Consider the following 62,349-nt stretch of genomic DNA (forward strand, 5'->3'; position numbering starts at 1 on the left):
CTCTATGAAGGATCAGATGCATTGGTAGGTTCTTGGATGGATGGTTTGGTCCTCAAATCTATACTCTATGAAGGATCAGGTGCATTGGTATGTTCTTGGACGGATGGTTTGGTCCTCAAATCTTTACTCTATGGAGGATCAGGTGCATTGGTATGTTCTTGGACAGATGGTTTAGTACTCAAATCAATATTCTATAAAATGTTACTTTATTTTCTTTATACTGTTAGGTCATTGCCTGTGTAGGACAGCAGAACGTTGAGGGTAAGCGTATTCCATTTGGTTTCCGTTACCGCACCCTGCCTCATTTCATTAAGGATGACTACGGTCCTGAGAGCAAAGGCTTCGTAGAGAATTCCTACCTTGCTGGCCTTACTCCATCAGAAATGTACTTTCACGCTATGGGAGGTCGAGAGGGACTTATTGATACTGCTGTAAAGACTGCAGAAACTGGTGGGTATTGTCATTAATATCTATATATTAACAGGATAACTGCCATGCAGGACATTGCTATTAACCAAGTCATTGTACCAAGTCAAACCATAGCATATGTGTAAATGGTTTATTTGGACTAAGCTGCATTTGTGTGGCTCACATTTAAACCATATATTGGTGTTTTGTGTTGCAAAAAGTGATGGAAGTGTTCCTTTCAATATTTTGATGATCAATTAAAATGAGCTAATGATAACTTTTAGACCGGAAGAAAGGATAAATCGAAGTTTGACTACATTTTCTACCTCAGGTTATATTCAGCGTCGGTTGATTAAAGCTATGGAGAGTATCCAGGTTATGTACGATGGAACGATTCGTAATAGCAACGACCATCTGGTACAGCTCAGATACGGAGAGGATGGACTGGACGGCGCAAATGTGGAGTTTCAAAATATCAGCACCATTAAGCCATCAAACATAGCATTTGAGAAGAAGTTTAAATTTGACTACACCAATGAAAGGTATGATACACTGTAAATGCACCATCACACACAGGTTGTGGAAGTATGTTTATTGAGAAAGATTGAATATGTTGAAATGATATCTGGCACACCATCAAATAAAGGAAAATGCAGCCACAATTGGCTATAGTTAAATTTCATGATTTCTAGTGGTATTAAATGCTATGGTTAGCATTCAGACCATAAAAATGAAAACAAAAGACCATTAATTCTGCCCCTTCAGAGACAAAAAAGAAATCAGTTCAACAAACAACTTTATACTTTATGTAATACTTCATAACTATTCCAGCACAAGTTTTGCTCAAGATAATCCTTTGGTGTGCCTAGTTCTTATACATAACTAAGTTAAACAAACATGTTTACATATTCCACTAACTAGTGGATTTGAGTTTAATCCTTTGATATCCTGTTCAAAGGAGATGCTTTGCTCGGGTATCTAGAATTTATTACAGCAACAGCATTTGACATTTAAAGCTATTGCTGCACAGAGTAGCTGACATCTTGGTTTACTTTGTATCAAAGGAGAATTCCAAATAAATACCTTGAAACAAATAGAAACCGTGCTGAAAAGACCCAACTTACTTCTACATAGTGTTCAACCGATTATGCATAACAGAAAATACCGATTACCGATTATTTTTTCCATAATCGTACCGATTCCGATTCCGATTCCGATTATTTGAAATTGCGAAAATATCCCGTATATACGAATTCGGCAATAAAGTTTGACAGAAACAATAATTGTTGTGATTTCCCCCTGTTTCCTTTTGCTTCGTTGTTATACAAGGCTCTAAGGTATCATTTTGTATGTACCAAATTTCCTCTGGAGTTTCTCGGAAAGAAAAAAAAAGTGTTTTTTTTTTTTAAATTTCCAAAATACGGAAATATGACATCCTACCTAGTCAGTACTGTGCTAAGCGAATGGCCTAACCACCTCGACGTGAATGTCACCTGTTAATGGCTTAAAATGGGCTAAGAATAGTTACTCAAAATATCCATCTCAAAAAGTATCTCAGACAAACCATCCATCTTCAATCTTTACCAAAGTGTAAATTTTAATGACATGTTGCCTTCATTCCGACATTATTTTCTACTTATTTTCAGTATTATACTGTTTATGAACAAATAGAAATGTTACGAACTTCAAGTTAAACATACCTACTTCAAGTTAAACATACCTATTCGTTACCTATTTAACTCTATTCAGGTTCAATTAGAAAATGTAAGCTTAGGCCAATCAAACTGAAAAGCAAATTGTATCATCGTAACTTGTTTAAAATTACTCTAAAATGTAATACCAGATTGATGTAAAGAAATAATAACAACTAGAAACTACTCCAATATAAAATATAACATTCCCTCTATAAGACATATCACTTACAGTACCTTCCAAACAAATGCCGATTTCCAGCAACTTGAAAGTTTGCTACGCATTTTTTTTTTTTTTTGGTTAGGCTACATTTTTCATTGACTTAGTGTGGTTGTTAGGCTAACATGTGGTCGAAGATTGCAGTTTCCGTGGATATTTTTATTTTGTATTTGCGACACAACTAGAGCGAATAAACAGATGGCAAGGTTAGATTTCCATGCAGTTGACTTAGTGTGAAGTAAGGCTACCATGTGGTCGGAGATTTGTGAGGATTTTAGGTTATTTTCGCTGGTACTGAAGTTGCTTCGTGCACGCCGTAATTTTCCACGGTAACTTCCCGGGGATTGTGCGCGACCCTACCGCACTGCTTCAAACTTGATGCGAGATGTGAAAACTGTTTGCGCGAATTCGCGCTGCAACTGCAATTCCTAGCTAAAGCAAACGCATGTCACAATTAATTTTACACAGACACCTGATATAACGAGGGCAATTTTCTTATATTTCTTTTTCACACTCGTAATTGTGCTTTAGGAGGGCTTTTTAGCACATCGCTCCCGCTTATTTTCGACCCTGTCAAGCACATTCGTTAATTCGCGAAATTGGTATTGCTGCTATGCCTACTGTGCCAAGAAATTTGAAGTCACTAACCACGAGGGAAGCAAAATCGGCAACCCTGGCAGCGTAAATTGATGAAAGTATACACTGTGAAAAACGTATATAGAGGGTGTCTTATTTTAATATTTCGTAGTAAAAGAACAAACCTAATACATCAGTTGATATTTTCAACTTCCATATGTTTTTGAATAATGATATTTTCACCTTCCATATGTTTTTGAATAATGATATTTTCACCTTCCATATGTTTTTGAATAATCGGTATGAAATAACTGGTATTCCACGTAATTTTTACCGATTCCGATTATGTTCCGATTATGCAATATTCGTACCGATTCCGATTAGGTTAATCGGTTGAACACTACTTCTACATTAAGTTGTTCCTACCAGTAAAAAACCTATCAGAACCAATAAAAACTGTCATCTTTGCACAGCTTTGTGATTTAGCAAAGAAGATTAGGAACACTCCAATATACTTTAAAATAGAAAATTCAGAAGACACCTTATCAAAATGTTTTTTGCATATGTGACATATTTTCTTCTTCCCAACAGAGCTCTGAGGCGTCTGTATACAGAAGAAGTAGTGAAAGACGTTTTGTCAAATGCCAATGCTCACTTGCAGTTGGATAAAGAGTATGAACTGCTGCTGAAGGACAGAGAAACTTTGAGAAATGTATTCCCTCGTGGTGACAGCAAAGTAGCCCTACCTTGTAACTTGGAACGTATGATTTGGAACGCTAAGAAAATTTTCCAGATCAATGAACGAGCCCCTACAGATCTCCATCCAATCAGAGTTGTGGAAGGTACATATTAAAAAACAGTTTTCTATACTTTGTATCTAGTGATTTGGTTGGTAGTTGCCAGGTGTTTTCACCGTTCTATTATGTCTTGTCTTTGCACTTTTTTATATCTTTTCTTACTCACTGACATTCTTGACTTATTCATATCCAATTTAAATGTTAACTCTCCTTCTCCTCTCCTCACCAAATTCATATCCCTGTTAGAGCATACTTTGTTCAACGGTTCTATTGTAAATTTTGATCTCTTAAGGTGTACAAGAGCTTAGCCACAAGCTTGTTATTGTAAAGGGAGAGGACTCCATCAGCAAACAGGCCCAGAAAAATGCCACCTTCCTCTTTAATGCCCTGCTGAGGTCCACTCTCTGCACGCGGTTTATGAGTCAACAACATCACATGACCATTGAGTCCTTCGAGTGGCTACTTGGTGAAATTGAGACCAGATTCAACCAAGCTATGGTAAGCAATTTTTAAAGAGATGAATTTTTCAGAAACAAAATTGTTCATGAACTGGATTGCTGCCATCATTAGCTTTAATGATAAATATAACTATCTAATGGAGTGAACTATGTCTGTCGAAGACACTGATGCCAATGAGAAAGGAACAGAGGGTTGTGACCTTTGTAGACTGCTGAAATGAGGCGGAGCAAAGCTTTCATAAAGTTAGACAAATATAATTGAGAATCAAAATATTGTCAAATTTGAAAACTCAAGATAAAGTCTTAATCTAGAAGGAACTATTTTCACCATCAATTCTATATTGACAAGTCTTGGGTGACCGAAATGCACAGCAGATTAACTCAAGTGCTGGGATATTTACATTTTGCCCGGCTTTCTGTTGAGTTTGTCAGTCATCATATATGTATTCTTTCTAACTCTCACGTCAGGTCAATCCAGGTGAGATGGTCGGTGCTCTTGCTGCCCAATCTCTCGGAGAACCTGCTACTCAGATGACGTTGAACACTTTCCATTTTGCTGGGGTGTCTGCTAAAAATGTCACTCTTGGTGTGCCACGTCTGAAGGAGATCATCAACGTCTCAAAGAATCCAAAGACTCCATCTTTGACCGTCTTTCTCAGAGGACAGGCAGCCAGGGATGCAGAGAGGTGCAAGGTATGTCTGATCATAAAAATGAGTTATCTCTCAATGTTTGCTTTGCCATTTGGCTGGTTGGTTTAGTGCTGTGATATATCACTTTTTCGATTTGTCTGCTATGTCTGTTGTATTCCATTCAGCTGTTAAGAGAACATGAACCAGGTATTATCTACTGCAGATTTCATTTTCAAACATCTACATTTACTCTGGCTTTGATTATCATAAGTATTCACTCTGGTATACAGTGTCCTGACATTGAGGTAATGTTGTAAACTTCTAGTTGTCAGAGGTATGTGTAGCCATGTGTATACCTCCAGCTGTGTTAAATTCATCCTTACATTGTCTTTCATTCATTCAAGAATGTTGAAAATAATTTCAATTCATAATGAGCAACTTTTCAAAACTTAAGAAGTTAAAATTTTGTTCAATTTAGTAGACCATTAATGGTGTACTGTAATTTATCCCTGTCTTTTTGTGTTGTTTCATTGTAGCAGGTACTGAATTGTTGTGCCTTGACATTTTAGTTTACCATTTAAATTCAGAGAATCGATAGGTCTAAAGGGAACTGCATAAAACTACAAGGTAACTTTTCTGTGTTATCTCCATTTTATTGCAGGATATCTTGTGTCGTCTGGAACATACCACTTTAAGAAAGGTAACAGCAAACACAGCCATCTACTATGATCCAGAACCACAGAATACTGTCATCTCTGAAGATCAGGACTGGGTCAACCTTTACTATGAAATGCCAGATTTTGACCCAACACGTATCTCACCGTGGTTGTTGCGAATTGAGCTGGATAGAAAGAGGATGACAGATCACAAACTTACCATGGAGCAGATTGCAGAGAAGATAAATGCAGGTTTCGGCGATGATCTCAACTGCATCTTCAATGATGACAATGCAGAAAAACTGGTTCTCAGAATCAGAATTATGAACAGTGATGACAGCAAGTTCCAAGATGTGAGTATATTTAGGATCCATCTTGTCTAATTACATTGAACATTTAAAATGTGTGTCAAGGTCCATAACAGGAAAGAAGTGGGATGGAATTGTTCCTATGGTAATCTAACTTGGGAGAGCATATGACAGGAACTGATAATGAGCATTAGAAATGTTTTGAGCTAATAGTAGTTTACTTTGTACACATTCAGTTATTAGTCCAAAGTTATAAGGACCCTACAAAACATCAGGAGGACATTTTCAGGTATGTGGGGACATTTTCAGTTATGTGGTGTTAATTTCAGGTATGTGGGGTGTGATGGGTTTCAGGTATGTGGGGTGGGGGGGGGTTTCAGGTATGTGGGGTAACCTAGAGTAGAGACAGTGACTGTTATGATGTTGTCTATGTTTATGGATTTATTGGTTGGTTTGTTTCATTCCATTCAGGAAGAGGAACAGGTAGATAAGATGGAAGATGATGTTTTTCTTCGCTGCATCGAAACCAACATGCTGACGGACATGACCCTACAGGGCATCGAACAGATCAGTAAGGTGTACATGCACTTGCCACAGATTGATAACAAGAAGAGGATCATCATCACCTCGGAGGGAGAGTTCAAAGCCATGCAGGAGTGGATCCTGGAAACTGATGGCACCAGTATGATGAAGGTCATCAGTGACCCAGAGGTTGATCCAGTCCGTACATTCTCCAACGACATCTGCGAGATCTTCCAGGTAAGCTGGTCTCCATAAGGCTGTGTTTAGACACTATCCTGTGGATCTAGTCTATTGAGTATAGGAATCCTATGGCATCTGTGAATGCTGATGGTCAACAGAGGTCCAAGTCTCTGAAAAGGTTTTAATACAACTCATAGAGTAAAGCTTGAATGAACTGCATACTTAGCATGTAAATCATCTTAAAGAGTAGGAAAACCCTATTGCTTTATGCTTATGTCAGAGGTTAATGGAGGTAAAAGTTTGGTATTGGGTTCCACCTTAATGAGTTAAAGCAATGTTGTTTTTGTGAGGTCATAGGTCAACCGAGGTCCAAATCTGTAAATGTAAATGCAAACATGGAAAGGGAAGGCTTGGATGAATTCTATCCTAAGATACACTTTGAAGAATAGAAGAATCCTTTTGTTATATGTGGAGCTCAGAGGTCAATAGAGGTAAAAGTCAGAAAAGTTTGTTAATATGATAACTTTACAAGTGAAGCTTAGAAGAAATTTGTACTTTCTATGTGGGTCCACTCAAGACCCTAACCCTATTGATTAACATTGGAGGTCAAGGGTCAATAGAGTTCTAATACTATTAACATTGTAAGCACTATCACTGCTGAAGTAAAGCCTGAATTATATTGAAACTTGATTGTAGTTTCACATTGGTGCAAGAACCTTGTTGTCAACAATGGTCAAAACTTGAAAATCTTGTTTACGGTGGTATATTATTTAATACTCTGATATAATATTTAGGTAGATATAACACTTATTGATGTCTTTGTGGTTATTTTTATGAGCTTGTGATGCACATGCCAATGTGACAATAAATGTCGCACAGAATATGAAATTCTACAAGATCTTTGTATTATGTTACTCCATAAGCTACGAGAATTATTTCATGGTTTGTTTGGCGCTATATAAAAATTATCTGACTAATGAATATTCAATTATGAATGGGTAAATGGAAGACTAAATTAAAAATGCTTTAATCCTATATTTGTGTTTTAAGTGACTGGTAAATGATTGACTTTGTGTTATCTTCAGGTCCTTGGAATTGAGGCTGTGAGAAAGTCAGTGGAGACAGAGATGAACCACGTCATTTCCTTTGATGGTTCGTACGTGAACTACCGTCACTTGGCCTTGCTCTGTGACATCATGACCGCCAAGGGTCATCTAATGGCTATCACCCGTCACGGTATTAACAGACAAGATGTCGGCTGCCTCATGAGATGTTCCTTTGAAGAAACGGTGAGAAAGATCTATTATATCATTTCAGTTTCTTAGGGCTGAGGTAAAGATATTTGTTCTATATTTAATTAACCTTATTATATGACTGTATTATTCAGGGAGGGGCAGTGTAATGGGGAGGTAGATAGAAGGGCAAAGTATTTGATCCATGCAGGAACAAGTTAAACTACTTGTAACACCACAGAGGTGAGAAACTGCAAAGTGATTGAAAATTATGCCTTCAGTCTATTGCTGCGGAATAGATTAGAATATATATGACTTTAAGACTAGCAAAATACCTTTTGGTTTTGTAAATGTTGGAATATCAGTTCATATTTGCTTGTGTAGTTTATATAAACATGACAATTATAGAGGTGAAAAAGCCAAAATGTTGAGAGTTTTCTATTGTGATTGATTATTATTTCAGGTGGACATTCTGATGGAGGCTGCAGCTCACTCTGAAGTAGATCATGTGAAGGGTGTTAGTGAGAACATCATGCTGGGTAAACTGGCCTCCTTGGGAACTGGTGTGTTTGACCTTCTCCTGGACGCAGAGAAATGCAAACATGCTATCGAGATTCCAATGGGAATGGGTGGATTTGGTGAGTCCAGGGAATTATTTATGTTTCCATACCAGGTAATGGTGTTCACCCTTCAAGTTTGCTGTTGTACCACTTGGAAATTTGACCTACTCAGTGCATGGTCAAAATAAACAGGGAACCAATGTCTTTTAATGTTTGCTTTACCATGCCCTATTGAGGTTTAGACCTGTTACTACCACATGTAGTAGCAGTTGATTTGAGTACATATATAGTATGTTAAACTTGATTAATTATTCATTCCTTTACCAGGTATGCCTGGTATGTTCTTTGGTGGTGGAGCTACTCCCCTGGCTGGTAGTATGTCCCCTGCCATGACTCCCTGGAACACCGGAGCAACACCTAACTATGGAGCACAATGGTCCCCAATGGGTAAGTCTGTCATTGATATACACTCATTTATTACATGTCAGTAAACAAATGAGCTCTGAGCTCTGGTCCTGGTTAATAAATTGTGAAGTATTTTGATAGAATGTTTGAGCTACTGTCCTTTTCCCATCAGTAGTAATTAATTTGTTTTATCGTTAGTGTAGTCATTGAAATCATTAATTATCTGTGGTCTTACATGCCAGATTAATGTATCAAGCTTCAAAGAGCATTTGGTACAAAAAGTGCAAAACTTCTCAAAAATAATGATGGGCTTATATTTCAGCTTTGACATGCTTGCAATATGTCTAGTTTTATGTTTGTCAGTTTCTAAACTTTTTTTCCATAATGCAAAGGTCTGTGCATATGACCCCTTATTTCTCTCTGCCATTGAAAGGGAGAGAATCATTGTTTGAATGAGACAGACAGGTAAACAGACAAACACACACACACACACACATAACTTTCCGTTTAGGCTATTAATGGTCATCATAGTTTAGTTAAAGAATTGCTGACAAGTGTTCCATTTTTGTGTAGTTATTAGGATTTGTTGTTACATTAGCAACATAGAATATTTGTTTTTTTAGGTGGTCCATTTGGACAATTAGTGACACATGAAGGTGGGTTGGGTGAAGGGAGTGGGTCAGCCACCTCAGGTTTTGAACAATGCAAGATAGTTGCTTTGTGCTCTTATAGATAGGTTAACATTTAAGCTTTGTGTGTTTCTTCATTGTTATCACTTTATTTGTTTATCAATCAAATTACTGCACAGGCAACTCTCAAGGTGGAACTTTAGTCATGTAGCCAACTTTGTTGATATATTTTCAAGCCATTCTTAATTTGCAATATTTGATATTCTAACAGGAAGTGGAATGACACCGGGAGCTGCTGGATTCAGTCCTGCTGGCCAATCAGATGCTAGTGGTTTTAGTCCTGGATTCAGTCCAGCTTGGTCACCACAGCCTGCCTCACCAGGCTCACCAGCAAGTAGCCCATACATTCCATCACCTGGACCCATGTCACCCAGCTATTCCCCTGCATCGCCTTACATGTCAGCTTCACCTTTGGGAGGACAGAGTCCTGGTTACTCACCATCCAGTCCGTCCTACTCTCCGTCTAGTCCAGGATATTCCCCAGCAAGTCCGAGCTATTCACCAACATCACCAAGTTACTCTCCCACATCTCCCAGCTACTCACCAACAAGTCCAAGTTACAGTCCAACTAGTCCAAGCTACTCACCGACATCGCCAAGCTACTCGCCTACATCGCCAAGCTACTCACCAACCAGTCCTAGCTACAGTCCGACATCACCAAGTTACAGCCCTACCAGCCCGTCATACAGTCCCACATCTCCAAGTTACTCTCCAACCTCTCCCAGCTATTCTCCAACCTCTCCAAGCTATTCTCCAACATCACCCAAGTACTCCCCGACATCTCCAAGCTATTCTCCAACCTCTCCAAGCTACTCTCCCACTTCACCCAGCTACTCGCCGACAAGTCCAAGTTACAGCCCAACATCTCCAAGCTACAGCCCATCTTCTCCGAGTTACAGTCCAACATCACCAAGTTATTCCCCAACATCACCTAGTTACAGTCCTACTTCTCCAAGTTATTCACCCCAGTCACCAAGTTATAGTCCAACATCACCAAGTTATTCTCCATCTAGTCCAAGCTACTCCCCTACCAGCCCCTCTTATAGCCCAACCTCTCCAAGCTACAGTCCTTCATCACCAAAGTACAGCCCATCTACCAGCTATTCCCCCACCAGCCCCAAGTATTCCCCAACAAGTCCCAAGTACTCCCCTACCAGTCCCTCATATTCTCCCTCCAGTCCCAACTACAGCCCCTCCTCTCCCACTTACTCCCCAGCCAGTCCCAGTTACAGTCCAAGTTCCCCTACCTACTCTCCCACTAGTCCAAAGGATTCTACTTATTCACCCACCTCCCCAAGTTACTCACCCACTTCACCTTCCTATAGTCCCACCAGTCCAAACATGGATGATGATGAAGACAGTGATTGAAGAGGTTGAGGGATTGATGAGGAATTTCTACATAGTGGTTAAAGTGAGTCTGTTATCTGCACAGTGACACTGTCAGGAAATAAGTGTTAAAGTCCTTTGCATATAGAGACCAAGTGAGGCATCCAGTTGATGTCTTTGAGTTAATGTATGAAGCAACTAGAAGTTCAATGCTTAGTATATGCCCAGTATATGTTCAAAGAGAGGAAAGTACATGTGTTTAAAAAGTGAATTGCTGAACTCATGTGCATGGGTTAAGTGCCCAGTGTACATTACATAATGAGTAAAGTGCATATAAGATAAAGTGGTGACTACATATTTATATCCAATGAAGTGAACAATCCATGTACATACATAATGAGTGCTGAGCAGAGTCAGTGTAGTCTCATCCTAATTTACATTTCAGCTAGATGAATGATGAAATTAATACTTTGCCTCAGTGGCCTGTATATTGATTGCTGTTTGATAACTATCAGATCCAGGGGACTTAATTGATCCATTTTGATAAGTTTTGATAAGTTTTCAGTTTTTCATCTTATCTGTATAGTTTTGTTCCACGAAAGCATTTTTAAGGTCTTTGGTGAGACTTGGTGACAAGTCATAAACAGGTTGATATTATGAGATGTTATTCAATGCCCATAAGTATTGGAAAACTGTCTTTTGTTGTAAATTATATCATGATACGTTCAAAAAATGTTATATGTTGCGTAATATATCATGATAGGTACAAAAAATATTATGAGATATGTTGCATAACCAATGAGGGATGAAGTTTTGAACATTATTCGAAGAATGGAATCGTCTCTAGTCTAGTGTATGATGTTTATGGCAGTACTTAGGCTTTTTGAATACTATGTAGCCTTTAAAGTAATAGCTGATACACAGGTAATCACCTTCTTTTCCATAATCTCTTATTTTGGATGTTTTGTTCCACAAGTTGGGGGATCATTTTAAGATCAGTTCCTCTCAGCATGTGATAAATATTGTAAAATGGTACCTGGAGAGGTAGAATTTAGTCTATCCATTGTAAAGTACGAATCTATTGTACTGTAAGATGATTTGCCTTTCCTTGTCAAGCACAGAGACATTATTCATTCAGAAAATGATAAAAAAGAAGAAAAAAAAGTAACTAAAAAATATAGTGTGGTTACATTGTTGTCAGGTACCACACGTTCTGAGTTTGTAGTTTTTTTCTCCTTTCAGATGTTAAATTTCTCATCTTAAAGTTTGTGTGTTTCTTAGTTGATTATTCTTTTGTTGTTTCAGTCTTAAATGGAGGTCTTGTTCTTTTCTAAGTGTCCAGTTTTCAGAGCACTCGCCTTTGTATGTTTGTTTCTACCGTTTTGTTGTTCATAAAATATGAGTTTAACATCACATGAAACACATACTTATATATTAAGATTACAAGAGGAAAAAAAAAAAAAACAGAAAAAGGCATTTATGTTAAATGAAGCTTTTTGGGATAGGTGGGAAAATGGACATGTGTATATTGGTGGTGGGGGTGGGGGAGGGGATGAGTCGGGTGCATCAAAATGCTTCTATTTTATTATGAAATGTGTCACTTGTAATATTAACACGTTTATACAATAACTTAAAAGTTCTATAAACCAATGTTTCGTTGATTAACTGTTTTGTAATAACTTTGAAACTCACAATTTTCACACACATTGTAAATATGTTTCTCCCTTGGGGAGTTATGAAAAGGACAAAAACATATTAAAGTGTAAATATTATGAACATATGGCGTTTGTATCATGATTTTGCTTGTGAAAATAAATTACAGTAAAATGTTATTAATAATTGTTAGATTCCTATCCGATCAACTGAAGGAATTCTTATGGTAATAACAGCAATCCACAGTACTCCTGTTTCATGTAGGTTTCTAATACTTGTTTAAAAGTTGAAATACTAGGTCAGAGCAACTTCCATGATAATAACAAGGGGGGGGGGGGGGAGGTTAGAGGAAGGGCTATTAACAAAGCTGAAAAGAGAAAAGGAAAGCAGGATCCAAATCACCGATCATTACATAACTGTTTGAAAAAAATCAGTAAAGCAGTCACTCACAAAGACCACGTGGATTTGTGATAACATGATATGGGACTGCCTGCCTGCCGAATGGTCGTTTAACATAAGGGTGGGGGGGGGGGGTCGGGGAGGAAAGTTAGAGGACGGGCATTCTACACTACTTTCAGACCTCAGTGGTTTACCCTTTAATCATAAAATGCTGTTGCAAAGGCTACTGTACCTACTAGGAAGTAAACAATGTAATCGAGCAGCGTAGGGGAAGTACATCACGAACACTATATCGCAAGACACTTGCAAATGGGAAGCTGGGTAGTGCTGCGACCACTATTGCACATGCTCTATAGCAGGGGCGTCAATCATGGGGTGGGGACAGGGGTACCAGTCCCCCACTTTCTGAAGGGTGTGGGACAATATTATATCCCCCCCCCCCCCAGTTTAGTGACTGACTCGTATAGACGCTAGGCATATCAGCTTCTTAATGACTCGTGTATCTCATAAAAGGAGCTCAAACATTGTGCTATGAGATTTGGCTTCCTGTACAAGTGCAAATAAATACCGTTAATGCCACCAGATATCTTACCAAACAATTGACGGAGTATTTCTCAAACGTTGGTTTACAACATTTACCCAATCAAGTTAGTCATCTTTCTCCAACAAGTGTAAACCCAACTGCGTTGATATTGCTTTCTTTCTGGCTACTGGTATGCCCTATACCTTTTCCGTGAGGTTGATGACCAACACGTACTGGGCATACTACTTATTTTGATTCAGCGTACTATTCCTATTTTAGCTATATTTCACCTTAGTCGGTATACCCTCCTGATAATTAACCATGAAAGTGACTAGATTTGATTGTAGAATTAATAAAATATACGAAATGAAATTAAACAACAAACTTGGCGTTATTTCTATATTTATGATTGTCATTGCGCTATCATGACAAAGTAAAAAAAAAAAAAAATATCACGAATCTATCACATTATATTGCTCCAAACAAGATTGCAGTTGATTTAATTATACACGATACCCTGATGTTTACACTCACCAGTGTTAATGCTAATTTTACATTGAAATACTTTTCAAAACTGATCGACACGTTTACTCTATACTGGCTGGTATAAGACTGTAATGTGGAATGATATGGAATCAACTGAGAAAGGCTATTTTAAGATAGATGTCGAAGTTGTAGACAGCCTCAAACATGCATATTGAAAGCAACGAAGTAACATTGATATATTTCGTTAGAACCATTAGTTTCCGGTATTAAATAAAATAAAAATATACAATGTGCCTGAGTTCTTGTTATCCTAATGTTACGGCTCATTTTCTACAATTTAAAAAAAAAATAGTATCGATCGCCATCTTAGATATACGGCAAAGCTGATTCACGAAAACAAATAGCCAAGTCAAACGAACAGCCGCGCATATACGCGCAAGTTGGCTTCAACATTTAAGTATATACGAACGCTCTACAATAAATCGCATTGTCAAAAACTTACATGCAGACGCGCGCGTGTACTGACTTCATGTTTTGTGTGTAAGAAGTAATGGAGTCATCAACCAAGCGTTTTCGGTGCTATACTTTATCACTGGACTAGATTTGATCATGCGTGTGGTTGTTCATTTAGCGTGTTCGACGCCGAACAATATTTTTGACAACAAGTCACTGTTATTCGTCTTAGAGTTATGCCGTTTGACTCCCACGCGTTACCATGCACAAATAGTCAATTACAGTATAGGTCTATATCCTTTTTACGCGCAAAGTATGCGCGCCGTTTAGTTTGTCGATGATTGTTTCGTAACACAAGGACTACGTATAGTGGTAATGTTTCTAACAAGGCCTTACTGTTGTTTCTTTACATTGTATATATCTATACAGAAGGCGAACGAGTAACACGTATTCCTTTACATTCTCATCTATACTGCGGACATCTCTTCTGTTCACGGATAAAAATTGGTGACTATACGTTTTAACTTACATTATACATGCCTAGAGCCTACGCTATTACTTTACCTAATATATTTAAGTACATAAGTAGCACTTATTTCTAGTGACAGTGAAGGTTTACAGTGTACATGTGAGGTTGACTATAAGGGAGGAGGGGGGGGGGGATTTACATCCCGGCCCCAGATTTTCTCATCTATCTTTCAATAATAACTGATGCCCATTCCTGGTCTAAAATATATTGTAGTATTCTGCCAGCTTGTGAGATAGGCCTATCCTTTATTCTTTTATTTCAGTTCTTTATGGGAATAAAATTGTTTAGACCAAGACAGGTGAAGAATCGAGGAAGGTAAACATTTATTAACTCTGCTTAAACTATTTTTCTTCAATTAATATGTTTTCAATAAAACTGATTTGCAGCATATTTGTAACACCCATTAGGCCTTCATTTCATTTGTGTTTATATTTTTCCACGTTGCAAAGTTTTAAACGTTTAGTTCATTGTACAGACGTTCCACATGGACAGGGCGGCCTGGGTCTTAAAACCGACCCGGGCATTTTCCACCTAGACCGGCCCATTTTTCATTGATATGCTACTTACATAGTGATCGCCGTCCTGGGGGAGGGGTCTAAGGGGGAGGGAAAATAAAAACGTAAACTAAAATAGACAAAAATATATGTTTTAGACTGGATTTTATTGAGGTTTTCAAGCATTTTGTGACAACACGGACGGGTTGCTAATAGCACGTTCATTTGTTACGAACTAACAGACTAACTAACATGGTGATTTCATGAGCTGATTCCCACAGTTAAAAATATATTTCTACACAGCCCGTCTGGTTTCTATTAACTACTGTGAAAATGGGCTGTAATTTTACCAGGCTCCCCAGCCCACCGGCCCACCGGGCAGTCCAAATGCCCGTGTGGCCAGTCCGCCTCTGCCAGTAAGTAATGTTCGACCCCATGTGTAAACCATGCTGAAATTTACTCCGCAATTCCATAGTATATTTCTATCGTATGGAAATATGATGCGCGGGAGTTATCTACTATATATAAAATACCAAACACCCACACCATTTGCTTTTTACTGCCTACGCTTTCGTCAGTTGTGTATTAACACGAGGTTATGATACGTCCTCAGTGGCGTAGGAAGGTACTTTTGAGTGGGGGGCTGAAGACTGATGGCCGGCCTGGGGGAGGGGTCTAAGGGGAGGGGGTGTCCCCCTCCCCTTTGGAATCTTTTTGCATTTCCAGGTGGCCTCAGATGCAATTTGGTGCAATATAGCACACTTCAACACCCACTCCATTTTGTAAAGAATTTTGCATTTTCACCTGGCCTTAGATGCAATTTGGTGCTTCAAATGAGATTTTTTTCTCATTTGGAAATGAAAAAGGGGTTTTCTGACTTGCGGAGCGGGGGGGGGGGGCGGAACGATACTTCCGCCCCCCCCCATATTTTTCACTGGGGGGCTGGCGCCCCCAGCCCCCCGGTTCCTACGCCCTTGTACGTCCTATATATTAACATGTTGACATAAGTACGTAGGGACTGAGTATATCAGCTGCTGATATACAATTTGCTGTTTTTTTATCAACTCTGCGAAAGTATTGAAGCCATGACCAGGGTGGTACTAAGTACCTGTATCCATGTCTGATATCGGAAACGAGCAATGTTCTGAGCAGAAGAAGGGGCCAGAAAGATACAAGCTGTCATTATATCTCAGAGAAAGCAACAAACCAACAACAACCATATTTCCGTTAGTTCACATTTAAGACATACTTTTTGCCTACTGTTACGTTGGAATGCGAGAGGTCTCGATAATTAATTTTAACGAGACACAAGCCTGGGTTCGTTTCCGTAAGGAACACAGACAAATTGACGAGTCTAGAGATTTTAAATGAAACGTAAACTATATTGAACAATGGATTTCGAACCAACAACAACAAGTGGTAATTACAAATATATAGAAAATTACTCACAAACTTAACAAGATAGGATACACTTTAAAACACGCTGGTCTCTTCCAACGGCGATATCCCTCAGCGGCCACGACCTCGATGACGACGATTCTCGGTCCGTTGTACCGCGAAATTCACTGGTCCTCGACGAAGTTTCTCGCGATCCCAGAAACAGCAGTCACCTTCTTTCCGGCGATGCTCCAAAATAGAAGACGGACTTCCAGCCACAATAGAGTGAAGCACAAGTCGAACTTCTCGCCGACTAAATATTACCAGAGTCAGTCCAAAATCAGCTTTATAGCCACTAACTCCTGGCGTAACGAACTTCCTCACCGGAGACAGAAATTCTTCACCTTCTCCGAAATAAAGACTGAAAAACTGTAGTTTCACAGCAAAGTCCTCTTCAAACTTCTGAGTGGAAGTGTAAAATCAATCTTAGTATCGATATCTCAATCCCTCAGAAACTACTGGTAGTTGAGCACTGACGATATTTAGTAAAATGGTATAATAAGTGTCGTCGCTTGTATTCGTTCAGAAACTGAGAAACTCTCCGATCTGGGCGGGTTTTTATACGATTCGCCATGTCAAGAATCCTCCAGATCTTTCTCGATACACCTGACCCAGTTTCTCTATTCTTGGAAGTCCTTTGCATCGCTCGCAAACATTCCAGAAAATCCACGAAGATGTGTACAGCTTACACGCGATCTCACGTAAACCGACGTCAACCCGAGACCAGCGCGTCATCATAAGGAATATACCAGAACAATCGAGTATTATAACATTGTGACACGGTAATCCGACCTAATTTCTCAAATACTGATTTATCACGTAGGCAATTTTAAATACTTTCCACATTATAACATTAGGTTTCTCACTGGCAGTGACTAGCGTTAGGCTACAATGGGCCCTCGTAACACTACTGACATGAATAGTTGTACAGAGAGAGAGATAGATAGAGAAGACGGGGAGGGGGGGGGGGTGTATGGGGGAGGGGGCGATGGGGAAGATATTAGAGAACGTCTGCCAACCACACCTCTCCCAACGTTTGGTATGTTATTGAGATGTTTTTAGCAAGTTGGAGACGACTCGACCTCCTTTATAGATGATCTATCTATAACCGCTTCAGAATGTACAGCCAGGTTAGTTACGTAACGAAATTATGTCAAATTAAGCCCAGATATTTAAACTGAATTTCTGAATAAAAGTTTGTTCATCTACAATTCTGGTAAAAATTTTAACAGATTGTCTTAATCACACGTGGTAATGTGAAAACTGCATTTTTTTGCGTTGAATTCTAAACATCCTGACAGAAACACATTGAAAGGTTACTCAAACAAATAAGGTATCTGATAACAATTTAATGCGTGACGTCACTCAGTGAAACGTCGGGCAGATTGAAACGAGACGGTAATATTAACAAAGATTTACCCATTCAAACAGTAAACAAAATCATTAAATTCGTTATACACAAATAATTTGTGTGCGTGTGCTGTCTGAGTGTGTGTCGGTGTGTTAGGATAAATATTTCGGTGATTTGAATTCTTTCTGGCGGGATCATGTCTTACATATACAAAGTATACTACTATCTGTTAAATTTCAATTGTAATCTTAGCTACAAGAATTCTCTATTTCTTTGTCAACTAATTTGGAACAATAGTACGATTCAAGTTGATAACAAGCCAATAATTGCTTATCATGCATTGGAGTGAGCGTGACACATTTGCTTATTTGGTAATACCAGTTCCTAATACCATGGTTACGTACATTACTTTACCCCTCACTCATTCGCACAATGGGAGAATCCCTGCTAGGGAGAATCCCCTACTAGTGAGCCTCTGCCAATTGTATAGTTAATGCGATTGAAAGATTGAAAAGAGGTGGGCCACGGTTGTATTATTCACTTTCTTTCGATTTAATTTCGTTAATTTTAATCCATAACAAGAATCAAGCAGCATGTAAAGCTGTTTTATGATTGCATAGAGTGTTTATTTTCAGTTGGAATTTCTTACAAGAATGATTTCCCTGTAAGCATTCCTCCCATTTCAAAGAGAATAATTCTTTGATCAACGTAATCTCTAATCCTCTAATGACTTGAAAGGAAATGCAAAGAAGGTTTCTATAGTTCACATGTTTTCATTGGTTTATTCCTTCCTTTTGATTCAGACTTACAACAGCTCAAAGAATACTTTGTAACATGATGTTTTTTCACGATTCAATAAGTTGCATGAATAAATTTGGTCAGGTGATGAAGTGAAGGTAAAGCAGAGTTCTGGATGCGTTTTGGATTAATTTTCAAACCCATATACTCTATATGAGAGGCGATTCAAATACCTCTTTTCAAATCAGCAGAAGAAGGAGGAAACTTTATCTTTATTCTGTTCATCGGAAACTTATGCAATTGAATATTTCATTGTCATAGAGATCTAACATACAATGTTCATGTTTCAGTAACGTACCGGCAAATGGTATGGGAAGGAGGGGCGGCGGTGAAGGGAGGGTAGCTATGACCATGAAAGGGATGCTATTGCCTCCTATAACTTATGTTTTATATGAGTGATTATAGCTGTTGATGTAGTCGACCATGTCAGAGTGTTGACAAAGTGTATTGCACATATAAAGCTATCAAAACATTCAAACCCCGTCCTCGTCACCGTCCCAACCTCATTATACCATTCAATCTTTCAAAATGCAACAATTGTAAACGACGTCCATCAAGTTGGCTGCTAATAGATCAAAATTTGGTATTTATAAAGATGATTCTAATATTTTGTATTAAGCTAAATACACACTTCTGTATATGTGTGGAACACTGTCATTGGGGGGGGGGGGGGGGGGAATCCACGCAAATGCCGCAGTTTCAGAGGATCAATAAGCACATCAAGTCACTGCGGAATAAACAAAGTCTTGTATTTGACGAATTCCCGATCCCCGTGTTTCCCAAATCTACTTTGCATAAACTCAAACCCTATGAATCCTTTTTCGGGTTACGAATAACCGTGCTATTTCCAGCCATTCAGATCCCTAAATAAGACTAGTCACATGAAGTTAAGTGTTTGACTTAATAAGCATTGTCCCTTCCTCATTCAAAACGGTACTGAATTGTGAATAGGTATTGTTTGTTGAAATTTCAGGCTTACTCCAGTTCATGGTCGTCTGCATAGAATATAGTTGTAAAAGAACACAACTTACAGCAAGACCTCTCTTGCGAGCATAGTCTTAAGCAACCTTTTGTGAATACGAAGATTTCACGGAATCCGTTTGTCTTTTACTGCTTGCTTCGAAGTCATCGATACTAACGGGGCAAAAGCCTATTGTACATATACGACATTCTTACTGCTTGCTGCAATGTAAACAAAGACAAGCGTGAGCTTCTTGTTAATAAAGATATTCAGATCAGTTGTTCTAATGAGAGTAAAACAGGATGAATAGAGATTTCGTTGAAGGCAGTGTCGTTCACTGTTACCAGTAGATTGTATCCAACCAACAATACCAATTTTAGCTCGTAGAAAGTTAACTCGTCAAATGGCTCAGAGGGTAGAGCAGTGGACTGGTAACCTGATGAACTGAGTTCGACGCCATCAATGAATACACAGTTTAAAAATTCTTTTTCTCTCTCATCGGTCCACGCTGAAGTCTTGATATATTAATTCAGCCATATAATTTACTAGCTGATGTGATGGCCGATGCTGTTAAGAGGGTGACGAAAGACTCATTCCTCGTCGGTCGTGTAAATCGTGGCTAGGGTTCAAGACAGGCCTCTGGCGATAATACCTCTGGCTGTGGCATGGTGCTTTTTGTGGCCTAGGATCCCGTACCATGTCTCCCTTGTTGTCGCAAAAGAACCCGGGAGGATGCGCAGAGGGTCGGTCAAATCGACCAGAAGCGTACTAGGTGGCGTGCGTGAATCCTTGCCTTTGGCCAGAGGGCGAGACCTCTTTGCGACCGGCATGCTTGCAGCCACCGTCCATTGAATACGTGGCCTGATGAGGCGCTATTCTCCTGAAGGTGAATCTACGGATGCCTTTAAGAGCCATATAGTTAATTTATATTAAAAAACACCCTGTTTCAAACTAGCGCAATCAAATTCCTTAAAAGCCGTTTTTTTTTCTTGTCACTCTGAAGGTGGAATGGATTTTATTGTAATGGGTTATTTGCAAGGGCGGATCCAAGGGGGGGCCAAGGGGGGCCATGGCCCCCCCCCCAAAGGTGAGCCAAAAAGTGTTTCCGAACATCCGCTAAATCATATGATTGGAAATTTAAAAAATCGAGAGGAATAGCAGTGGTAGACTAGTCCAGTGGCGGCGGAACCGGGGGGGGGGGGGCTTGGGGGGTCAGCCCCCAATGCAAAAGTTGAGGGGGCAAATGCATGATAAGCCCCCGCAATATTTACCAAGGCTCCGAAACGTGCATCTGCCCATTTTTCAATGCATACTTGTCGATCTGTCCGATGCACACGTATAGGGCCTACTATATAGGTGTAATAATTTTAGTAAATGCTGGGGGACCCTCGGCCCGTCCTCTGGCTATAGACCACATTTTCTTTGCGAGTACACTACGAGTAATAGCTACTCTCTTAAAACACCATCGAATATACAAAATTACAATGTTTTTACAGACTTTCTCGTGCAATCTGAGAAATTGCAGGCTTGAGACCCATATTTTAGGGCTAGGTATTCGCAGCATAAAACACTCAGGAAGTGCCGTTTCCGGCCATCTGGGGGTTTGAAAAAACCTAAAATTTTCTCGTACGCTCCGCGCCAACCGATGGTGGCGCTCCGCTTAGATAGTCTCCACACATTAGCCCCCCAATAATTTTTCCGTTCCGCCGCGCCTGGACTAGTCTAAACCTTTTCGTTTTCTGGTTTAAAATTAAATGCAGAGCTCCCAACTGACCCGCAATTCGCGGGAATTAGACCCGCATTCTAACGCCCAAACCCGCTGACCCGCACAAGCGTCCGAAAAAAACGCATTGTAATTGTCAAGTATACATAAAAAAATTTGCATCAAATTTTGACTTAGCAACCATCATTTCTTTAGCATTTAGCATAATAGAGTATAAAACCTCCTTTACAGCATCATTTGAACCTCAAATTAGCCTATATTTCTTTTCATTGGGGCGAGCAGCGAACATTTTCATGCCACGGGAAAGAATGAATTATCACCTACTATTCAATTTATTGATGTTACACACAAAAAAAATGCATATTTCTCAGAAAATTTTGGGTGACAAAAGCCTTTCTAAGTGCCACCATTTTACATGTAGGCATCACCAGGATTCCAAAAAAATCCAAAATCCAAAATCCAGGACGGCGATTCGTGGCATGGACCAGCATTTGCCTTCTCAAGAGTTGGGAGCTATGTAAATGTATGAGCATGAGGATTTACAGTTTAACACCATTTTGCAGTTACAGGCTGGTTGTAAGAAATTTATAACCTATGAGAAATAAAATTTCTTGAGAAAGATGATCCTAACTTTGTTTTATAAATATTTTAGAAAATTACACCTGGGAAACATTTTTTTTAGAAGTAAATTAACATCACCATTGTACACTTTTGTCGCACCAAATTGCATCTGAGGGCATTCAGCAATAGAAAATTTTCCAAAGGGGAGGGGGCACCCCCTCCCCTTAGACCCCTCCCCATATCACTCTGATGCCACTTTGGCCCCTCCCAAACAAAGGCCCTGGATTCGCCAGTGGTTATTTGTGGTAGGCCAAGCAAAACATTCAAACAGTCATGCTGTTCACAAGGGTTTGCAGAAACTTCATTAAACTCATAGTTTGACATAAATGTATTGGCAAAGATTTACACTACCTACACCAAACAAGCATTATATTCGTTGCAATACCAGAGACATACAAGCCAGCAAAACCATGAGATAACATTTTAATATACATAGAATTCAATCTGTATCACTTTTTGCAAGAAAACAAAAGTGTCAATATGGTCCCATTGTAAGCCACAGTGTTGTAGCAAATTCTCATACCGGATAGTAGGTAGTTTCGGAAACGGTGATTCCTAAGAACTTTGTTTGAGATTCACAAAAAAATACCCCGTAATGTGTTTTGATAACTTTGTTCTTATGCATTAAGATGTGTTAGCAACAGAACTGCGACAACACTGTCAATAATAGAAAAAGGAGCTGCCAGCATATATTTCGTAAAACTTCTGCCCAATTATGATATTGTTTACTAAAGGCCTATGTGATTGATATTACGGTCAAATTTGTTTTCTAATATAGCAATTTTGAAAATTGGTCACATTTGGCAGACTTGGTTAAATTTATATAAAATCCGGATATTGTTGGCAATATTATAAATCCACCCGGACACCCAACGTAAGCCAGTGAAAAAGAGGACATGTCCGGGAAAATCGGGACGTCTGGTAACCCTATAAATCCAACAATCCAACCTTGGTCAACGAAAGAAGAACGAAACAAACGAAGAATGAAACAGAATAAAGGTGACAATCAAAGAAATGAAATATCGGTATTGCGAGTACATGAAATGCCGAGGAAAAGCGGCTTTCATGTACGTTTGAAGCACTCGTCGACACGTAATAGGACGAATGCAAAAATCGTGCCGTTTCTCTGACCATTGTCATATCAATTCCCACAGTTGTTAAATCCAGTTGTTGTAAACCTACTTATCATAAATTCTATAAAGACATGAAAATGTTGAGAACAAGGAGTGTATTAGAAATAAACTATTGAGACACTTTGGTTTATCATTCTGTTAATTTAATTAGTGACTTTCCATAAGATGTCTGTATCATTACTAAACTGCCCTAGTAAATAAACTTCCCCGAGTGGTAGGCCTGTTAGACATTGTTCTTTTGATTATGTTGAATTGGTTATTTAGTCATCACAACGACAACTATACCACTATAACGTGGAAGGTATGGTTACATGCCTGCCAACCAGTATTAAGCAAAAAAAAAAAAAAAAAGCAGATAAACAATAACCAGTGCCATTACATACGGTGATAAGGATTTGCCTATACATTCATATATTTCGTTAGAACCACTAGTTTCCGGCATTAAATATAAATAAAATATATACTGTGCCTGATTTCTTGTTATCCTACTGTTACGGCTCCTTTCTACAATTTAAAAGTTAGTTTCCATCGTCATCTTAGATATACGGCCAAGCAGATTCACGAAACAAATAGCCAAGTCAAACGAACAGCCGCGCGTAAACGCGCAAGTTGGCTTCATCATTAAGTGTATACGAACGCTCTGCAATAAATCATATTGTCAAAAACTTACGTGCAGACGCGCGCGTGTAGCCTACTGACTTCACATTTTTAGTTAGTTCGATCGCCATGTTAGATATACGGCAAAGCAGATTCACGAAACAAATAGCAAAGTCAAACAGACAGCCGCGCGTATACGCGCAAGTTGGCTTCATCATTAAGTGTATACGAACGCTCTGCAATAAATCATACTGTCAAAAACTTACGTGCAGACGCGCGCGTGCACTGATTTCACATTCTTGTGTAAAAGAAGTAATGGAGTCATCAACCTAGCGTTTTCGGTGCTATACTTTATCACTGGACTAGATTTGATCATGCGTGTGGTTGTTCATTTAGCGTGTTCGACGCCGAACAATATTTTTGACAACAAGTCACTGTTATTCGTCTTAGAGTTATGCCGTTTGACTCCCACGCGTTACCATGCACAAATAACCAATAACAGTATAGGCCTACCCTTTTTACGCGCAAAGTATGCGCGCCGTTTACGCCGTTAGTCGATGATTGTTTCGTAACACAAGGACTACGTATAGTGGTAATGTTTCCTAACAAGGCCTTGCTGTAGTTTCTTTACATTGTATATATCTTTACAGAAGGCGAACGAGTACACGTATTCCTTTACATTCTCATCTATACTGCGAACATCCCGTCTGTTCACGGATACAAATTGGTGACTATATGTTTTAACTTTCATTATACATGCCTAGGGCCTACGCCATAACTTTACCTAATATATTGAAGTAGTAGTAAGTTGAGTCTCGTCTATCCGACATGATCAGTGATCCACCTCCGCCACGACTAACGTACTGAACCACGTATAATGCAAGTGGTAGGCTATAAAAGTATATTGAAGTCCATATGTAGAATTAATTTCTAGTGACAGTGAAGGTTTACAGTGTACATGTGCGTTTGACTATAAGGGAGGAGGGGGGGGGGGCGGGGATATACACCCCGGCCCCAGATTTTCTCATCTATCTTTCAATAATAACTTGATACCCATTCCAGGTTAGTAAATTATTAAAACTCTAATATATTTTCTAGTATTCTGCCAGCTTGTGAGATATCCTTTATTCTTTTATTTCAGTTCTTTATGGGAATCAAATTGTTTTGACGAAGACAGGTGAAGAATCGAGGAAGGTAAACATTTATTAACTCTGCTTTAACCTTCGTTTCATTTGTGTTTATATTTTTCCACGTTGCAAAGTTTTAAACATGTAGTTCATTGTACAGACGTTCCGCATGGAATAATATCTTCTCGTGGTTCGCTTGTTGGAGACCTAACTCTGAGTCTAAGGACATCTCCACTGATGTATACGATGATGCATCATCCTTTGTACTTTGTCCCAATGTCCATTTTGCTCCGGCGGTGCTGACTGTAACACAGTAAAGTCTTTTGCGGTAAGACTCAATTGTTTATACATAAGGCTTTAACCTCCCCAAACTACACCAACCCCGTCGTCACCTTGTCTAATTAATAATGTACACTAATTCATATCACCGTTTCTGAGTGTTTCATTCCATGTTAGTGTTTCCTTTCTTTGCAGCACATTGTTATATCTATTTCGTTTCATTGTTAATGTACACTAATTAATCTCACTGTTTCTGCGTACATCATTCAATGTCATTGTTCTTTTTTTTAGATTAGCACATCGTTACTGTCAATTTTGTCTCATTTTAAAATGTTCACTAATTTATATCAATGCTTTCGCGTGATTCATACCATGTCATTATTTCTTTTTGCTTCAGCACATTAATACTATCTATTTCGTCCCATTGTTCACTGACACTTATTGATATAACTGCTTCTTCGTGGTTCTTTCCATGTCGTTGTTTGTTTTAATATTATCACATCGCTTCTGTCTATTTCGTCTAATTCGATATGTACACTAATTCATTTCACTCTTTTTGCCTGGTTCATTCCATGTCATTGTTTCTTTTCATTTCAGCACATTAATACTATCTATTTCGTCTCATTGTTCACAAACATTAATTCATATCACTGTCTCTGCGTGCTTCATTCGATGTCATTATTTCTTTTTGGTTCAGTACATTGTTAGGGTCTTTTTCGTGTAATTGTTGATGTACACTAATTGATATCACTGTTTCTATATGGTTCATTCCATGTCATTGTTTCTTTTGATTTCAGCACATTCTTACTGTCTATTTCGTCTCATTGTTGATGTACACTAATTGATATCACTGTTTCTTCGTGGTTCATTCGATGTCATTGTTTCTTTTTATTTCAATAGAATGTTACTGTCTATTTCGTCTCATTGTTATTGTTAACTAATATATCAATGTTTTTTCGTGCTTCATTCCATGTCCTTATTTCTTTCTTTTCTCAGCACATTGAACTGTCCATTTCGTCTCATTGTTAATCTACATTAACTAAGATTACTGTTCTCGAATGGTGCATTCCATGTCCTTGTATCTTTTTATTTCAGCCTATTGTTACTGTCTATTTCGTCTCATTGTTAATGTACACTAATTCATATCACTGTTTCTGCATGCTTCATTTGATGTCATTGTAACTATTTCAGCACATTAATACTGTCTATTTCGTCTCATTGTTAATGTACACTTTTTCATATCACAGCTTCTATATGGTTCATTCAATGCCCTCGCGTGGTTTATTCCATGTCATTGTGTATTTTTACTTTAGCACATTAATACTATCTATTTCGTGTCATTGTTCACTAACACTATTTCATATCACTGTTTCTGCCTGCTTCATTCGATGTCGTTGTATCTTTCTTTTTCAGCACATTGTTGCTGTCTATTTCGTCTCATTGTTAATGTACATTATTTGATATCACTATTTCTACGTGGTTCATTCCATGTCACTGTTTGGTTTTGATTTTAGCACAATGTTACTGTCTATTTCGTCTCATTGTTAATGTACCCTAATTGATATCAATGTTTTCGCGTGATTCATTCCATGTCATTGTTTCTTTTTTACTTCAGCACATTAATACTATCTATTTCGTCTCATTGTTCACTTACACTAATTCATATCACTGTTTCTGGTGCTTCATTTATGTCATTGTATCTATTTCAGCACATTAATACTGTCTATTTCGTCTCATTGTTAATGTACACTTTTTCATATCACAGCTTCTATATGGTTCATTCCATGTCATTATTTCTTTTGATTTCAGCACATTGCTACTGTCTATTTCATCTCTATATTAATGTACAATTATTCATATCACTCTTTTTGCGTTGTTCTTTACATGTCATTGTTTCTTTTGATTTCAGCACATTGTTACTGTCACTTTCATCTCAATATTAATGTACACTAATTTATATCACTCTGTTTGCGTGGTTCTTTACATGTCATTGTTTCTTTTGATTTCAGCAAATTGTTAGTGTCTATTTCGTCTTCTTGTTCATGTACACTAATTCATATCCATGTTTTCCCCTGGTTCATTCCATGTCATTGTTTCTTTTTACTTCAACACATTAATTCTATCTATTTCCTTTCATTGTTCACTAACACTAATTGATGTCACATTTTCTGCATGCTTCATTCGATATCATTGTATCTTTTTATTTCAGCACATTAATACTGCCTATTTCGTCTCATCGTAAATGTACATTAATATATATCAACGTTTTTGCGTGATTCATCCCATGTCATTATTTCTTTTTAGTACAGCACATTGTTCTTTTTCGTCTCAGTGTTAATGTACATTATTTGATATCGCTATTTCTACGTGGTTCATTCCATGTCACTGTTTTGTTTTGATTTCAGTATATTGTTACTGTCTATTTCGTCTCAATGTTCATGTACACTAATTTTTATCAATGCTTTCGCGTGGTTCATTCCATGTCATTGTTTCTTTTTACTTTAACACATTAATACTATCTATTTCGTCTCATTGTTCACTTACACTAATTCATATCACTGTTTCTGCGTGCTTCATTCGATGTCATTGTATCTTTTTATTTCAGCACATTGTAACTGTCTATTTCGTCTTATTGTTAATGTACACTAATTGATATCACGATTTCTATGAGGTTCCTTCCATGTCACTGTTTTATTTTGAATTCAGCACATTGTTACTGTCTATTTCGTTTCATTGTTAATGTATACTAATTGATATCAATGTTTTCGCGTGATTCATTCCATGTCATCGTTTCTTTTACTTCAGCACATTAATACTATATATTTCGTCTCATTGTTCACTAATTCATATCACTGTTTCTGCGTGCTTCAATCCATGTCATTGTATCGTTTTATTTCAGCACATTGTTACTGTCTATTTCGTCTAATTGTTAATGTACACTAATTGATATGACTATTTCTACGAGGTTCATTCCATGTCACTGTTTTGTTTTGATTTCAGCACATTGTTACTGTCTATTTCGTCTCAATATTAATGTACACTAATTTTTATCAATGTTTTCGCGTGATTCATTCCATGGCATTGTTTCTTTTTACATCAGCACATTAATAGTATCTAATTCGTCTCATTGTTCACTTATTCATATCACTGTTTCTGCGTGCTTCATTCGATGTCATTGTATCTTTTTATTTCAGCACATTGTTACTGTCTATTTCGTCTTATTGTTAATGTACACTAATTGATATCACTATTTCTACGAGGTTTCTTCCATGTCACTGTTGTATTTTGAATTCAGCACATTGTTACTGTCTATTTCGTCTCATTGTTAATGTATACTAATTGATATCAATGTTTTCGCGTGATTCATTCCATGTCATCGTTTCTTTTACTTCAGCACATTAATACTATATATTTCGTCTCATTGTTCACTAATTCATATCACTGTTTCTGCGTGCTTCAATCCATGTCATTGTATCGTTTTATTTCAGCACATTGTTACTGTTTATTTCGTCTAATCGTTAATATACACTAATTGATATGACTATTTCTACGAGGTTCATTCCATGTCACTGTTTCGTTTTGATTTCAGTACATTGTTACTGTCTATTTCGTCTAATTGTTAATGTTCGCTAATTGATATGACTATTTCTACGAGGTTCATTCCATGTCACTGTTTTGTTTTGATTGCATGTACATTGTTAGTGTCTATTTCGTCTCACTGTTAATGTACACTAATTCATATCACAGCTTCTGTATGTTTTATTCCATGTCATTATTTCTTTTGATTTCAGCACATTGTTAGTGTCTATTTCGTCTCATTGTTAATGTTCACTAATTGATATCAATGTTTTAGCGTGATTCATTCCATGTCATTATTTATTTTTTCTTTAACACATTAATACTATCTATTTCGTCTCATTGTTCACTCACACCAATTCATATCACTGTTTCCGCGTGCTTCTTTCAATGTCATTATTTCTTTTTGGTTTCATTACATGTCATTGTTTCTTTTTATTTCAGCACATTGTTACTGTCTATTTCGTCTCATTGTTAATGTACACTAATTCATATCACAGCTTCTGTATGTTTTATTCCATGTCATTATTTCTTTTGATTTCAGAACATTGTTAGTGTCTATTTCGTCTCACTGTTAATGTACACTAATTCATATCACAGCTTCTGTATGTTTTATTCCATGTCATTATTTCATTTTGGTTCAGCACATTGTTACTGTCAATTTCATCTCAATATTAATGTACACCAATTCATATCACCCTTTTTGTGTGGTTCATTACATGTCATTATTTCTTTTGATTTCAGCACATTCTTACTGTCTATTTCGTCTCATTGTTAACGTACACTAATTGATATCAATGTTTTTGCGTGGTTCATTCCATGTCATTGTTTCTTTTGATATCAGCACATTGTTACGGTTTATTTCGTCTCATTGTTCATGTACACTAATTCATATCACAGCTTCTGTATGTTTTATTCCATGTCATTATTTCTTTTGATTTCAGAACATTGTTAGTGTCTATTTCGTCTCAGTGTTAATGTACACTAATTAATATCACAGCTTCTGTATGTTTTATTCCATGTCATTATTTCTGTTGGTTTCAGCACATTGTTACGGTCTATTTCCTCTTATTGTTAATGTACACTAACTGATATCAATGTTTTTGTGTGATTTATTCCATGTCATTATTTCATTTTGGTTCAGCACATTGTTATTATCTATTTCATCTCAATATTAATGTACACTAATTCATATCACTTTTTTTTTGCGTCGTTCATAACATGTCATTGTTCCTTTTGATTTTAGCACAATGTTACTGTCTATTTCGTCTCATTGTTCATGTACACTAATTCATATCACACTTTCTGTATATTTTATTCCATGTCATTATATCTTTTGATTTCAGCACATTGTTAGTGCCTATTTCGTGTCAGTGTTCATGTACACTAATTCATATCAATGTTTTCGTGTGGTTCATTCCATGCCATTGTTTCTTTAAACTACAGCACATTAATACTATCTATTTCGTCTCATTGTTCACTGACACTAATTGATATCACTTTTTCTGCGTGCTTCATTCGATGTCATTGGATCTTTTAACTTTTAACAGCGCATTAATACTGTCTATTTCCACTCATTGTTAATGTACACTAATTTATATCAATGTTTTTGCGTGATTCATTCCATGTCATTATTTCAGTTTGGTTCAGCACATTGTTACTGTCTATTTCATCTCAATATTAATGTACACTAATTCATTTCACTCTTTTTGCCTGGTTCAATCGATGTCATTGTTTCTTTTCATTTCAGCGCATTAATACTGTCTATTTCGTCTCATTGTTCACAAACACTAATTCATATCACTGTCTCTACGTGCTTCATTCGATGTCATTATTTCTTTTTTGGTTCAGTACATTGTTAGGGTCTTTTTCGTCTAATTGTTGATGGACACTAATTGATATCACTGCTTCTATATGGTTCATTCCATGTCATTGTTTCTTTTGATTTTAGCACATTGTTACTGTCTATTTCGTCTAATTGTTAATGTTCGCCAATTGATATGACTATTTCTACGAGGTTCATTCCATGTCACTGTTTTGGTTTGATTTAAGTACATTGTTACTGTCTATTTCTTCTCAATATTAATGTACACTAATTTTTATCAATGTTTTCGTGTGATTTATTCCATGTCATTGTTTCTTTTTTATTTCAGCCTATTGTTACAGTCTATTTCCTCTCATTGTTAATGTACACTAATTTATATCAATGTTTTTGCGTGATTTATTCCATGTCATTATTTCATTTTTGGTTCAGCACATTGTTACTGTCTGTTTCATCTCAAAATTAATGTACACTAATTCATGTCACTTTTTGCGTGGTTCATTACATGTCATTGTTTCTTTTGATTTCAGCACATTGTTACTCTCGTTTACGTCTCATTGTTAATGTACACTAATTGATATCACAGCTTCTGAAAGTTTCATTCCATGTCATTATTTCTTTTGATTTCAGCCCATTGTTACGGTCTATTTCCTCTTATTGTTAATGTACACTAACTGATATCAATGTTTTTGCGTGATTCGATCCATGTCATTATTTCATTTTGGTTCAGCACATTGTTAGTGTCTATTTCGTCTCATTGTTCATGTACACTAATTCATATCACAGCTTCTGTATGTTTTATTCCATGTCATTATTTCTGTTGATTTCAGCCCATTGTAACGGTCTATTTCCTCTTATTGTTAATGTACACTAACTGATATCAATGTTTTTGCGTGATTCATTCCATGTCATTATTTCATTTTGGTTCAGCACATTGTTAGTGTCTATTTCGTCTCATCGTTCATGTACACTAATTCATATCACAGCTTCTGTATGTTTTATTCCATGTCATTATTTCTGTTGATTTCAGCCCATTGTAACGGTCTATTTCCTCTTATTGTTAATGTACACTAACTGATATCAATGTTTTTGCGTGATTCATTCCATGTCATTATTTCATTTTGGTTCAGCACATTGTTAGTGTCTATTTCGTCTCATCGTTCATGTACACTAATTCATATCACAGCTTCTGTATTTTTTATTCCATGTCATTATTTCTGTTGATTTCAGCCCATTGTTACGGTCTATTTCCTCTTATTGTGAATGTACACTAACTGATATCAATGTTTTTGCGTGATTCGATCCATGTCATTACTTCATTTTGGTTCAGCACATTGTTATATTCTATTTCATCTCAATATTAATGAACACTAATTCATTTCACTCTTTTTGCCTGGTTCAATCGATGTCATTGTTTCTTTTCATTTCAGCGCATTAATACTGTCTATTTCGTCTCATTGTTCACAAACACTAATTCATATCACTGTCTCTACGTGCTTCATTCGATGTCATTATTTCTTTTTTGGTTCAGTACATTGTTAGGGTCTTTTTCGTCTAATTGTTGATGGACACTAATTGATATCACTGCTTCTATATGGTTCATTCCATGTCATTGTTTCTTTTGATTTTAGCACATTGTTACTGTCTATTTCGTCTAATTGTTAATGTTCGCTAATTGATATGACTATTTCTACGAGGTTCATTCCATGTCACTGTTTTGGTTTGATTTAAGTACATTGTTACTGTCTATTTCTTCTCAATATTAATGTACACTAATTTTTATCAATGTTTTCGTGTGATTTATTCCATGTCATTGTTTCTTTTTTATTTCAGCCTATTGTTACAGTCTATTTCCTCTCATTGTTAATGTACACTAATTTATATCAATGTTTTTGCGTGATTTATTCCATGTCATTATTTCATTTTTGGTTCAGCACATTGTTACTGTCTGTTTCATCTCAAAATTAATGTACACTAATTCATGTCACTTTTTGCGTGGTTCATTACATGTCATTGTTTCTTTTGATTTCAGCACATTGTTACTCTCGTTTACGTCTCATTGTTAATGTACACTAATTGATATCACAGCTTCTGAAAGTTTCATTCCATGTCATTATTTCTTTTGATTTCAGCCCATTGTTACGGTCTATTTCCTCTTATTGTTAATGTACACTAACTGATATCAATGTTTTTGCGTGATTCGATCCATGTCATTATTTCATTTTGGTTCAGCACATTGTTAGTGTCTATTTCGTCTCATTGTTCATGTACACTAATTCATATCACAGCTTCTGTATGTTTTATTCCATGTCATTATTTCTGTTGATTTCAGCCCATTGTAACGGTCTATTTCCTCTTATTGTTAATGTACACTAACTGATATCAATGTTTTTGCGTGATTCATTCCATGTCATTATTTCATTTTGGTTCAGCACATTGTTAGTGTCTATTTCGTCTCATCGTTCATGTACACTAATTCATATCACAGCTTCTGTATGTTTTATTCCATGTCATTATTTCTGTTGATTTCAGCCCATTGTAACGGTCTATTTCCTCTTATTGTTAATGTACACTAACTGATATCAATGTTTTTGCGTGATTCATTCCATGTCATTATTTCATTTTGGTTCAGCACATTGTTAGTGTCTATTTCGTCTCATCGTTCATGTACACTAATTCATATCACAGCTTCTGTATTTTTTATTCCATGTCATTATTTCTGTTGATTTCAGCCCATTGTTACGGTCTATTTCCTCTTATTGTGAATGTACACTAACTGATATCAATGTTTTTGCGTGATTCGATCCATGTCATTACTTCATTTTGGTTCAGCACATTGTTATATTCTATTTCATCTCAATATTAATGAACACTAATTCATTTCACTCTTTTTGCCTGGTTCAATCGATGTCATTGTTTCTTTTCATTTCAGCGCATTAATACTGTCTATTTCGTCTCATTGTTCACAAACACTAATTCATATCACTGTCTCTGCGTGCTTCATTCGATGTCATTATTTCTTTTTTGGTTCAGTACATTGTTAGGGTCTTTTTCGTCTAATTGTTGATGGACACTAATTGATATCACTGCTTCTATATGGTTCATTCCATGTCATTGTTTCTTTTGATTTTAGCACATTGTTACTGTCTATTTCGTCTAATTGTTAATGTTCGCTAATTGATATGACTATTTCTACGAGGTTCATTCCATGTCACTGTTTTGGTTTGATTTAAGTACATTGTTACTGTCTATTTCTTCTCAATATTAATGTACACTAATTTTTATCAATGTTTTCGTGTGATTTATTCCATGTCATTGTTTCTTTTTTATTTCAGCCTATTGTTACAGTCTATTTCCTCTCATTGTTAATGTACACTAATTTATATCAATGTTTTTGCGTGATTTATTCCATGTCATTATTTCATTTTTGGTTCAGCACATTGTTACTGTCTGTTTCATCTCAAAATTAATGTACACTAATTCATGTCACTTTTTGCGTGGTTCATTACATGTCATTGTTTCTTTTGATTTCAGCACATTGTTACTCTCGTTTACGTCTCATTGTTAATGTACACTAATTGATATCACAGCTTCTGAAAGTTTCATTCCATGTCATTATTTCTTTTGATTTCAGCCCATTGTTACGGTCTATTTCCTCTTATTGTTAATGTACACTAACTGATATCAATGTTTTTGCGTGATTCGATCCATGTCATTATTTCATTTTGGTTCAGCACATTGTTAGTGTCTATTTCGTCTCATTGTTCATGTACACTAATTCATATCACAGCTTCTGTATGTTTTATTCCATGTCATTATTTCTGTTGATTTCAGCCCATTGTAACGGTCTATTTCCTCTTATTGTTAATGTACACTAACTGATATCAATGTTTTTGCGTGATTCATTCCATGTCATTATTTCATTTTGGTTCAGCACATTGTTAGTGTCTATTTCGTCTCATCGTTCATGTACACTAATTCATATCACAGCTTCTGTATGTTTTATTCCATGTCATTATTTCTGTTGATTTCAGCCCATTGTAACGGTCTATTTCCTCTTATTGTTAATGTACACTAACTGATATCAATGTTTTTGCGTGATTCATTCCATGTCATTATTTCATTTTGGTTCAGCACATTGTTAGTGTCTATTTCGTCTCATCGTTCATGTACACTAATTCATATCACAGCTTCTGTATTTTTTATTCCATGTCATTATTTCTGTTGATTTCAGCCCATTGTTACGGTCTATTTCCTCTTATTGTGAATGTACACTAACTGATATCAATGTTTTTGCGTGATTCGATCCATGTCATTACTTCATTTTGGTTCAGCACATTGTTATATTCTATTTCATCTCAATATTAATGAACACTAATTCATATCACTTGTTTTTGCGTGATTCATAACATGTCATTGGTCCTTTTGATTTCAGCACATTGTTACTGTCTATTTCGTCTCATCGTTAATGTACACTATTGGTATCAATGTTTTCGCGTGATTCATTCCATGTCATCGTTTCTCTTACTTCAGCACATTAATACTATCTATTTCATCTCATTGTTCACTAACACTAATTCATATCACTTTTTGTGAGTGCTTCATTCGATGTCATTGGATCTTTTTATTTCAACACATTAATACTGTCTATTCCGTCTCATCGTTAATGTACACTAATTTATATCACAGCTTCTGTATGTTTCATTCCATGTCATTATTTCTTTTGATTTTAGCACATTGTAACTGTCTATATCATCCTAATATTAATGTACACTAATTCATATCACTATTTTTGGATGGTTCATTACAACTCATTGTTTCTTTTGATTTCAGCACATTAATACTATCTATTTCATCTCATTGTTCACTGACACTAATTGATATCACTTTTTCTGCGTGCTTCATTCGATGTCATTGGATCTTTTAATTTCAGCACATTAATACTGTCTATTTCGTTTCATTGTTAATGTACACTAATTTATATCAATGTTTTTGCGTGATTCATCCCATGTCATTATTTCATTTTACTTCAGCACATTGTTTCTGTCTATTTCGTCTCAATATTCGTGTACACTAATTCATATCAATGTTTTCGCGTGGTTCATTCCATGTCATTGTTTCTTTTAACTTCAGCACATTAATACTATCTATTTCGTCTCATTGTTCACTGATACTAATTGATATCACTTTTTCTGCGTGCTTCATTCGATGTCATTGTTTCTTTTGATATCAGCACATTGTTACTGTCTATTTCATCTCAATATTAATGTATACTAATTCATATCACAGCTTCTGTATGTTCTATTCCATGTTATTATCTCTTTTGATTTCAGCACATTGTTAGTGTCTTTTTCGTCTCATTGTTCATGTACACTAATTCATATCAATGTTTACGCGAGTTTCATTCCATGTCATTGTTTCTTTTGACTTGAGCACATTAATACTATCTATTTCGTCTCATTGTTCATGTACACTAATTCATATCACCCTTTTTGTGTGGTTCATTACATTGTCATTGTTTCTTTTGATTTCAGCACATTGTTACTGTCTATTTCGTCTCATTGTTTATGTACACTATTTCATATCACTCTTTTTGTGTGGTTCATTACATGTCATTGTTTCTTTTTATTTCAGCACATTGTTACTGTCTATTTCGTCTAACTGTTAATGTACACTAATTCATATCACAGCTTCTGTATGCTTTATTCCATGTCATTATTTCATTTTGGTTCAGCACATTGTTAGTGTCTTTTTCGTCTCATTGTTCATGTACACTAATTCATATCACTCTTTTTGCGTGCTTCATTACATGTCATTGTTTCTTTTGATATCAGCACATTGTTACTGTCGATTTCCTCTAATTGTTAATGTACAATAATTCATATCACACTTTCTGTATATTTTATTCCATGTCATTATATCTTTTGATTTCAGCACATTGTTAGTGCCTATTTCGTGTCAGTGTTCATGTACACTAATTCATATCAATGTTTTCGTGTGGTTCGTTCCATGCCATTGTTTCTTTAAACTACAGCACATTAATACTATCTATTTCGTCTCATTGTTCACTGACACTAATTGATATCACTTTTTCTGCGTGCTTCATTGGATGTCATTGGATCTTTTAACTTTTAACAGCACATTAATACTGTCTATTTCCACTCATTGTTAATGTACACTAATTTATACCAATGTTTTTGGTGATTCATTCCATGTCATTGTTTCTTTAAACTTCAGCACATTAATACTATCTATTTCGTCTCATTGTTCACTGACACAAATTGATATCACTTTTTCTGCGTGTTCAGGACCTAGTCACTGTCTTTTTCGTTTCATTGTTAATGTACATTATTTGACATAGCTATTTCTACGTGGTTCATTCCATGACACTGTTTTGTTTTGATTTCAGCACATTGTTACTGTCGATTTCCTCTAATTGTTAATTCACACTAATTCATATCACTTGTTTTTGCGTGATTCATAACATGTCATTGTTCCTTTTGATTTCAGCACATTGTTACTGTCTATTTCGTCTCATCGTTAATGTACACTATTGGTATCAATGTTTTCGCGTGATTCATTCCATGTCATCGTTTCTCTTACTTCAGCACATTAATACTATCTATTTCATCTCATTGTTCACTAACACTAATTCATATCACTTTTTGTGAGTGCTTCATTTGATGTCATTGGATCTTTTTATTTCAGCACATTAATACTGTCTATTTCGTCTCATCGTTAATGTACACTAATTTATATCACAGCTTCTGTATGTTTCATTCCATGTCATTATTTCTTTTGATTTTAGCACATTGTAACTGTCTATATCATCCTAATATTAATGTACACTAATTCATATCACTATTTTAGCGTGGTTCACTACAACTCATTGTTTCTTTTGATTTCAGCACATTAATACTATCTATTTCATCTCATTGTTCACTAACACTAATTCATATCACTTTTTGTGAGTGCTGCATTCGATGTCATTGGATCTTTTTATTTCAGCACATTAATACTGTCTATTTCGTCTCATTGTTTATGTACACTAATTTATATCAATGTTTTTTGCGTGATTCATCCCATGTCATTATTTCTTTTTTGTTCAGCCCATAGTCACTGTCTATTTCGTCTCATTGTTAATGTACATGATATGACATAGCTATTTCTAAGGGTTCATTCCATGTCACTGTTTTGTTTTGTTTTGATTTCAGCACATTGTTACTGTCTATTTTGTCTCATTGTTAATGTACGCTAATTGATAGCAATGTTTTTGGGTGGTTCATTACATGTCATTGTTTCTTTTTATTTCAGCACATTGTTAGTATCTATTTCGTCTCATTGTTCACTCACACCAATTCATATCACTGTTTCCGCGTGCTTCTTTCGATGTCATAATTTCTTTTTGGTTTCATTACATGTCATTGTTTCTTTTTATTTCAGCACATTGTTACTGTCTATTTCGTCTCATTGTTCATGTACACTAATTCATATCACAGCTTCTGTATGTTTTATTCTATGTCATTACTTCTTTTGATTTCAGAACATTGTTACTGTCTATTTCGTCTCATTGTTCATGTACACTAATTCATATCACAGCTTCTGTATGTTTTATTCTATGTCATTACTTCTTTTGATTTCAGAACATTGTTAGTGTCTATTTCGTCTCAGTGTTAATGTACACTAATTCATATCACAGCTTCTGTATGTTTTATTCCATATCATTATTTCATATTGGTTCAGCACATTGTTACTGTCTATTTCATCTCAATATTAATGTACACTAATTCATATCACTCTTTTTGTGTGGTTTATTCCATATCATTATTTCATATTGGTTCAGCACATTGTTACTGTCTATCTCATCTCAATATTAATGTACACTAATTCATATCACTCTTTTTGTATGTTTTATTCCATGTAATTATTTGTTTTGATTTCAGCACATTGTTACTGTCTATTTCCTTTCATTGTTAATGTTCATTAATTGATATCAATGTTTTCGCGTGATTCATTCCATATCATTATTTCTTTTTTCTTTAACACATTAATACTATCTATTACGTCTCTTTGTTCACTCACACCAATTCATATCACTGTTTCCGCGTGCTTCTTTCGATGTCATAATTTCTTTTTGGTTTCATTACATGTTATTGTTTCTTTTTATTTCAGCACATTGTTACTGTCTATTTCGTGTCATTGTTCATGTACACTAATTCATATCACAGCTTCTGTATGTTTTATTCCATATCATTATTTCATTTTGGTTCAGCACATTGTTACTGTCTATTTCATCTCAATATTAATGTACACTAATTCATATCACTCTTTTTGTGTGGTTCATTACATGTCATTGTTTCTTTTGATTTCAGCACATTGTTACTGTCTATTTCATCTCACTGTTAATGTACACTAATTCATATCACAGCTTCTGTATGTTTCATTCCATGTAATTATCTCTTTTGATTTCAGCACATTGTTAGTGTCCTTTTCGTCTCATTGTTCATGTACACTAATTCATATCAATGTTTACGCGTGTTTCATTCTATGTCATTGTATCTTTTGACTTGTGCACATTAATACTATCTATTTCGTCTCATTGTTCACTGATACTAATTGATATCACTTTTTCTGCGTGCTTCATTCGATGTCATTGTTTCTTTTGATATCAGCACATTGTTACTGTCGATTTCCTCTAATTGTTAATGTACAATAATTCATATCACACTTTCTGTATATTTTATTCCATGTCATTATATCTTTTGATTTCAGCACATTGTTAGTGCCTATTTCGTCTCAGTGTTCATGTACACTAATTCATATCAATGTTTTCGTGTGGTTCATTCCATGTCATTGTTTCTTTAAACTTCAGCACATTAATACTATCTATTTCGTCTCATTGTTCACTGACACAAATTGATATCACTTTTTCTGCGTGTTCAGGACCTAGTCACTGTCTTTTTCGTGTCATTGTTAATGTACATTATTTGACATAGCTATTTCTACGTGGTTCATTTCATGGCACTGTTTTGTTTTGATTTCAGCACATTGTTAGTGTCTATTTCGTCTCATCGTTAATGTACGCTAATTTATGTCACAGCTTCAGTATGTTTTATTCCATGTCTTTACGGTCTATTTCATCCCAGTATTAATGTACACTAAATAAGATCACTCTTTTAGCGTGGTTCATTATAACTTATTGTTTCTTTTTATTTCAGCACATTGTTAATGTCTATTTCGTTTCATTGTTCATGTACACTAATTCAAATCACAGCTTCTGTATGTTTTATTCCATGTCATTATTTCTTTTGATTTCAGCACATTATTAGTGTCTATTTCGTCTCATTGTTCATGTACACTAACTCATATAAATGTTTTCGCGTGGTTCATTCCATGTCATTGTTTCTTTTATCTTCAGCACATTAATACACTCTATTTTGTCTCATTGTTACTGACACTAATTGATATCACTATTTCTACAAGGTTCATTCCATGTCACTGTTTTGTTTTGATTTTAGCACATTGTTACTGTCTATTACGTCTCATTGTTAATGTACACTAATTGATATCAATGTTTTCGCGTGATTCATTCCATGTCATTGTTTCTTTTCATTTCAGCACATGAATACTATCTATTTCGTCTCATTGTTCACTGACACTAATTCATATCACAGCTTCTGTATGTTTTATTCCATATCATTATTTCTTTTGATTTCAGCACATTGTTACTGTCTATTTCGTCTCAGTGTTAATGTACACTAATTGATATCAATGTTTTTGGCTCCTTCATTACATGTCATTGTTTCTTTTTACTTCAGCACATTGTTTCTGTCTATTTCGTCTCATTGTTAATGTACACTAATTCATATCACACCTTCTGTATGTTCAATTCCATGTCATTATTTCTTTTGATTTCAGCACATTGTTAGTGTCTATTTCGTCTCATTGTTAATGTTCACCAATTGATATCAATGTTTTAGCGTGATTCATTCCATGTCATTATTTCTTTTTTCTTTAACACATTAATACTATCTATTTCGTCTCATTGTTCACTCACACCAATTTATATCACTGTTTCCGCGTGCACCATTCGATGTCATTATTTCTTTTTGGTTCAGCACATTGTTACTGTCCATTTCGTCTCAATATTAATGTACACTAATTCATATCACTCTTTTTGAGTGTTTCATCCCATGTCATTGTTTCTTTTCATTTCAGCACATTGTTACTGTCTATTTCGTCTCAGTGTTAATGTACTCTAATTGATGTCAATATTTCTACGTGGTTCATTCCATGTCACTGTTTTGTTTTGATTTCAGCACATTGTTACTGTCTATTTCGTCTCATTGTTAATGTACAATATTTGACATAGCTATTTGTACGTGGTTCATTCCATGTCACTGTTTTTGTTTTGAGTTCAGCACAATGTTACTGTCTATTTCGTCTCATTTTTAATGTACACTAATTCATATCAATGTTTTTGCGAGGTTCATTCTATGTCATTGTTTCTTTCTACTTCAGCACATTGTTTCTGTTTATTTCGTCTTATTGTTAATGTACACTAATTAATATATCACTTCTGCTGTATGTTTTATTCCATGTCACTATTTCTTTTGATTTCAGCACATTGTTACTGTCTATTTTTTCTTATTGTTAATGTACACTAATTGATAACACTATTATTACGAGGTTCATTCCATGTGACTGTTTTGTTTTGATTTCAGCACATTGTTACTCTCTATTTCGTCTCATTGTTAATGTACACTAATTGATATCAATGTTTTCGCGTGATTCATTCCTTTTCATTGTTTCTTTTTACTTCACAACATTGTTACTGTCTATTTTTTCTTATTGTTAATGTACACTAATTGATAAAGCTATTTCTACGTGGTTCATTCCATGTCACTGTTTTGTTTTGATTTCAGCACATTAATACTATCTATTTCGTCTCATTATTCACTGACACTAATTGATATCACTTTTTCTGCGTGCTTCATTCGATGTCATTGGATCTTTTAATTTCAGCACATTAATACTGTCTATTTCTTCTCATTGTTAATGTACACTAATTTATATCAATGTTATAGCGTGATTCATTCCATGTCATTATTTCATTTTGGTTTAGCACATTGTTACTGTCTATTTCACCTCAATATTAATAAACACTAATTCATATCACTCTTTTTGGGTGGTTCATTGCATATCATTGTTTCTTTTAACTTCAGCACATTGTTACTGCCTATTTCGTCTCATTGTTAATGTACACTGATTCATATCACAACTTCTGTATGTTTTATTCCATATCATTATCTCTTTTGATTTCAGCACATTGCTAGTGTCTTTTTTGTCTCATTGTTCATGTACACTAATTCATATCACTCTTTTTGTGTGGTTCATTACATACCATTGTTTCTTTTTATTTCAGCACATTGTTACTGTCTATTTCGTCTCATTGTTCATGTACACTAATTCATATCACAGCTTCTGTATGTTTTATTTCATTTCATTATCTCTTTTGATTTCAGCGCATTGTGACTGTCACTTTCATCTCAATATTAATGTACAATAGTTCATATCACTCTTTTAGCGTGGTTCATTACATGTCATTGTTTCTTTTGATTTCAGCACATTGTGACTGTCTATTCCGTCTCACCGTTAATGTACACTAATTCATATCACAGCGACTGTATGTTTTATTCCATGTCATTATTTCATTTTGGTTCAGCACATTGTTACTGTCAATTTCATCTAAATATTAATGTACACTAATTCATATCACAACTTCTGTATGTTTTATTCCATGTCATTACCTCTTTTGATTTCAGCACATTGCTAGTGTCTTTTTCGTCTCATTGTTCATGTACACTAATTAATATCACTCTTTTTGTGTGGTTCATTGCATGCCATTGTTTCTTTTTATTTCAGCACATTGTTACTGTCTATTTCGTCTCATTTTTCATGTACACTAATTCATATCACAGCTTCTGTATGTTTTATTTCATTTCATTATCTCTTTTGATTTCAGCGCATTGTGACTGTCACTTTCATCTCAATATTAATGTACACTAATTCATATCACTCTTTTAGCGTGGTTCATTACATGTCATTGTTTCTTTTGATTTCAGCACATTGTGACTGTCTATTTCATCTCACTGTTAATGTACACTAATTCATATCACAGCTTCTGTATGTTTTATTCCATGTTATTATCTCTTTTGATTTCAGCACATTGTTAGTGTCTTTTTCGTCTCATTGTTCATGTACACTAATTCATATCAATGTTTACGCGTGTTTCATTCCATGTCATTGTTTCTTTTGACTTGAGCACATTAATACTATCTATTTCGTCTCATTGTTCATGTACACTAATTCATATCACTCTTTATGTGTGGTTCATTACATGTCATCGTTTCTTTTGATAACAGCACATTCTTACTGTCGATTTCCTCTCTTTGTTCATGTACAATAATTCATATCACAGCTTCTGTATTTTTTATTGCATGTCATTATTTCATTTTGGATCAGCACATTGTTACTGTCTATTTCATCTGAATATTAATGTACACTAATTCATATCACAGCTTCTGTATGTTTTATTCCATGTTATTATCTCTTTTGATTTCAGCACATTGTTAGTGTCCTTTTCGTCTCATTGTTCATGTACACTAATTCATATCAATGTTTACGCGTGTTTCATTCCATGTCATTGTATCTTTTGACTTGTGCACATTAATACTATCTATTTCGTCTCATTGTTCACTGATACTAATTGATATCACTTTTTCTGCGTGCTTCATTCGATGTCATTGTTTCTTTTGATATCAGCACATTGTTACTGTCTATTTCATCTCAATATTAATGTATACTAATTCATATCACAGCTTCTGTATGTTCTATTCCATGTTATTATCTCTTTTGATTTCAGCACATTGTTAGTGTCTTTTTCGTCTCATTGTTCATGTACACTAATTCATATCAATGTTTACGCGAGTTTCATTCCATGTCATTGTTTCTTTTGACTTGAGCACATTAATACTATCTATTTCGTCTCATTGTTCATGTACACTAATTCATATCACCCTTTTTGTGTGGTTCATTACATTGTCATTGTTTCTTTTTATTTCAGCACATTGTTACTGTCTATTTCGTCTCATTGTTTATGTACACTATTTCATATCACTCTTTTTGTGTGGTTCATTACATGTCATTGTTTCTTTTGATATCAGCACATTCTTACTGTCGATATCCTCTCATTGTTCATGTACACTAATTCATATCACAGCTTCTGTATTTTTTATTCCATATCATTATTTCATTTTGGATCAGCACATTGTTACTGTCTATTTCATCTCATTGTTAATGTGCACTAATTCATATCACAGCTTCTGTATGTTTTATTCCATATCATTATCTCTTTTGATTTCAGCACATTGCTAGAGTCTTTTTCGTCTCATTGTTCATGTACACTAATTGATATCACTATTTCTACGAGGTTCATTCCATGTCAGTATTTTGTCTTGATTTCAGCCCATTGATACTGGCTATTTCGTCTGATTGTTAATGTACACTCATTACTATCAATGTTTACGCGTGTTTCATTCCATGTCATTGTTTCTTTTGACTTGAGCACATTAATACTATCTATTTCATCTCAATATTAATGTACACTAATTCATATCACTCTTTTTGCGTGGTTCATTACATGTCATTGTTTCTTTAAACTTCAGCACATTAATACTATCTATTTCGTCTCATTGTTCACTGACACTAATTGATATCACTTTTTTCTGCGTGCTTCATTCAATGTCATTGGATCTTTTAACTTCAGCGCATTCATACTGTCTATTTCCTCTCATTGTTAATGTACACTAATTTATATCAAGGTTTTTGCGTGATTCATTCCATGTCATTATTTCAGTTTGGTTCAGCACATTGTAACTGTCTATTTCATCTCAATATTAATGTACACTAATTCATATCACTCTTTTTGCGTGGTTCATTACATTGTCATTTTTTCTTTTGATTTCAGCACATCTTTTCTGTCTATTTCGTCTCATTGTTAATGTACACTACTTCATATCACAGCTTCTCTATGTTTTATTCCATGTCATTATTTCTTTTGTTTTCAGCACATTGTTAGTGTCTATTTCGTCTCAGTGTTAATGTACACTAATTCATATCACAGCTTCTGTATGTTTTATTCCATGTGATTATTTCATTTTGGTTCAGCACATTGTTACTGTCTATTTCTTCTCAAAATTAATGTACACTAATTCATATCACTCCTTTTAGTGGTTCATTATATGTCATTATTTCTTTTTATTTCAGCACATTGTTAGTGCCTATTTCGTCTCAATGTTCATGTACACTAATTCATATCAATGTTTTCGCGTGGTTCATTCCATGTCATCGTTTCTTTTACTTCAGCACATTAATACTTACTATTTTGTCTCATTGTTCACTAACACTTATTCATTTCACTGTTTCTGCGTGCTTCATTCGATGTCATTGTATCTTTTTAATTCAGCCCATTGTTACCTGTCTATTTCTTCTCATTGTTAATGTACACTAAGTGATATCAATGTATTCCTGTGATTCATTCCATGTCATCGTTTCTTTTTACTTCAGCACATTGTTACGGTCTATTTCGTATGATTGTTAATGTACACTAATTGATATCACTATTTCTACGAGGTTCATTCCATGACACTGTTTTGTTTTGATTTCAGCACATTGTTACTGCCTATTTTGTCTCATTGGAAATGTACACTAATTCATATCAATGTTTCTACGTGATTCATTCCATGTCAGTATTTCTTTTTGATTCAGCACATTGTTACTGTTTATCTCGTTTTAATTTTAATGTACTCTGATTCATATCACTCTTTTTGTGTGATACATTCCATGTCAATGTTTTTATTTTTTTATGTCAGCACATTGTTACTGTCTATTTCGTCTCAGTATTAATGTACACTAATTCATATCAATGTTTTCTCGTGGTTCATTCCATGTCATTGTATCTTTTTATTTCAGCACATTGTTACTGTCTATTTCGTCTCAGTATTAATGTACATGATTTGATATCACTGCTTCTGCGTGATTCATGCGATGTTATTGTATCTTTTTATTTCAGCCCATTGTTACTGTCTATTTCGTCTCAGTGTTAATGTTAACTAATTGATATCACTATTTTTACGAGGTTCATACCATGTCACTGTTTTGCTTTGATTTCAGCACTATGTTACTGTCTATTTCGTCTCTTTGGTAATGTACACTAATTAATATCAATGTTTTCGCGTGATTCATTCAATGTCATCCTTTTTTTTTTACTTCAGCACATTAATACTAACTATTTTGTCTCATTGTTCACTAACACTAATTCATTTCACTGTTTCTGTGTGCTTCAAGCGATGTCATTGTCTTTTTATTTCATCCCATTGTTACTGTCTATTTCGTCTCACTGTTAATGTACACTATTTGATATCAATGTATTCCTGTGATTCATTCCATGTCATCGTTTCTTTTTACTTCAGTACATTAATACTAACTATTTGTCTCATTGTTCACTAACACTAATTCATTTCACTGTTTCTGTGTGCTTCATTCGATGTCATTGTATATTTTTATTTCAGCACATTGTTACTGTCTATTTCTTCTCATTGTTAATGTACAATTATGAAGATCACTATTTCTACGAGGTTCATTCCATGTCAGTATTTTATCTTGATTTCAGCCCATTGTTACTGTCTATTTCGTCTCATTGGTAATGTACACTAATTAATATAAATGTTTTTGCGTGATTCATTCCATGTTATCGTTTCTAATTACTTCAGCACATTAATACTATCTATTTCGTCTCATTGTTCACTAACACTAATTCATATCACTGTTTTTGCGTGCTTCATTCGATGTCACTATTTCTTTTTGGTTCAGCACATTGTTACTGTTTATCTCGTTTTAATTTTAATGTACTCTGATTCATATCACTCTTTTTGTGTGGTACATTCCATGTCAATGTTTTTATTTTTTTATGTCAGCACATTGTTACTGTCTATTTCGTCTCAGTATTAATGTACACTAATTCATATCAATGTTTTCTCGTGGTTCATTCCATGTCATTGTATCTTTTTATTTCAGCACATTGTTACTGTCTATTTCGTCTCAGTATTAATGTACATGATTTGATATCACTGCTTCTGCGTGATTCATGCGATGTTATTGTATCTTTTTATTTCAGCCCATTGTTACTGTCTATTTCGTCTCAGTGTTAATGTTAACTAATTGATATCACTATTTTTACGAGGTTCATACCATGTCACTGTTTTGCTTTGATTTCAGCACTATGTTACTGTCTATTTCGTCTCTTTGGTAATGTACACTAATTAATATCAATGTTTTCGCGTGATTCATTCAATGTCATCCTTTTTTTTTTACTTCAGCACATTAATACTAACTATTTTGTCTCATTGTTCACTAACACTAATTCATTTCACTGTTTCTGTGTGCTTCAAGCGATGTCATTGTATCTTTTTATTTCCTCCCATTGTTACTGTCTATTTCGTCTCACTGTTAATGTACACTATTTGATATCAATGTATTCCTGTGATTCATTCCATGTCATCGTTTCTTTTTACTTCAGCACATTGTTACTGTCTATCTCGTTTCAATTTTAATGTACTCTGATTCATATCACTCTTTTTGTGTGATACATTCCATGTCAATGTTTTTATTTCAGCACATTGTTACTGTCTATTTCGTCTCAGTATTAATGAACACTAATTCATCTCACTGTTTCTGCGTGCTTCATGCGATGTCATTGTATCGTTTTATTTTAGCACATTGTTTATGTCTATTTCGTCTTATTGTTAATGTACACTAATTGATATCACTATTTCTACGAGGTTCATTCCATGTCAGTATTTTGTCTTGATTTCAGCCCATTGTTACTGTCTATTTCGTCTCATTGGTAATGTACACTAATTAATATAAATGTTTTTGCGTGATTCATTCCATGTTATCGTTTCTAATTACTTCAGCACATTAATACTATCTATTTCGTCTCATTGTTCACTAACACTAATTCATATCACTGTTTTTGCGTGCTTCATTCGATGTCATTGTATATTATTATTTCAGCACATTGTTACTGTCTATTTCTTCTCATTGTTAATGTACACTAATTTATATCAATGTTTCTGCGTGATTCATTCCATGTCAGTATTTCTTTTTGGTTCAGCACATTGTTACTGTCTATCTCGTTTCAATTTTAATGTACTCTGATTCATATCACTCTTTTTGTGTGATACATTCCATGTCAATGTTTTTATTTTTTTATTTCAGCACATTGTTACTGTCTATTTCGTCTCAGTATTAATGTACACTAATTCATCTCACTGTTTCTGCGTGCTTCATGCGATGTCATTGTATCGTTTTATTTTAGCACATTGTTTATGTCTATTTCGTCTTATTGTTAATGTACACTAATTGATATCACTATTTCTACGAGGTTCATTCCATGTCAGTATTTTGTCTTGATTTCAGCCCATTGATACTGGCTATTTCGTCTGATTGTTAATGTACACTCATTACTATCAATGTTTTCGCGTGATTAATTCCATGTCACCGTTTCTTTTTACTTCAGCACGTTAATACCATCTATATATATTTCGTCTCATTGTTCACTAACACTAATTCATCTCACTGTTTCTGTGTGCTTCATGCGATGTCAATTTTTTTTTTTATTTCCGCACATTGTTACTGTCTATTTCGTCATATTGTTAATGTACACTAATTGATATCACTATTTCCACGAGGTTCATTCCATGTCACTGTTTTCTTTTATTTTCAGGACATTGTTACTGTCTATTTCGTCTCATTGTTGATGTACACTAATTGATATCAATGTTTCTACGTGGTTCATCCCATGTCATTGTTTCTTTTGATTTCAGCACATTGTTACTGTCTATTTCGTCTCATTGTTAATGTACACTAATTGATATAAATGTTTTCGCGTGATATTCCATGTCAACGTTTCTTTTTACTTCAGCACATTAATACTATCTATTGCGTCTCATTGTTCAATAACACTATTTCATTTCACTGTTTTTGCGTGCTTCATGCGATGTCATCGTACCTTTTTATTTCAGCACATTGTTACTGTCTATTTCGTCTTATTGTTAATGTACACTAATTGATATCACTATTTCTACGAAGTTCATTCCATGACACTGCTTTGTTTTGTTTTCAGCACATTGTTACCGTCTATTTCGTCCCATTGTTAACTAACACTAATTAATATCAATGTTTTTGCGCGATCTATCCATGTCAGTATTTCTTTTTGGTTCAGCACATTGTTACTGTCTATTTCGTTTCAATTTTAATGTACTCTAATTCATATCACCCTTTTTGTGTGGTACATTCCATGTCATTGTTTTTTTTTATTTCAGCACATTGTTACTGTCTATTTCGCCTCAGTGTTAATGTACATCATTGGATTTAACTATTTCTACGAGATTCATTCCATGTCACTGTTTTATTTTGATTTCAACACATTGTTAATGTCTATTTTGTCTCATTGTTAATGAACACTAATTGATATCAATGTTTTCTACGTGATTCATTCCATGTCATCGTTTCTTTTTCGTCATCACATTAATACTGTCTTTTTCGTCTCAGTGTTAATCTACACTTACTAAAATCAACGTTTTCGAATGGTGCATTCCTTGTCATTGTTTCTTTATATCTCAGCACATTAATACTGTCCATTTCGTCTCATTGTTAATCTACACTAACTAACCTACTTCAGCACATTGATACTATCTAATTCGTCTCATTGTTCACTAACACTTATTCATATCACTCTCATTGCGTGCTTCATTCGATGTCATTGTATCTTTCTATTTCAGCACATCGTTACTGTTCATTTCGTCTTATTGTTAATGTACACTAATTGATATCAATGTTTTCGAATGGTGCATTCCATGTCATCGTTTCTTTTTATTTCAGCACATTGTTACTGTATATTCCGTCTCGTTTTTTAATGTGAACTAATTTATATCAATGTTTTCGCTTGGTGCATTCCATGTCATTGCTTATTTTCATGTCAGCACATTGTTACTGTCTCATTGTTCATGTACATTATTTGATATCACTTCTGATATGAGGTTCATTCCATGTCACTGTTTTGTTCTGATTTAAACACATTGTTACTGTCTATTTCGTCTCATTGTTCATGTACACTAATTGATATCACTCTTTCTTTGTGCTTCATTTGATGTCGTTGTATCTTTGACATCAGCACATTGTTACTGTCTATTTCGATCGTCTCATTGTTAATATACATCATTTGATATCACTTTTTCTTCGTGGTTCATTCCATGTCACTGTTTTCTTTTAATTTCAGCACATTGTTACTGTCTCATTGTAAATGTACACTAATTTATATCGCTATTTCTACGTGGTTCATTCCATGTAACTGTTTCTTTAATTTCAGCACATTGTTACTGTCTATTTCGTCTCAATATTAATGTACATTAATTCATTACACTCTTTTTGCGTGGTTCATTCCATGTCATTGTTTTTTTATTTTAGCACATTTTTACTATCTATTTCGTTTCATTGTTGATGTACACTAATTCATATCAATGTTTTTCCGTGATTCATTCCATGTCATTGTTTCTTTTACTTCAGCACATTAATACTGTCCATTTCGTCTCATGCTAACTTACACTAATTCATATCACTGTTTCTGCGTGGTTCATTCGATGTCATTGCATCTTTTTTTTTAAGCACATTGTTACTGTCTATTTCGTCTTATTGTTAATGTATACTAATTGATATCACAATTTCTATGAGGTTCAATCCATGTCATTGTTTTGTTTTGATTTCAGCACATTGTAACTGTCAATTTCGTCTCATTGTTAATATACACTAATTTTTATCAATGATTTCGCGTGATTCATTCCATGTCATTGTTTCTTTTGATTTCAGCACATTGATACTGTGTATTTCGTCTCATTGTTAATGTACATTAATTTATATCACTATTTCTACGTGTAACATTCCATGTCATCGTTTCTTTTTACTTCAGCACATTAATACTATCTAGTTCGTCTCATTGTTAATGTACACTAATTGATATCACTGTTTCTTCGTGCTTCATTCCATGTGAGTGTTTCCTTTTTAATCAGCACATTGTTACTGTCGTTTTGGTCTCATTGTTAATGTACACTAATTCATAGCACTATTTCTACGTGGTTCATTCCATGTCAGTGTTTCGTATCATTGCAGCATATTGTTTCTGTCTATTTCGTCTCGATGTTCATATACGCTAATTCATTGCACTGTTTTTGCATCCATTATACCAAGACACTGTTCCTTTTTTTCAGTACATTGTTGGTGTATATTTCGTCTCACTGTTTCTGCGTGTTTCATTCCAAGTCATTGTTTCTTTTTATTTCAGCACATTGTTACTGTCTATTTCGTCTCATTGTTCATGTACACTAATTCACATCACTGTTTCTGCGTGCTTCATTACATTTCATTGTTTCATATGTTTCACTTCATTGTCATGTTTGTGATTACATTACAGTCAAGTTGTGACGGAACTAGGAGTAGTAGCTCTGTGATTGGACCTCAAGACGTTGGTGCGTCATTCAATGACGTCAGTCCGTGCACCCAGTCCGTTGCCTTTTTTCTCTCCAATGGTGTCTTTTTCATCAAGTTTTCTAATGACAGCGTCATTTGTCAATTCACACTAATAATACACAACATGTTATGTTAGGATCAGAAAGGAAAGAGTAAGTAGTGGAGTGTGTGCTGGAGTATTCCTTGAAGGATGATTTTCGCCATAAAATTACATTTGATTTATTGAACATCTTTCGAAAGCACTGCTTTTGGTCTACGTTTTTATTCTATATCAGTTTTAAATTTTGACCCCAAAAATGACCCTTTAAACAATTGACACTCATCGATTAAAGTGACTGGACCTCTTAGTCTAACACACGGACCAGTTCAGTTCCTCAGATGAAACACAAAAGTCAATATGAAAATATAAGACTTTTATGATTTCAGTTAACATTGATTGGATACAACATAGTACACGTTTATGAAGGACAAATTTGTTGAGTGTCTTTCATTGTTGCAATGTCGTGAATCTGAGGTTAAAAGAATATTTCTTGGAATAGTTATTACAACTGACGGCGACGTCATCATATATTTAGGCCTGAAGTATCATTGTGTTTAATAAATTTAGTATACATTAAAGCTACATATCTCTAATCCGAAATGGAATCATCTTTAGTATTCATTCTTTCATTTCCTTAATTGGATTTTACGAAAACTAAACTCTATATCAAGACTAAAGTTGTACCTGAGGTCTTTTTTGTATCATATTACATTATCAACATTGTTCAATTTCGTATTCATGTTGAAGCGGTTACCCAAATGTTGAGGGTTATGCTCTCGTTAAGTATTTCGGTGCCAAGTTCTACACATAATGTGTCTAAGTAATCATGTAGGTTGTTAAAATATTGTGATTCCATGTTTGCCGTTTGTTAGATACATTGATCATTACAATCCCGCTTATATCAGTATAACTCTACGTTTTGTCTCCTTTCTTTAATCAGACAACAGTCTATTGCAAAGTTAGACAGTTAGGCTATCTACATCTGTGAGATAATCGTCAATGTACACCGTAAGCACTTAATGGTCAAAATGCAGTTTTTTATTATTTGAACTTTGACCTTTGATACTATGACATCATATGTCCCCGCAACACTACATTCCATGCCCGACAACACAACCGTCAGGTCTGAAGTCAATCGGAAGTCAAACGGTATAGGACAATTCATGACACTCTTTTCTTCACACAGATACACATACACACCCACATCTGTCTGGCCTACCAAAGTATATAAACCGCAGCCGACTTGACTATACACGCCAATGCTTAACGTTGCTATTGTTGAGTCAACTCAATACAGCGGGTTGACATACAAGTACATTAATGTTACATGAATAAGATGATATTTTACACCTTGTCTTTGTCTATGTTCTTCACATGTTGCTTTTCAGATAAGCGTGCACTATACGTGTTTTTTAAGAGCAGTGGCGATACCGTCCCGAGAGCTCGGAAGAAGGTCATACGTCCAACGGTGGCGTTGACCGTTGAATTTCTCGTCAATAACATTGTACCATCGGTAGTGTTCGATTCCCTCTGGTCTCTTAACTACCTGAATGTTTGCCTCAATCCAATCATGTACGGATTCTTCAATATCAAGTTGTGCCAGAGGTGTAGTAACAACCAAATGTCCGGGCCCCAAACAGAACTATGAGAGAATACGGATGCTGTTTATCCTACCGCCATGGCGATCGAGAAATGCCGCATCTGGGTCAGGTAAATGCTCTGCAACTGAAAGGATATCATGAAGGGAAGTGATGAGGAATATGGAGTGGGAAACGACAGGGGTGGCGTGGGAGGAGGGGGGGGGGGGGGTCTGGGCAGAGGGTGTAGTGGATGAATTCAAGGTGGAACTTAAGTTATTGAAAGTTTTATTTTACAAAATGATAAGTCAGTTGAAGGCTCTGCAGCTTGAAAATATTTCGCGAAGGAAACTCTCAGAAATGGTAGTGGGGAAATAAATGAGATGGATGTGTCGGTGGGTGGGGAGGGGTGGTTGGAACGGGAAAGCCTTCAAAGTGGAATTAAAGTTATGAAAATATATATATTATTCACAATTAATAGTGAGTTAGGCAATGGCTTTGCCACTGAAATGATGTTACATGCTCTGTAATGGAGGTTTGGGAAGAGGTTGGGGGGGGGGGGTGATCTTTCAAAGTGGGATTTAAGATTTCACAGTTAAAAGTAATCATTATGTAAATATAAGTTTATGCCGTAATTAGACCATGGGCCATTGACCAGAAATTCTTAACTTTCGTGACCCAGCGAGGGTAACAAATATTTATTGAGATAATATGACACAAAAAATATGTTAAGATGCAAAACAGATTACTCGGCATTCAAGAACCCTAACATTATTTAGAAAAGATTAAAAAACTGTAAATTTTGTGTCAAAAATCTCAAAAATGTAAGCCAATTACATTTCCTCTTTCATGTACGCTCGTATTATTTCACGCATATCAACCAATCAGATGGTTCGTTTCATGTAGGCCCATAGTGTTACCGGAAGCCGATTAAACGCTAAACGTTCACTGTGAATTGTGGACTGCTTATATAGCGTAAACATATTGTCGTACAGGTTTCATTAATATGAAAGCAAATGCACCACTTGAATGGCATTAATCTCTCTCTATTGTTATAAACTTGTTTCAAATAAGGAAGATGTGGTTCGTCAATGAGTATCGATAAAGTCCATGAGTGTGTTACATGTTGGACATAACGGGGACTACTTGGTATTCCAGTAATGGCAGTTTTCTTCATCTGTGCATTGTTCATCCGAATGTAGTCCATTGACTTGTAAAACAGATAGAATAAAGAACAAGGAATTGGATAACATTCTTCTGTGTTCATACTAGTTTTATCCTGAGACGTGTACAACGAACAGATCGACCGAAGAGTTGAAGACATCCCAGAAGATCATGCGTAGTATCTGTTCCCTTTCGAAGGGAATGGTGATGCACACATGACGATGATCACATAGTCATAGTCTCGATGCAAGGGGACTGGGGTTGAGAGCGGATCAGACGTTCGATAGTTTGGTTTTCGTGCCCAGGTTCTTTCCTGGGTGACTTTTCTTAAAAAGTATGCCCTGTATTCAATCATGGGAGAATGATCGACAGATAGATTTTGCTGTAACTTGATAACTCACTAAAATAATTAAATAATGAATAAGGCAGAATTTTAGTCTTGATATGCTATAATACAGAGAAACCAGACAACTTTAAGTCCAATAATGTTTCTGTAGCTATTCCAGTTTTTTTCAAGATATGTATCGTTAAATATACTTAATTTCTGGAATATTCGTTTAGCCTAAGTTGATGGTGAAGTCGGCTCCTCATGGTAGTTCTTATAGCTAATGTCAATCCGTTGTTTTTGAGGTCAACCAGAATATGTACGTTAAACTTCATATAAGCAACAGAGCACACTTGGGTGGCATTCAACATCAAATGTCCTTAACAAATTTGTAATAAATTATAAACATGTTATTTGAGACCATATCATTTTAATTTCTCCAATTGAGTTTCGTTAGTGCAACTGAGGAACTACTCTGATGGGCTGTGTAGTAAAATAATAGGTCCAGTCACTTCAACTAGTGAACCTCAACTGTTTAAAGGGTCATTCCAAAGAACAAACAAAAAATAAGTAAATGTGCTATACAACCCTAGCTAGATCGAGAGCAGTGGTTTTTAGCGGTCCACGGCATATCAAAGTTAATTTTTTTCCTGAAGTTATCAAAACACAATATAGGGTATATTTTTTTGTGAATCTCAAACAAAGTTTTTAAGAATCACTCAGTTTTCTAAACTACCTACTATCCGTATGGGAATTTGCTACAACACTGTTGCTTATAATGGGACCTTATTGACACTGGTTTAGTTTGGTTTTCTTGCAAAAGTGATATAGATTGAATTGTATGTATATTAAAATTTTATCTCATGGTCTCACTGGCTTGTATGTCTCTGGCATTGCAACGAATATAATGCTTGTTTTATAGTGTAGGTAGTGTAAATTTTTGCCAACACATTTATCTCAAGCAATGAGTTTAATTAAGTTCCTGCAAAACCCTTGTGAACCGCATGACTGTTTGAATGTGTTGCTTAGCCTACCACAAATAACCCATTGCACAAGGGCGGCGGAAGCACTTTTAATCTGGGGGGCACCGACATCAAAGGGCACTTTGTAGAAATTCGATTGGACTGATGCAGCCTTATATTTAGTACCCTTTAGAACTCTTATTGTATTATCTTATTTGCGTATACACATCACTCCATCAACGCCCCCCCCCCTCCCCTCAAGGAAATTATGCATACTAGCACTGCAATATTCAATGTGCAAATTGGGAAACAAGGAACAGGTTTTTCTTTTGAGACAAGATGAGGTGAAATCATGCTAGTTGCTAATGTAGGAATCTTCCGAATTAGAGTTTATTTCTTGTCAATTTATCTTGACAAATTATTTCCATTCGAAATAGCTTTGAGTTTGACCCACCGAAATTCATTAAAAGTCAGAGGCGTAGCCAGGATTTGCAAAGTTGTATGCACGACTATCTGAGCGGAGCGCCACCATCGGTTGGCGCGGAGCGTACAAGAAAATTTTTGGTTTTACAAACCCCTCAGATGGCTGGAAACGGCCCTTCCCGAGTGTACATTCTGGTTCCCTGGCCTCTTGCTAACTTGAGACACCTACATTTTTATGTAGAAAAAGGGCACATTTTTACCCTGAGGAAAAGTGGGGGGGGGGGGGGCACGTGCCCCCTGTGCCCCCCGGTTCCGCCGCCCTTGCCATTGCAATAAAATCCATTCCACTTTCAGAGTGATAAGAAAAAAAAACGGCTTTTGAGGTATTCGATGGCGCTAGTTTGAAACAGGGTGTTCTTTAATATAAAATAATTATATGGCTCTTAAAAGCATCCGTAGATTTACTTTTAGGAGAATAGCGCCTCATCAGGCCACGTATTCAGTGGACGGTGGTTGCAAGCATGCCGGTCGCAGAAAGTGTCCCCACCTCTGGCCAAACTCTGGCCAAAGGCAAGGATTCACGCACGCCACCTAGTACGCTTCTGGTCGATTTGACCGACCCTCTGCGCATCCTCCCGGGTTCTTTTGCGACAACAAGGGAGACATGGTACGGGATCCTAGGCCACAAAAAGCACCATGCCACAGCCAGAGGTATTATCGCCAGAGGCTTGTCTTGAACCCTAGCCACGATTTACACGACCGACGAGGAATGAGTCTTTCGTCACCCTCTATAGCATCGGCCACCACATCAGCCAGTAAATTATATGGTTGAATTAATATATCAAGACTTCAGCGTGGACTGCTGAAAGAGAAAAAGAATTTTTAAACGTGTAGATTCATTGATGGAGTCGAACTCAGTCCATCAGGTTACCAGTCCACTGCTCTACCCTCTGAGCCATTTGACAAGTTAAATTTTAACGAGCTTTAATTGGTATTGCTGGTTGAATACAATCTATTGGTAACAGTGAATGACACTGCCTTCAATGAAATCTCTATTCATCCTGTTTTACTCTCATTAGAACAACGGATCTGAATATTTTTATTAACAAGAAGCTCGTCTTTGTTTACATTGCAGCAAGCAGTAAGAATGTCGTTTCCTCCAAGACGTAAGCACAATAGGCTTATGGCCCGATACTATCGATGACTTCGAAGCAAGTGTAACCAGAGCATAACCTGGTTAATGTTTTGTATAGTTATCATTTTCTTTTATTTTCCACCTTTTGTTTCTATCCATTTAATCATTTTCTTTCATTTTCTTATCTTTGTTTTTATTCATTTAATCATTTTCTTTTGTTTGTTTGTTTTTATTCATTTGACAATGAATAACCTTTACTTGGTAGATTTATGAGTTCCCTTAATTTTCACTTTTATTGCTAACTACTACATGGCAACAGTTAGTGGTCTGGTGGCCCTGTGTGACCTGTCTTTTTCTTAAGCTAAGTAATTGTTTTGCGTGGTCCTATTTTCTAGGAATATATGAGTAGCTCCAAGAGTCTATCCCTTTTCAGAACTGTGGGTTAAATAGACAATTTTATAACTTTTGTTTGGTTAGATAGGAATGTTTTGGTGATAGATTATTATGTTAAATGTACCAAAGGACACCATAATTAAGTAATGTGTCTGGTAAATTATGTATTAAGTATTAATTGACAGCTGGTTGGTCACTGGACCTCAGATACCAGGAAGTGGAGGGCAAACTGGTCTAGAGTAGGAGGGGGGAAAGTTGAGACAAAGGCCAAATCATGAATATTCAATGAACCAAGCTTTGTGTTTAATTGGTTTAAGGTGGTCATGTGTGAGTTGCCTTGTACTATTATTATGGGATGTATTCTTATTATTATGGGATGTATTTTAATTATTATGGGATGGAGTGAATAGGGTAGCATGGTAGGGGGAAATTAAGATAAGACACTGATGTCGAGTTAAGTTTACAGTAGTTAGAGGAGAAGAGTGGAAGGATTAAGTTTGTAATAGTTAGAGGAGAAGAGGGGAAGGATTAAGTTTGAAATGGTTGGGCACGAGATCATAATTATTTTCTTAGACTAACTTCACCAGTAATAGAGTAGAGGACCAGTATTAAATTAATTAGAAGTTAAATGGACACTTAATTGAAGCTATTTACCCATGGAGTTTTTATAGAAGTTTAGTGAATACCTGGAGCTTGTTCTACAAACGGATATTCTATTTGAGTAAAAACCTGGAACTGTTTTACCAGGAAATTTCATATTTAATAAAAGTTTATCACCCGGAGCTGTACCAATGGAGGCAGAACTTTATTTCATCCTGTACTAATATCTGGCAACGATATAATTTTCTGTTGTGATGGAACTGAACTATAAATTCCCATTTTTATTCAATGTTTGGATCCGGAAGTGAACCCCTGCGATGACCCAACCCGAGTGATGAACAGTTTCTCCTAGAGACGCCCCAAGCTGAGACGCCCCAAGAGGTTATTTCCCCGAATCGCGAGCTGTCCAGAGAACCACCCAATCCGGAGACGTCCCCAACTAAGTGAACCGCCCTAGAAGTTCCCCAAGGAGACAATTTCGTTCTCAAATTGTATTCGGTCGACCCGCGCCGCGATTTTGTTATTATTTTCGTTGGGACTGATAAGTATTATTTTTCCATTAAGTTCAGTGGAGTCGTTATAAGAAGTAAGAGTTCCGAGATATGTAAGTTACACCCATTTATATAATTTCACATATAACCTTAAGTAACCCCATTGATATTAATACAACGTTCATGTGCATCGTAAACACACCACTTTACCTTTATTTGTTTGTTTTTGTGTGAGCATTCCGCCTTTTTAAGTTGTCCCCACGATCTCAGAGTAAATCGGCCCTACCCTAATTTGGAGGTGTCACTTGTAATCTTCCCAAACCTAAAAATATATTTAAGCCTCGTCACTGCGTTTTTGACCGGCTACACAAGCAGTAAAAGAAAAACGGATTTCGTGAAATCTTCTTATTCACAAAAGGTTGCTTAAGATTAGGCTTGCAAGAGAGATCTTGCTGTTAGTTGTCTCCCTTATCACTACATTATATGCAGACGATCATGACTGGGTTTAAGCCTGAAGATAAAGCTTCCTCCTCCCCTGCTGATTTGAGAAGAGGTATTTGAATCGCTGCTCATAGAGAATGGGCTTGAAATAATTGACATAGGACAAAAAATTGTTGTCTTACACCCAGAACTCTGTTTTCATTTCATTTATGTTGACGAAACCAAAACCACCCTCAAGAAGCGATTCTATGGTCACAGATCCACAGTCAACACCATGAAGACTGAGACCCTAGTTGGAGAACATTTTAACCTTACCAACCATACCATTAACGACATATGTCCCTACAGGGGATTGAATCCTTAGGTAGCCGTCCTGACCTAGTACGAATCAGCAGAGAGAGGCTGTGGATGCAACGCCTTCGCACCATTCAACCTTTTGGGCTCAACATTCAGGAAGGACATGACTAACTTTTCTTATGTCCCCCCTCCTTGTTCCCTCCCCCCTCATCACTCCTCTTCTCACAGCTCTCTTCCATCCTTTTTTTCTCCACACCTTTCTGTCTTTGTCCTTCTCCAGTTTATTGCCTACCCCATTCCTTTAATCCTCCCTTTGTCCCTCCACTGTTTATCTCCTACCTCTCCTCTTCCCCTGTTGCTTTTTTTCTCCCCATCCCTTGTCTACTAATCCCCTTACATGTTTCTCATTGTGTTCACCGTGCTCATTAACCTGTCTGTATTCTGTGCGTGTTTTTGTCCCTTCTGTTACTGTTACTTGTCATTTAGCCTTTGAAGAAGATCCTGCCAGGATCGAAACGTCAGGCCAACTTACTTTCACACATTCATTTCATTTCATCACCTGAAATTTGTTATTTATGCAACAAATTTAATCTTGAAAAACATCCTGTTACAAAGCATTGCTTTAGCTTTTGTTAGTCTGAATCATAGGGAAGGATTAACTAATGAGAACATGTGAACTATAGGAACATTCCTTGTAGTTCCTTTCAAGTCATGTAGGATTAGAGATTACGTTGATCCTAAGAACTATACTCCATGAAATGGGAGGAATGCGAAAAGGGAAATCATTCTTAAAAGAAATTCCAATTTAAAAAAAAAACTCTATACAATCATAAAAGAGCTTTACATGCTGCTTGATTCTTTCTATGGATTTAAAATTACCGACATTAGATCAAAAGAAGGGAATAATACAACAGTGGCCAATCTCTTTTCAATCTTTCAATCACATGAACTACCAAGGGCGGCGGAACCGGGGGGGGGGGCACAGGGGGCACGTGCCCCCCACTTTTCCTCAGGTTAAAAATGTGCCCTTTTCTACATAAAAATTGAGGTGTCTCAAGTTGGCAATTAGAGGCCAGGGAACCAGAATGAACACTCGGGAAGGGCCGTTTCCGGCCATCTGAGGGGTTTGTAAAACCAAAAATTTTCTTGTACGCTCCGCGCCAACCGATGGTGGCGCTCCGCTCAGATAGTCGTGCATACAACTTTGCAAATCCTGGCTACGCCCCTGACTTTTAATGAATTTCTGTGGGTCAAACTCAAAGCTATTTCGAATGATAAAAAAAGGGTTAAGATATTAACAAGAAATAATCTCTAATTCGGAAGATTCCTACACTAGCAACTAGCATGATTTCACCTCATTTTGTCTCAAAAGAAAACTTGTTCCTTGTTTCCCAATTTGCACATTGGATAGTGCAGTGCTATATGCATATTTTCCTTGAGGGGGGGGGGGGCGTTGATGGAGTGATGTGTATACGCAAATAAGATAATACAATAAGAGTTATAAAGGGTACTAAATATAAGGCTGTATCAGTCCAATCGAATTTCTGCAAAGTGCCCTTTGATGTCGGTGCCCCCCCAGATTAATAGTGCTTCCGCCGCCCTTGTGAACTACGATTGGCAGAGGTTAGACGAAGTTTACCTGCTCACTAGTAGGGGATTCTCCCTAGCAGGGGATTCTCCCTGCTTGCTTGCTGGATGTCCCTGCTCCCAATGTGCGTATGATTGAGAGGACATAATTCTGTCTAAAAGATCGATGATTGGCTATATGCGAAATATTGTAATTAAAGTCATTTTTGTTCATGTTATTTACCATTGATTCAAAAATTGACTTTCTTCTATTACTTTCTTCTAATTCCTCTCACCTGTTAAATTCGTTTTCCTTTGTGATATGAAGAACGGAATAAAACATTTTTCTCATGACTTGAGATATTGATAACAATTGCAGATGCGACTCAGAAAAATCTAATTTTCTATGTCAGCCAGCAGGCACGTCTTCTTGATACTGAAGGACCGATTGGAAATTTAATGAAGGGCCTACAAATGTCGAGATGCCGTGAGATCCTCTCTCTTCCAACCTCTGCACCCACGTTTCTACTGTCCTACTCGAGGTGATCACAAAACTTTCTTTCACTATCCAATTTCTTGCTTTTCATATATTAAAGACGAAGGACAACAAAATAAAAGAGATTCATCTAGCATGTATTTATCTGTTGTGATGTTTATTATAGACGGCCATCAGACGCTTCATTTTAATGTTAGCCAGCAGGCACGTCTTTGTGTGTAAAACTACAATTTTGATCCTTCCCTCCTTTTCCATTTGAAACTGCAACTGATAGATCTAACCAACTTTTCTTTCGTTTGTTTTTATTTAACAAGTCATATTAACGTTACTTACAGAGTATTTGATATCTTACCTTTTTTTCCCTTTTTCTTTTTTCTTTGCTATGAAATATTGATCAAATGTAAAATCAATTAAAATTTTGTTCCTTTTTCTTCAATATTTTCAAAAAGCATTTGACAAGTCAATGTAATGAAATTTATTGTTGTGATGTTAGTATCAAAGTTCTGCCGAAAATTGATCAAATCAATCAACACAAAAAGCTGTTCAACAGTTAAAGAAATTGTACCATGAACATAAAATTTTTGATGATATACGCTATTTTCCCTTTCTTTATTTTTGATGCTTTGTAATTTTAGCCGAGAACTCCTCGGGACCCCCCCCCCTCTCCACACACTTACTCCCTCTTCGCTCACCCATGCCCGCACTACATTCTTGTAGACATTGATCGTTAACATTGGTTCCCATCGATAGTATTCCTTTAATCGTCATTTGGTTATTTATAATTAAAAATCAAATACCCTTCAAAGAGGAATATTAAATATGGTAAAAAAAGGAAAGAGAAACGAGAACTATTCTAATTAATGTAAAATGTTTGTATGATCTCCAGACACCCCTAAGACGCTTTATTTTGTTAGTGTTAGCCAGCAATCACGCTTTTGCGATATTAAAACTGCATTTGATGCCCTGAAAAGTTTTCATCATAACGGCCTCTGATTTAATCATTGGCAACAACGTGAAAAAACATACGTGATTTACCATGTTTTTTACTCTAAAAGGAGCATTGAGTAAAAACTGATTTCCTATTTCGTCCAGAATTTTTGTGAGGAACATCACGTCTTCGTAAATATTACTGTCAGCCAATTCCCGTCTGCCAGAATAATATCAGGGTATGGG

At 35.9% G+C, this 62,349-nt stretch overlaps 1 protein-coding gene and 2 long non-coding RNA genes across 6 annotated transcripts in view; 2 read left to right on the forward strand and 1 right to left on the reverse strand.

Annotated features, from left to right (window-relative positions):
* LOC139974765 (DNA-directed RNA polymerase II subunit RPB1-like) overlaps nucleotides 1–12,490 on the forward strand; it is a 23,993-nt gene extending 11,503 nt beyond the window's left edge. For all 3 annotated transcript variants that reach the window (XM_071982169.1, XM_071982171.1, XM_071982170.1), the window contains 11 exons: nucleotides 228–450; nucleotides 740–950; nucleotides 3,487–3,737; nucleotides 3,985–4,190; nucleotides 4,619–4,843; nucleotides 5,442–5,789; nucleotides 6,216–6,503; nucleotides 7,532–7,735; nucleotides 8,142–8,316; nucleotides 8,566–8,685; nucleotides 9,544–12,490. In XM_071982169.1, coding sequence (XP_071838270.1) covers nucleotides 228–450; nucleotides 740–950; nucleotides 3,487–3,737; nucleotides 3,985–4,190; nucleotides 4,619–4,843; nucleotides 5,442–5,789; nucleotides 6,216–6,503; nucleotides 7,532–7,735; nucleotides 8,142–8,316; nucleotides 8,566–8,685; nucleotides 9,544–10,700 — 3,408 coding nt within the window. In that variant the 3' untranslated portion in view covers nucleotides 10,701–12,490. The remainder of the gene's footprint in view (nucleotides 1–227; nucleotides 451–739; nucleotides 951–3,486; nucleotides 3,738–3,984; nucleotides 4,191–4,618; nucleotides 4,844–5,441; nucleotides 5,790–6,215; nucleotides 6,504–7,531; nucleotides 7,736–8,141; nucleotides 8,317–8,565; nucleotides 8,686–9,543) is intronic.
* On the reverse strand, nucleotides 957–3,480 carry LOC139974766 (uncharacterized). Its single transcript, XR_011795540.1, has 3 exons — nucleotides 3,139–3,480; nucleotides 2,129–3,105; nucleotides 957–2,091 (listed from the first exon to the last, which is right to left on the reverse strand). It is a non-coding gene; the product is annotated as an uncharacterized lncRNA (long non-coding RNA).
* Nucleotides 12,491–14,221: 1,731 nt separating the features above from the next.
* On the forward strand, nucleotides 14,222–58,573 carry LOC139975118 (uncharacterized). 2 transcript variants are annotated; one of them, XR_011795668.1, is made up of 5 exons: nucleotides 14,222–14,679; nucleotides 14,964–15,016; nucleotides 24,467–24,543; nucleotides 24,958–25,010; nucleotides 52,695–58,573. It is a non-coding gene; the product is annotated as an uncharacterized lncRNA (long non-coding RNA). The 2 variants fall into 2 exon arrangements; XR_011795667.1 differs by lacking the exons at nucleotides 14,222–14,679; nucleotides 14,964–15,016 and having other exon boundaries at nucleotides 24,138–24,543.
* The last annotated feature ends 3,776 nt before the right edge of the window (nucleotides 58,574–62,349 follow it).

This window comes from Apostichopus japonicus, chromosome 10 (assembly GCF_037975245.1).
Source record: "Apostichopus japonicus isolate 1M-3 chromosome 10, ASM3797524v1, whole genome shotgun sequence".
NCBI classification, from domain to species: domain Eukaryota; kingdom Metazoa; phylum Echinodermata; class Holothuroidea; order Aspidochirotida; family Stichopodidae; genus Apostichopus; species Apostichopus japonicus.